The sequence below is a fragment of the Lolium perenne genome, chromosome 3 (assembly GCF_019359855.2).
Source record: "Lolium perenne isolate Kyuss_39 chromosome 3, Kyuss_2.0, whole genome shotgun sequence".
Taxonomy (NCBI): Eukaryota; Viridiplantae; Streptophyta; class Magnoliopsida; order Poales; family Poaceae; genus Lolium; species Lolium perenne.
In genome coordinates this window covers 9,420,903-9,491,423 of record NC_067246.2, presented here as the reverse complement: position 1 = coordinate 9,491,423, position 70,521 = coordinate 9,420,903, and the positions used below count along the sequence as shown (strand labels likewise).

Below are 70,521 nucleotides of genomic sequence, written 5' to 3'. Positions count from 1 at the left end.
GGCCACAAGGTCAAGGTCAAGCTCATGCACGACCTCAAGTTGAAGATAGGCCACTTCCCAAGAAGAATCAATATATTGTTCCCCAAGAGAAGAAATCAATAAAGAAGAAAAAGGGGAACACTTGCTACTTATGTCGTAAGAAGGGGCACTTTGCTTCTTCTTGCTTAGGTGGTACCTTATCTAACCCTATAATTGTTGATGATGATTATTCTCTAGGGAAGGATAAGGATGGCAATGTGTTTGCCAAGTTTGTTGGAACTCAAAGTGGTCTCAAGAAAAGGACCATTTGGGTTGCCAAGCCTATTGTGACTAACCTCTTAGGACCCAACTTGGTTGGGGACCAACAATCTCAAACTTGATCAATAGGTGCATGTGGAGGTCATTGGAGACTTGGCTACTTCATGAAGAATTAAGGAATCTTCATATATTATATTTTGACCAAGCCAAGTCGTATGGATTATCATCTATATCTCATAATCCAATGTTCCTCCTTGCGGTAACTTATGCTTCAAATCTCCATGTTTATTGTAAGTTACTTGCCCCTTTGCATGTTTGGTTTTGTATCAAATATGTGTTTGTATATGTTGTATCTTACTTGCCTATCTTGTGTATTCAAGTATGCTTGTTTGACTCATCATATACTTGTGTATTGTTTTGAGCCTAATGCATCTTGATGATATCTTATTTGGCTCTCTTTGAGTGATTAATGGAACATCCCATTTTGGGGGAGTGTTATGCTTTGTGCATCTCTCCTCTATAAAATGTGTGTATATGGGTATCACCACTTAGTATTGATATTGCAAGATTATCTAGTCACTATGTGGTGTGTCATACTCATGAGAAATTCAAATTCTAAATATCCATTAATCATCTCTAGTTGAATTTTAGTTGCCTCTTATTTAGAAGAAATGTTTTATCACATTATGGGGGAGTAATATGTTTTGTACATATCACAAGCCTAGAAAATGTGAACATATGAGGTTTTGCCACTTAGAGTTGATGCTCTTAATTATCTTGCTTCTAAGTGGCATGTTTGCTCAAACAAGCTCCTCTCTTATTAAAAAGCTTTTATTGCTCAACTTATGGGTTCTTGTTTAAGTAAGAAATGCGTGGTACGGTTTTCCTCAAATACATATCTCTATATCTTATTTGGGACACCGTTTGCTTCAAGTTATTCTAATCATTGCCGTGCGTGATTGTTTGACTAGTTGAAGCTACCAAGAATCATCATTCGTGCATAGTGCTTAATTCTATATATTTATCCTATGCCTTTTATTGTGAAGTTGATCCTTCTATCCTTGTTGAAATATACCACCGGAAGTTAATTCCAATATTCTCATTGTCTTTGACAATTGATAACCTTGTATGTGGTTGAATTTATGGATCATCTTCACCTTGGATTATTTCTTATTGCCTTATTTTATTTCCAACAAATCTTTGTTGCCCCCATGTGTCTTCCTTGTCTCTTTGAAAAATCTTTTAATAAATTCTCTTGATTCATATCAAATATTTGTTTTGGAAGACAAACCTTTTCTTTACGGTACATTGTGCCATTGTGAAAAGTGTAGAGGGTTTGGTTTATTTGTTCGAACCTTGCTCTTTTGGGGAGTTTGCTATCTCATTCCTTCTTACATATTTTATTTGCTTGAATGAGATAAATCTTTGAGCATGTTTGCTTTATTTCATCATTTATGCTCGATGGTCTCTTCTTAGTTCATTTGTTGAACTTTGTTGAACAAATCTTTTGAGATTTGCTTCTTAGATATAACTTGGACAACAAATTTGTTTTGTGGCACCTCTATGCCTTATTTAATTCTTTTGGTGTTTTGTCCAAAGTATATCTTTCTTGGATCTTTTAAAGTTTTGGTGCATGCTTATATGTAATTTGTTTATACTTGTAGCATGCTTGCTTTCTTTTGATCCATTATGTAGGATATACTCCATCAAATCCTAAATGGCTAAGATGTGCATGAAATTCAAACTTCATCTAAATATGCACATGTTTATATGGAGTGTGTCCTATATATTGTGGTTAGTCTAACCATGTTGGACCCAATAAGTTTGGGGACCAAGATGTACTTGAATGATGTTTTAGGTACATTGGAGATGCAATGGAGGCTTGTCTCATCTATAAGGAAGGTGTTGTCACCATATGAGGATTGGAGTCAAGCTAGGATGATCGATGAACTCTTATCTATTACATCAAGCCATTGCCATCTCGGTAACAAGTATCTTATTCATGCATACTCATATAGAATCCAACCTCTTGTAGGTTGCATCTTGGCATGAAATTCTTTATTTCGAAAATATTGCGATTCTTGAAAAATCCTTTTAAATAAAAACTTCTTATTGTACATTTGAGTAATTTGAGAAGATGCATATGATGGGGATATATATATATATATATATATATAAATATATATATATATATATATATAAATCATGTTTATGATCCACCTATCCCAAATATGCCCTCTAGCAATTTATTGCATATCAATTCCTCAAAGAACTCTTATGTGCAATATTGATGAAATTGCGAAATAAATCCGTATTTATGATACTTGTTGCCTTTCTCAAAACATTCCAACTAGCTTTACTTCCCTCATTGTTAGTTGTGATGTTTTTGAGGTTTAACTTGGTTGAAGTTCATTCATATACCATAAGCGAAAATTGGAGCCATAGGCTATATGTGCTTTTTAAGCAAACATCCTTTGGTATATTCTATGACTTCATCTTGGATATCTTGTCTTATTTACTTTATTAACCTCTCGTGTGTGCATGTTTCTTTATGGATCACTTTGTCCACTTTAGAAACTCATATACATAAGAGGGCTAATCCATCACCCTTATATCCTCTGTTCTTTGCCAACCATCTTCTTATCCCTTTTAAATTTTAGTGTTGTTGGTAAAGAAGATTTATGAGTGCTTGGTTTATTTGTTTTTCTTCATGCACTCATATCTCGTAATTGTTGGACTCAAGTTGTTCTTGATAAGCATATTCACTTTATCTTAGTTGTGTTCTAAATGATAGATAGGGAGTGAGGATTCCATGTTTGTGCATATTGCATTCAAATGCAACCATTATAAATTGTGCACGAACCTTGGGGAGCTTTCTTATTTTATTTTTAGAGCACTATATCTCTCTTATCTTGATATCTTTGTTTGTCCAATTGGATCTTTGATTGCTTGCTTTATTTGTTGAAGCTCACTTCACCATGTTATCTTTATGCAATATTTTGATCCTCAGTATAGTTTGACTTCCTTCAAGTATTCATCATTGGATATGTGCATTTGATTCCACTCAAATTATGAGAAGTGCACACCTTGGGGAGGAACTCACATTATATTGGCCTTCTAAATTTTTCACCCATTTTGACAATCGATGCCAATGGGGGAGAAGTTTAGAGGGTTTAAGGGAATGGTTTTATACTTAAGTTTGGTTTGTGCTTAAGTGTTTTGCCTCTGATGCATTCCATATTTATATGTCTTTCATGGTTGTATATATATATATTGGAAACTATTCCAAAGGTTAATCTTGACAATGTATGCAATGAATTCATGTTCATCACACGTGCATACATTGTGGGGGAGTTTTCTCTCTATATATTGGTTCTACTCACATCCATTACATTTGTTGTAGTTGTGTGAGTAGAGCCGGTTTTGATATGGGCTAGTAGCTTTGTGTTACTTGACCATATCAAATACAACCTCTTGTATACAACTTATTCTCAGATAAGTTGCGTACTTGTCACTAATATTCATTATATAAACCCTCTTATTGTGATTGTCATCAATTACCAAAATGGGGGAGATTGTAAGGGTACATTGCCCCTATATGTGTGGTTTTGGTAATTAATGACAACCCCTATGGACTAATGTTTTCATTGAGTTTATATGAAGGAATATTCCATAGGTACTACTTGTACTCCATGTGTTGGATTCAAGTATGGATGCCATGAAGATAAAAGGTATTCTTTGTGTATTGGCATCAAGATCATCGGTATGAAGATACATATATGTGATATAATCAATAAGAAGAAATGGAGATGGAGTTCTTATGTGGAACTCAATATTAGCCATGCTCTATCTTATGTGAGTATGAGAAGATACAAGGTTGAGTTGGGAAAGTTCAAGATGAGCACTTTATCTTATGTGAGTATGAGAAGATACAAGGTTGAGTTGGGCAAGTTCAAGATGAGCATCTCAAGTGAATCACATGCTTGAAGCTTGCCGTCCATTTGGTGATAATGGACTAGTGAAGATGTGCATCAATGGAGCTTTCCCATCATAGTGTATGGGGGAGCATTTGTTAGTCTTCACGAAGCAACATCGGTCAAGTGAGGCATTCCGGCTTGAGTGAAGCTTGAAGAGTTATCATCAAGATCAAGCGGGATGCGCAAGGAAAAGGTATGGCCTTGCTAGGATTTCCTTTTACCGGTCTCAAGGTGGATGTTGGGAGACCGGATTATAGGATAGATAGTCGCACTATTAAGAGGGGCTTTCGGTTGAGTAACTTGATCACATCGTCTTAGGGAGCTCAACCCTTTGCATACTTTGCATATCCTTATTGCTTCTTGGTGTTTCTCTATGTGAGATTCTTGAGCTTGTTGCTAGCTTTACAACAAGCCCAAGTTCATCGAAAACGGAGTTCGCATGCATCTTCTATTGCGTTTTCGAGGTTGGGTGATTTTACCGGTTATTCATGATATAAGGTTCTACCCTTTTATATTCATGATAAAATCCCCTCCTACAATTTCTTGAGTTTGCACCTTCTATTGGATGGCATTTGTTATTATCTTTCCAACGGAATTTGTTTCATGTCAATCGGAGTTCGGGAACAATAGTTATTAAAGAAAAGGTAAAAGAGAAAAAGAAAAAGAAAAGAAAAAAGGGGGGAGGCGGCCGGTTGCCGCCCGGCCTGACGGGCCGCACGCCAGCCCACCCGGTCGACCGGGCGGCCACCGGCCCACGCGCCGGCCAGCCTAGCTGTATCTCGGTCCGGCCGGATGGCTGACCTGGCCGCATCTCCACCATTGGGCCTCAAGCCGCCCCCAGCCCGACCGGCCTCGCCCCCTGTCCGAAGCTGGCAGGCCCAGCTGCACCTCCGGTCCAGCCAGGCTACGCACCGGGCCGCCTCCACGCGCCATGGCCCACGTGGCCTGGCCTTTCCCCCCGCGCGGCCTAAGGCAGTTCTGCCGCCCAGCGCGCCTCTGCCCAGCCCCGGTCGGTGGGCCGGTCCGACCGGGCAGGCCACCGGCCTCTCCGGCCCAGGCTCCGGTCGGCCGGCCTGTGTGCAGCTGGGCTGTCTTTTTTAGCCGTTTTTAATGCGATTTTCACCCGGTTTTCTCCCCAACGGTTATTTTTCTCCCTAGACTATAAATAGCCCTTCTTCCACCTTGAGCAACAACTTCTTCCCCTTTCTCTCACCTCCATTGTTGCATTTGAAGAAGTTGCTCTCTCCCTTGATTCCTCCAACCATTCTTGCTCATACTTGAGGATTTGAGAGAGGAGATCTAGATCTACACTTCCACCAAACCGTTTCTTCTCTAAGTGAGGGAATCTCTTGGGATCTAGATCTTGGAGTCTTTGGTTGACTTTCCCCCCTTGTTCTTCCTCTCCAATCTCATCCTAGCATTCGTTGCTTTGGTGGGATTTGAGTGTGAAGGACTTGAACACCTCCGGTGTTCTTGCTTTGCATCATTGCATAGTGTTGAGCTCTCCACCACGATTTGTTCGAGTGAGAGACCGTGAGCTTGTTACTCTTGGAGGGTGACCTCCTAGTTGGCTTGGTTGGTGTCCCGGTGATCTCTTCGTGGAAGATTGTGAAGGGGCCCGGGCTTCTCCTTCGTGGAGCTTGTGAAGTGGTTGTGGAGCTTACCATCTCCGGAGCGGAGGAAAAGCTAACCATAAGGAAAGGGCCATAATCCTTCGTGGGTGTGGTTCGGAGAATAGGGTGAGCCTTCGTGGCGCGGGGAATCCTTCGTGGGACCTCCACTCCTCCAAACGTGACGTACCTTGTTGCAAAGCAAGGGAACACGGGAATACATCCTCGTCTCCGCGTGCCTCGGTTATCTCTATACCCGAGCTCTCTTTCCTTGTGATAGCCATCGTGCTTGAAGTATATATATATTGCTATCACTTGTGCTACATATATCTTGTGTCTATCTTGCTTAGCTTTGTGCTACATATATCTTGTGCCTATCTTGCTTAGCTCTAGTTGCCATTGTTACACTTAGTTGAGCTTAGCATATTTAGGGTTTGTGCTTGTAAACTAAACGTTAGTTTAATTCCGCATTCTTACAAGACAAATCCGCAAGAGTTTGTAATTGCCTATTCACCCCCCCCCCCCCCCCTCTAGGCGACATCTCGATCTTTCACCTTTAATACACACTTCTGTTAATTAATGTATTTTTCCATCCTACTAGCATATCTCATAAAATAAATATGTAGTGATTACTAGAATAATCCACATAGACTATAAGCATTGCTACGGAAGACCTAATCTTATCGCAGTCAACTCTTTGAACTTTGTCGTAAACAACTTTTCGATAAGTCGAGCTTCTTCAAGGATATTACATCCAAGTCCATCAATTTCATAGATCCATTTTCATTCAAAAAAGAATTCATCTATCTTGGATTTCATAGCTTATAGCCATTTTAACGGAGTCAGGGCCCATCATAACTTCTTTGTTTGTAGTTGGTTTATCATTATTCAAAATCAATCCTTTGTCCACAAATCATTTATTTGATCACAAAGTAAACCATACCTACAAGGTTCAATATGTACTTCGATCTCCATGGCTAAAACACTTTGTAGTCATGGGAGCCATGATCGTCGTGGCCGCTTCCGGAACCAATTCCTGATGCTGCGCTATTCTGATCATTATGCTCAGGTTCATAAACCTTATCAAATTCTATTGTCCTCCCACTCAAATACTTCGCTATAAACAATTTCTTGGAAATAAATAAGAAACATTGACAAACACTCTTGTCTTTGTATCCATAGTGAAAAGAATTCCCAATCAATACTTTGGGATAACCAACAAAGACATTCATCCGATTTTGGTTGTAAACTCTTAGACCAAAATTTAAAGAAAGGACTATTAGGGTTTATACCCATGCCATAACTCGTATGGTGTCATTTCAACGGATCATGATGATGCTCTATTCAGTGTAAAAGCGGTAGTCTCTAAAGCATAATCCAGAAAAATATAATGGCATCATTTTATTTTTATCTCATCATTAACCCAACAAGGTTTGGATACATCTCTCGGATACTATATCATCACTATGATACTCCAAGAAACGTGAGTTGTAGAACAATTTCATAACTCTCTTAGATGTTCGCTAAAACTCGTAATTCAAATATTTCCACCATGATCCAATCACAGATATTTGACTTTTCTATTACGATGATTTCCACTTCATGCTGAAATTTATTTGAATCTATTCAAATGTTTCAAACTTCTTTCTTATCGAATATATCCACATATATATACTCAATTCATTGTTGGAAGTTTTCATGAAGTGGAAGAATCTCCCGCACACAACTATGCCCAGTGAACCACATACATCATTAATGCATGTTTCCATTAAGTTAGTTGCCCGTTCAACTCTTGGCCTATGAACGGTATTTCAGTCATTCTCTTTTAGAAAAGGTTTGCAAGCGCCAAACGATTCAAAAATCAAATGACTCCAAAAATCCATTTGCATGGAGTTCCTTCATGCGTTCCTTTCTAACATGACCTAAATGGTGGTTCCACATATAAGTGGAATTCAAATCATTTGCCTTATGGCATTTTAGCGTCAGTATTATGTGTGTGTGTGTTTCACCATTAAGATTTATAATAACTTATCCATCGTACATGGAGTAATGTCATAATTTGAACAACTCATTGTTTTCATTTGACCGGAACAAAATAACAATTATTAAGTTCTTTATTATAAACTCTAAGGGCTAGGTAGAATGCCAACGACAAACATAATAACACTTTATTATGTTCCAAACGTGCATTATTACCATATTCCTTATCAGTCACTTAGGCCATCATATTCTTGTATTGCGTTGTATTGTATGACATCTCATACCAACCAATCTGGTACAAATACCCAAGAATTTCATTATGTGACCAAACAAGGAATACATCCATAACATATATATCATTTATATATACCTGAGCTAGACTTTCTAGTCTTTTCTTTCTTTCTGCCAATAATCTTTTGTAGTTTCTTTTCAGCTTTCCTCATTATTCAGAAAAACACTTCAACACCAATAACTTCTAGGTTTGTTGGTCAAATACCAATAACTTTGAGGTTCTTACTTTGAAGTTGATCATCATATGACAAGTGTTCCGGATTTCACTATTAGTAACCTTTTAATATGACGAACAAATTTCACTCATAATTTTATCCATCATATCATTATGACTTTTCGAGACCATGTCTGTATATGCTAGGCTCGTAAAGTTTAATCTCAGTATTTGCATGTGCAAATCTGGCTTGCACCCATTGTATGCACACGTAGAATCTATAACACCCGATCATCACGTGATGCTTCGAAATGACGAGTCTTAGCAACGGTGCATACTAAGGACGATCACTTCATGGATATGTGAATATCGTTAGTGCCCCAATAGCTGGAGGATTGGGACGCCTTGCGTCTTCAACCTTCGTACATTCCCATAAAACTTATGTGTTTATCTAGTCTCACCAAATTATATTCTATCATCTTGCAATAAGGTCTTAGATATCACATATATCTCATACCTTGATTATTTCTGAAAACTAAATTTTCAGTTCCTTACTTTTCAAACAGATTTGAACTTCAAGTTTCACGGAGACAAGATAACTTTAGGTACTAATTGAAACCATAGCTCTTTGAATCAACAATGTGAGGTTTACTAAAAATTTGCAATAGGACTTAATCAATTCTTGATTCTTTAACAATACGGTACCAGTCCGTAAAGTTTCTTGTCAGACTTAACAGTATTTCTATCTCAATTACAAGACTAGCGCATGGTAGAAAACGGATGCCAATACTACAAAATTAATTCAAAATACTACTCAGACTATGTTCATGATAATTAGTTCATGTTTTAATCTAATTACTAATGAACTCCCACTTAATACAACATCCCTCATAGTTGTTAAGTGGTACACGATCCACATCCACTACACCAAAACCGATCATCACGTGAGATGATGTAGCTTCAATGGTGAACATCAACATGTTGATCATATCATCCATATGACTCGTGTTCAACCTTTCGGTTTCCGTTGTCCCGAGGCCATGTCTGTACATGCTAGGCTCGTCAAGCAAACCCAAGTATTCCGCGTCTGCAACATGGCTTACACCCGTTGTTTGTGAACGTTGATTCTATCACATCCGATCATCACGAGATGCTTCGAAACGACGAACTGTTGCAACGGTGCATACGAGGGGAGAACACTTTATTATCTTGATATTAATGTGAGGGATCATCTTATAATGCTACCGTCGCGATCTAAGCAAAATAAGATGCATAAAGGATTAACATCACATGCAATTCATATGTGATATGATATGGCCCTTTAGTCTTTGCGCCTTCGATCTTCATCTCCAAAGCACGAACATGATCTCCATCATCAACGTGCATGATCTCCATCATTGTCGGTGTAGCGTCAAGGTCCATGGCGCCGTCTTCATGGTTGTTCACCTCATGTAGAAACTATTACAACTACTTTGAAATACTACTCAACATGAAATTTAAAGACAACCATAAGGCTCCTGCCGGTTGCCATAATACAATAATGATTATCTCATACATATTCATCATCACATCATGGCCATATCACATCACCAAACCCTGCAAAAACAAGTTAGACGTCTCTAATTGGTTTGCATATTTTACGTGGTTTAGGGTTTTTGAGTAAGATCCAATCTACCTACGAACATGAACCACAACGGTGATACTAGTGTTGTCAATAGAAAGAGTAAATTGAATCTTCACTATGGTGGGAGAGACAGACACCCACAAAGCCACTTATGCAATACAAGTTGCATGTCGAACGTGGAGCAAGTCTCATGAACGCGCTCATGTAAAGTTAGCCCGAGCCGCTTCATCCCACCATGCCACAAAGATGCAAAGTACTCGAACTAAAGACAACAAAGCATCAACGCCCACAAACAATTGTGTTCTACTCGTGCAACCAATCTATGCATAGACACGGCTCTGATACCACTGATGGGATTCGTAGCATAGAAAACAAAAAAATTCCTACCGCGAGAACGCAATCCAAGCCAAGATGCAATCTAGAAGATGGTAGCAACGAGGGGATGAACGAGACTAACCCTTGAAGTTTTCCAAAGCCTACGAGAGGAGGCTCTCGTTGTTGCAGAAGATGATCACTTGCCGCTTTCAAAAGCGCGTAGAAGATCTTGACGGTGCCACAATCGGGCAGCACCTCCGTACTCGGTCACACGTTCGGTGTTGATGACGACGTCCTTCTCCCCGTTCCAGCGGGCAGCAGAAGTAGTAGATCCTCCTCGGAATCCCGGCAGCACGACGGCGTGGTGGCGGTGGTGGTGGAGAACTCCGGCAGGGCTTCGCCTATGCGCTGCGGGAGTATTATGTGGAGGAGGAGAGGCTAGGGTTTGGGGAGAGGGGGTGGCTAGGGCGCCGGCCATGGGCAGCCCTAGGTGGTGCGGCCAAGAGTGGCTGCCCCCTCCCTCTCCTCCTCATTATATAGGTGGAAATCCCCAAGAGTTGTAGTCTAAGTCTTCGAATAAGACCCTAACAACAAAACCTCCCATAGGTGGGAAACCTACTCAAGGGGGGAGTCCTACCCAAGGTGGGACTCCCATCTTTCCCTTAGGTGGGGTGGCCGGCCACCTATGGTGGAGTCCACCTGGGACTCCACCCCTTAGGGTTTGGCCATGGTGATTTCTTCCGGACTTTTCTAAAACCTTCTAGAACCTGCCATAAATGCACCGGATCATTTCCAAACTTGGAATATGACTTCCTATATATGAATCTTATTCTCCGGACCATTCCGGACCTCCTCGTGATGTCCTGGATCCCATCCGAGACTCCGAACAAAACTTTGAACTCCATTCCATATTCCATATCTACTTGAATGATATCAAACCTTAAGTGTGTCACCCTACGGTTCGCGAACTATGCAGACATGGTTGAGACCTCTCTCCGACCAATAACCAATAGGGGGGTCTGGAGATTCATAATGGCTCCCACATATTCAACGATGACTTTAGTGATCGACTGAACCATTTACATACGATACCGATTCCCTTTGTCACACGATATTTTACTTGTCCGAGGTTTGATCATCGGTATCTCTATACCTTTGTCACACGCAGAGGGCGTTTTTCATTTTCAAAAAAAAAAACTCTATCTACACTACTTAAAAAGGAGGAACATGTTCCTTATTCTGCCTACCTCCAATACGTAACTCTTTGGTCGTCAACTGATTCCACCCGCGCGTCCGACCTGCTTGCCATTCCTCCCGTACAAGGCCCATCAGGCCCACAGCAAACAAACACATTCCCAATCCCAATTGACAAAATCACAGATGAAAGATGAGGGCGTCCTGTCCACTACACGAGCCGCCGCCTGCCCGCACCACCTGCACGCCGCCGCCGCCGTCTGCATCATCATCCTGTCCGCGCGGCCTTCACCGCCGCCCCCGCCGTCTGCATCACGCCCTTCGTGCATCGCCCCCGCCTTTGAAGAGAGGAGCACCTACGGCCAAATCGTCCATCCCCAACCACAACCTAAATCGTGTGCCGCCCTTCCGACGAGATTCTTCCTCGTTCGGCCGTCCTCGCACCCCACCCTGCCGTCCGGCCGCCACAGTCGGCCAAGGTCGCGGCCTCGACCTCCACGGGATCTCCTCCGAGCGTCGCCCGACATGGCTACTCCGGACAATAATCCTCACGCTCCCGTTGGCCAGGCCTACCGCCTCATGGCGGGTCCTCAGGCAATCCTATCTCGCCCGCCCACCCAGCTAATGTGTTGGAGCTTGCACATTGCTGCTTCAAAAATGTTGGTTGCTCGCTATTGACATTAGGCCAGCGCTTGAGGGGCCACTACCACCAAGGACATCTTCACGCTCGCTCCCCAAATGCTCAAAGAGCTGTTCTATGTGATGGAGCTTAATCCCACATTCCCACGGTGATGTGCAATCATTTTGATCATGCATTTTTAATTGAAATAGATATATCTTATTTTCCATGGTCCTTTCTCGTGACTCAGTCTGTTAGTTGTTTCATGTATATACAATCTTCAGATGCAGGGTGCTTGTTCCCAGTTTCTTATAGAGTTTTTATTTTGCTAGCCTTCATTTTATGTAGTATGTTAACACGTACAAGTAGTTTCTGAACTATTGTTCGATATATGTTTAATTGGTTAGCTCAAAAGGTAGGGTACATGTAATAACTAATGCAACATACCTAATGGAGCTTTATGTTTTTAATATTTCCCATAACAACATGAAAAGGAAAAATATAGGAGTTTTTGTTGCAAGGATTATAGACTTTTCTATTCTACTATATTGGTTACTAAGATGATTTCCTTCAAGACGATTCATACAAAGAAGATGGAAGTTTCAAATAGCCGGTAGAGCAGCTCATGCATATGTAATCAAAAGAAAAAACAACTAAATCTCTAAATTCCGTGATCATAGCTACAAAATTACAGCAGCGAATATGTAGCTCAGTTTTGCGAAGTGCTACTTTGTAAGGATGCATTTGGAAAGACGCCTGATAAGATAAGATAAATTGGGAAAGTGTTTAGTGAAGAGAGAATCAGGGTCATGTCATGTGGATCTGACGAGCTAAACTGTAATAGCAAGTGCTAGACTTTAAGCCCGCATCTGCAAATTATCTAGCATTTCACATTAGTCGTATGGCAATTAAATCTAAAAATACCATTCTTCCTGAAATATTATTGCTCACTCAAAAAATTATATTCAATAACCAGATCTAATATAGTTGTAGTTTGTTTTGACATTTGATGCAACAAATATCATATTGATTCCTTAGATCTCCATCCCAAGGTTCGGGCTCATAGATTGTTCTTTACTACTATTAATATGTGATACTGAAAATGAATACCATTGGTTGTTTGTTGTTGATGTCAAGGCCTTTAATATGAACAGAGGTACATATATCTAGGTTTCTAAAGAACCAAATACACTGTTATTGTTAAGCCTTTGCTATATGTTTTTCATCGCAGAGTCTTGTAGCTCTATTTCAAAGATCTATGGATGTACCCGTTCTGGTGTTCAACCTGATATTGATGTGTGATCAACGGGAAGGTGAGAAGAATAGCTGCTTTCCTGTTTGATGTATTTCTTATTTAGTTTCAAAGCTCCAATACAAGCTACTTTTTGGCATCTAAATTCTCATTTACAAACATATTTCCTGTAGATGAGGGTGCAGCTGAATCATGTGTGGCTCCGACAGCACGCGGGAGTCGTATCCACTGGGGCGCAAGCCGAGGGAACGAACCAGAGCGGCGAGCTTGACCTGGGTTTCTTCTCCTCCAGATGAGCAGCCGGTCCGCTTGACCTGGGTCTCTTCTCCTCCAGATGAGCAGCCGGTCATAAGTCGCATGGTGGTGCTAGACTGGCCCTTGTGCTCCTTCTCAGCTGGGAATGGGCAAAACGGTCTCCCCTGCTCTCCCACTGGTATATTGATGCTAGCAAGCGCAATGATTTGATGATATGCAATGACACATATTGCTTGATCGACGCGATCCTTTTTATGGTATGTATGTGGCACCCTTGTCCCTTCTATTTGTAGATGTGAGTATTCATTTGAGTGCAAAGGAATCCTTTCTGCTGCAACCATCTCTCTGTTTGTTTAACATCAGCATCTTTGATGCGTATGTATATATCTTGGCTAATTGATGTTTTGTCATGTCCATCTCATGTTTGAATATATTTGTTGAGAATTAATTTGTTTTCTATAAACAACTGAAGAGCTATTTTTTTCGCTGAAATTTGTTACATAGATCATGGACGATGAAAAACTTTATGGTGGCGACTAGCGGAAAACTTGAATGGCAACACAACCGGGAAGGAGCTGCTCAGCTGAGCGTCTGCCAAGGCTGCTTCCATCAGCAACCGTATATGTAGCCAGACTTGCCGCTTCTTTAGAATTTGTTCTCTCTTCCTGATAGTTTAATTATCTGATCATAGGTGTGCAATTTGTGCTCTTTCAGAATTTCAGCTTCACGGTGTGTGGGCATGCTCAATTCTGCGGAGCACATCACTACAACCTGGAGAGTTCCAAACACGGTTTACATTTCATGCTGTTACAGTCACGCGGTTCAGTAGATGCTTCTCCAAGTAGTAAGGTATGCAAGCCGGTTACTTGTTCCATCAACGCGATATATGCAAGGAGAATGGGTGTTTCTTCCGCTAAAAAAACAAGGATGGATGATTAACTGATTGTGCATCAACATGATATTAAAATGTGTAATGAAAGTTCTATTAATATATGTGCAGAAACAGGGATCTCGCCGGGATAATACTGCATCTGCAGTTCAGGGATCCCAGTGGGTGTCACCGGGATAATACTGCATCTCCCTGAATTTATGGAAGTTTCCTTTTCTTTTGCTTTTAAATTATAATGTGCACTTCATTGCGCAGGATGGAACTGAGCACGCAGTCAGAATATTTTGTACTACCATTTAGATTTACACAAATGTGATAAGGTTTTTCAGAGTTTAATTTTCTAGGGCTATAGTTGATGCTAAACCCTTCTAGAATAAGATGGACAAAGTTCAGACCACTCATGAAAAGTATATTCATATTAACATTAAGATTTATGCAGGTCTGATATGCTTTATAACTTTCGGTTTTATTTATAGCTGATGTTGTCTTCCTGAAAATAAGATGGAAGAAGTGAGCGTTCACTGCTGTTTATTTCATACTATCTGTTGTGTCCATGTTCTGCTATTTTTCATACCTTGCAAAGGTTATTTCTGTACGAAATCAGACCCATGTTTTCTCTTCAAATTTATTTATTTCCACCGCATTTCCACTCAATTTTTTATGTTTCCGCTGCATTTAGTATGGTCAACTTACAAACTATATATTCACTCCTCCAGCGCATCCTCTGAGAAAAGAGAAGTGTTTAGAATATAAATATTTACTGGCACATGGTGACAAAAGAAGTGCTAGGGTTTTATTCTTATGATTCTTTGGAGGGCTTGCCATATTCCTTGTGCTGTTGTTCATAGCAAAGGCGAGTGTACAAATTTGTATACTGTACATTATTTGGATAGATACCTGTAGAACCTTATGCTAAATTGCAGGAAACATGACAATCCTAAAGTGTTGGATCTCTGCACCTCCAGTGCCTCCTCGGGATCTTTGGTGACCGGAGTCCACGTCTCTAGGAATAACAAGATACCAGGGGTGTGCCTCTGGTGGCGGTGAGTCAGGGGAGGGGCGGTCCTCTCGCCAGCGTCGGGGAGGCAGGGGAGGGATTGGAACTCGTTGCAACAGCAAGGAAGGGGAGAAACTGACGATAACGGCGGGAGGCAATGGAGGATCATATCCTCTCGTTGGCGCAGGGAGTCAGGGGAGAGGGCGGCCGTCGGCACCGGCGGCAAGGAGGTAATGGAGGGGAGGAGTTGGCGGAGGGAGGCAGGGGAGAGGACGGCCGTCGGCACCGGCGGCAAGGAGGTAATGGAGGGGAAGAGAAGACAGCGACAAAGCTTGAGAGTGTGATGTATCCTGTTCGGACTGTATTTTTCTTTTCTTTCCGTATAATTCATAGTAGTGCATATACATCTCCTTTATTTTCTTCTCTGTGGTGTGGCATCGAAGTGCTTCATCAATCTATACACTTCTCAGTAGGCAATGAATACAAAAAAAGTAGTTAACGAAATAAATCTTAGATTTGCTTTGGTCCAGCTAGCGTTAGGTATATTAGGATTTTAAACATTATGCTTGCTTTTAAATTTTAAAATCTTCTAATATCTTTTCCAATAACTGTTTTTAATTAGATTGTGTTGAAAAAAGCATCATTTTCTCAACAAATAGCATCATGTGAATTCCGTAGTGACGTAAGTATGTGGTTTATGGATGTTAAGCTTCACGAAATATATGGGAAGAAAGATAATTTTCCCAACATTTCCAAACATGTATTTACTTCCGCACTATGATACTTACTCTATACGGAAATTATTACTGGAAAAAACAGCTTTAGCTACTATTTGTCAGATTCATATGAAATATTTCAAGATGATGTCATTTTATTCGACCTAAAATAGAGTGAAACATGAAATCAATCAATTACATAACTCAAATTTGAACGGATGTGCGATTGCATGCACACGCGTACACCTTTAGGCCATATAACCTATTTAAGTTGCTAGGTAAATCTTTACTATTAGTTTGTAATAGGTGGTGTCCGTAGGTAAATAAACCGGAACAATATTTGGTACGTCAAAAAAAACCCTACAACCGAGCAGCTTTCGTGCGTGAGAAAAAACAGTATCGAGCAGCCTTTGTGCACTTCGTTCCGAGAAAAACCGGTAATGTTCGCATCAAACTCTTCTAATTCGTACGGAAGAATCACCGCATCCCCGTTCTGAAAGGAAAACTTGGCATCCACGTATACGACTAGGAATCCATGTCTTGATGATTTTTCGTATGTGGCTTGCGAAGCTTATTCAATCGATCCTGAGCGAGAATTGATGGATCCAGACAAATTATTCAGACTAGACCGACTCCTTCTCTTATTTCCTGACTGGTTGCCCCAAACTTACGATTGAAATTAAGGGTTCTCAGATATCAGAGCGATTCCAAGCCGCCGCCGGTCATCTCTGTCAAGCAGCAGCAATACCTTGCGTTGCTGATTTTCGAAAGATCTTGCCATTGGCCTGCTCACGCCGGCATGGAGTCCGATGCGTGCCGCCCATGTACTCTCATGCAACCAGGACTACCCACGCTTAGACCATGCGCCATGGCCACAGATGTGGCACGAGATTTGCTCCTCCATGTCAGGGTCCGTGGCGGCGGCATTAGCTTCACGATTTCACCATGATCATCTCCGTTACTGGTGCTACCCCGCATGCCTCCGGTGTTCGGAATGTTACGGAATCCACTTACTGAATGACGTGTAGCAAATCAAAACAATTGCAGCCCCTTGAATCACGGGAGGAGATAAAATTTGCACCAACTAACACCTTCCACCTAATCCCGTAAGTTCATTTCCGTAGAAACAGCCCGTAGGTTCAGCATTTCCGTGTAAATATATGTGGCGGAAGTAGCAGTCAACAGTTTCCGGCGGATTAGCTCCAACAAACACACCTATATGCGGGGTACATGCATAGAATCTAAGAACGACGGGCGCCCTCTCCACAAGCTGTGAAGTTGAACCTAATTGGAGTTGAATGTAGCTTAGTGCCACGATGATGGATCCATGGTGCATGTGGTCAGTCCTTGATATGTGAATTCGTTAATGGATTTTCCTGCTATCCAATTTCAGGACGTTCATTTGGGATTATTATCCGTTACTACCTTTTATTTTTATTTTACCCTGCATTTATTTTGATCCCACGCGTCAAGTCTGTGACTTTTATCATTCTTTTTTTAAACGACGGTCTTTACCTTATCCATTAATTAAGAAGAAAGTGCCGACTTTTTTAGAGGTAAACTGTGCGAAAACCGATACAACTCAATAGGGCCACGCATACCCATATCGACGACAGATCGAAGAACACAAAAGAACGCCAACCGCACGAACGCGCCCAACGGAAACCCGCTCAACCAAACTAGCAAAATCGACACCACTGTCGAAGAGAAGAAACCGCGCCTGCTATGGGAAGAGCATACCCGGGATGCTTGACAATCGTCAGAAATGAAGCCCGGTACGCCGACGGCCAACGCCGAGAGACACCTCATCGCCCACGCGACACAAGGTGAAACCCCTCAAGGTTCACAAAACACTCGAAGCCACCGCTTGGACATGCCACTGCTCCACCACGCCCTGCAATCTAAACTGCAGTGTGGACCTATCTAGGTCATGAATTCATCGGCTATGCCATAAAGAGTTTCGTATTGATTTAAATATAAATTGTGTTTACATCAACCGAAATAAGTTCATTCAATTTTGTTTGTTTAAATATTTCTTTGCACGATAGTGTGCATTATTAACCGTAGCAACGCACGGGCAATGTGCTAGTTAGTATATAAGTTGGTATCCTTGATTTGTTTTGAATTTTTATAGCGAGTTCTAAATTATATATGTGTTTTGAGAAAAAGAAATTTGAAGATCCGTGGCAACGCACGGGCATTTGTAATCTATACCTAATAATAAAAGCAAAAGTGTTTCGTTTGGTTTGGTTTGGTCGTCGCAAAATCGCAGCCGTCCGGTTGTAAAATCGTGTCCGTCCGTCTCCTTACCTTGCGTGACCACCCGCACCCGGTACGGAAATCTAGCTTCGCGATGTGGGACGAAACCTCACGAACCTAACTCACGATTAGATGGTAGGTCTACCCTCCCGCGTTAGAATTTGTTTTCGATACGATCTAAATCAAGCGCATATGGGCTCAGCTCCCTTCGCATCAGCGTATTCCATACAGACTCCGGTCAGACCAGCCGTCCATGGAGAACCCGTCATGGAATCCTCCACTCCTACAAACAGTTTGAAGCTATAAAAAAGACTTCAACCCTGGCGCAAACACATATAATAGGTTCTGCTGCTCGACATCGTTTCGTTCGTAATCAAGATCGCCCCGACTTCCTAGATATCGGTCCTCACGTGATTCTCGCCGCATCTGGCGCAGCCGAGACGGCGAACTGCCGTAGAGAAGTCATGGCTGGCAATGGGAGCCCCGATCTGAGCCTGGACGACCTGAATTTGATGCTCGCCATATCGCCAATTGAGCAGCCATGTACATGTTTGTACTCTTGATGGCCGGCCGCTGCGATGTGCACAGCAAGCGGTTGGACAGGGTAGTGCCGCCGGAGTGCGCGCCGAGATGAGCTGCATTCTGCGTCGTGCGGTGCGGGTGCTACTCGAGGGCTCGAGGCTATGATGAAAGCAAAAGAATCTGTTAGACTTGAAATTCTCAAGCAGATTTCCTTTTTTATAGAAAAAATCCGTTGGAAATTTTTTCTCCCCGTTGCCTACATCAGTTTGATTGGTGTGTGAAGAAACTTGGGGATAACTCCTGGTAGTTTGGTATACCTTCGGTTGGAGATCAGTAGTGGAGACCTAAAACCTGTATGTAATCTGCGATGATGTGACAATTCCCAGTTGACTTGGATCGCTCTAACTTCTCTGTATGCTGCTGCTTTGGCGATGGTGATAGTGTCAATGAGTAATACGTGTCTTGACCGATCATCTGCTGCACTGCTTTGGGCATCTTATGTTGCTTGGTTGTTTGTGTGTTGTCCTCAATCAGCTACCTTCTTTTCTTTTATATATTTGATGAATAGATATGATCTCTTGACATTTAGAATTTTAGGTACAGTTAATTTACTCACTTCAGACAGTACTAGAGTAAATTAGAAGCTAACTTGATGTTTGCTGCTTGTGGACCTGTGTTGAGTCTGTGATGGTTTGATTCATTTATTTATTAGCTTTTCCAGGTTAAAGCTCGTTGTATGGTGTTGTGCCTTGAGGTTTTTGTTTTCTGTATGTGGAGGATTTGGTGGGGATGGGAAAATGAGCGAGAGAGGAAGGGCTAGCGGCGACAAAAGTGAGGGCGAGCAATGGCAATGCGCGTTGAATGTTTCGGTCACTGAATCGACTGCTTCGATGCTGCTGCTGTTTTGCTCGTCTTATTTTGCTAGCTGATTTGATGATGTTGTTCTTCTAGAAGTATCGAGCTCTCCAGAACTTGCTACTTCTTGCGTTGAATCTGTGGTTCAAAAAGATTATGCATAGAGAATTCGAGAATTGCAGACGGTGTTTGCATTTTGTTGTGCTGTTCTGAGTTAGAGAGATAAGAAAGAGAAAATCAAACAAATACGAGGCCTTTGAGCTACACCAATGTAGTACTTGAAATATGTAGATTTTTCTGTGCATATTTAACATATTTTTCACTGCAAGTTTTTTCTATTTGCCATTTTCACATTTTGGATTGTTTCAGTGGTTAAAAAAATAGATCTTACTAATTTATGTTTCAGAATGTTAAATGATAATAGATTTTTTTATGTTATAATACTTTAGAAGAATCTTGTGAAAAGAATGCCGAACGTTCCTTCATTTTACCGAGATAACGATAATTTTCCGCCAAAGTAAAAAAGAAAAACAATATGGAACGGTATAATATTAGTTTGCTCCATGAGTAAGAACAAAGTGCCCCGAGTTCTTATTGATCTGAATTGTATAACCCGTTTTTCTTGATCTTCTTATTTAATTAGAGAATCGATAAATCAATTTTATTTTTCAGTGTTGTGACCATGAGGTGACAATCATCACGATTTGAAGGCACAAGTGAGGCATTTGCTGGCGGAGTACGAGCTTGTGGTCGGTGCTCACACACATCATAAGGTCACGGTCGTTGACCCTATACCGTCACCGGTGGTGCAACTATGCTCGGCATAAAAGGTATATACGTATATTTTCTCTCCCGTTGCAACGCACGGGCATGTTTCCTAGTAGTACTTAAAAAAGTCTCGCGGTGTTCCGTCGTCAATCGGTCCGTTGCGCCTCTTCGTCCGACTTTTCGTTGCGCGTCTCTATGCCTTTTGCATTTTGGTCCCTTACAAATTCGGAAACTAATCCACGGTCTTTTCTTCCCGACGTTTGTCTTCCTCAGCAGTTTTATCGATGCAGAGAGGCGGACGAAGATAGGGTTCCGCCGCTCCCCGGTCGCCGCTGGCACCTCAGCTCATCCCGACGCCTTGAGCTCGTCGCGTCCCTGGTTCTTAGTATTCACCCCCACTCATCCGGATGCGCGTCGACCAATCCCGACCAACTCTGTTGTGGCCACCCCAACCCTTCCCCTCGGCCGCGCCGCCACGGTTTCCAGCCATAATGGATCTGCTGCAGCCACGACGGCACCATCTACCGGTCGCACTGCCACGAATCCCCGGCCATAATCGATCTGCTCTTGCCTCTGTTGGACCTGCACGCCACTCTGCTATCCGACCCGTGCCTCCCCGTTGTGGTCTCCCTCAGTCCCTACGTGGCTGACCCAAGAAGCAAAAGCAGCGCAAGAACATGGGGAAGAAGGGCATGTACGGAGGAGGACGATCTCGCCGCGCAGAATCGCTGCAAGTATAGGTCATGCTCTAATGCAGCCGCCTCTCGCTCACTGCAGCATCCTACATGTCTCTTATTGTTATTCAGTGGGACTGCTACTCTATGAAATTCTGATTTTATGCTTACATGCCGTTGAAATTATGAGTTGTTTTTTACCAATCTTCGTATGATATTGGTTACAACAATATTAAGCTATTATTAATCTGTCTGCCACTCCATTCAATCTTTTATGCAAAAATCTCAATGGATATGAATTGCAAATAATATCATACAATTTGTCACATATGAAGGCTATAAGGGTTCATCGTCTACTTGGTTCCGTTCTTTGTTTCAGCGGATCTCTGAGGCAGAGCAATGTGGACAACTAGCAGATGAGAAAGCCGGCTAGCAGATTGCTTGCATCTGTTTATGAACTTTTTCTCCAAGGTAAATAAATCTTGTGCTGTAGTGGTTGTATGATATTGAAGTACGGTTAGCTTTTACACACCTACAAATTCTCTAGGTTTCTTTATGCATTGATTACACAGTATTCTCGAGTTTGACACTGTTTTCAGTACAAGAGGCCGCTTAGCTGTTGTAGGGTACTTCCTATAGCAAGTATAAGCAGACAATTAGGCTCCTCGCCTAATTAGAGTTTATGGTATTTGACGTCAATGCAGATAATAAGGTAATACTTACAGTGTGAAGTGTTCTACAAATGTAAGGGTAACTTGGAAATGAATTATCTTCCGTCGTCCTCTTTTCTACAAATAAGACCCTCTTGTTTTTCTTTTTGAAGCAGTAATTCTGTATCTGCAGCAAACAGTCCTCAGGTGTTAGGACTTGTTCATGTACATCATGGATATCTTAAAACCAATAATATTTCTCAAAGAATTTTTAGTTGAGTATGAATACGCTTGGAATTCGCTGACTTGAAAGAGATAAATCAGCAACGCTACAGTACTGCTGACTTTGTCCTCTAAGAACCATCAGATTGTAGATCAATGTTCAGGATTTCTACATCACAGAACAGTGACATGGTGCATCCTGGAACAGTGTTGGTATACAGTGATCAATCTAGACGGTCCAACTTTGATCCAACTGCTTGTAGTGGCTAAGTTAGCATACTGTTGTGACTTAGTCACACAAAGTCAGCCAAGCTGCCCCCATATCAGTGTTACACATAATCATGCCATAACATCAATATTGCTTTTGTCGTCAAATGGTCTACTGGTTTGATTTAGCTAACAAGAGGTAGAAGGCTGGCGACCATGCCAACACCGCATATGGGCTGGCATGCAGTCTCCACACGCTCCTTCTAGGTGTTTGGGTTTGGCGTTCTGGGTTGCCTGATTCTGCCAGGCACGGCGGTGGTGGTAGCCTGAAGCGCCTGGCCAACACACCAAAAAGGTCTTAATGTGGCGGTGTCCCCAGCACTGGCGGCGCCAGGGAAGCGACATGTTCCGACTACACGAGTTCAGTGCCTTCATCACCAGCAATTGAACACATGGATCTGTTGCTCTTCGATATCTGCTTGGCCTGGATCGAATGCGCTTATTGGTTTAGGTGTTTGATCGACTTGCCCGTGTTTTGCAGGGCGAGCAAAGGGCAAGAGGAAAAAAAGGGAGACCATGACTGGCAACGACCTGCTGTGGGCGATTGCGACACCGAGGTTTGATGATTACGAAATACAGGAGGGAAAAAGGTGTGTATTCATGTGGATGTTTGGGTAAACCGATAAAACTGATGTGACTCTTGAGATAATCAAGGTGGATGAATTTGCTAACTTGGTCTTTTTTGTCTCTGTCTGAATTCATAAATTCAAATAATTTTAATGCTTGTAGCGCCCCTCGGTGTTGCTTAAATCAGTTATACTGTTTTACAAAGAGCCTGCCCTTGGAATAATCACTAGAATGGTTTGAGTGACAATTGTATTTGGCCATTAATCATTTGGTTATTTCTGAAATATGTGAACTAATTTCCCTTGTACACAACGTTAATTGTTTAGTGACAGTTGACAGCTTGGTCTGTTTATGGAAGTAACCATGAATACTTTACCAAATTAATTGTTTAGTGACAGTTGACAACTCGGTCTACTTATGGAAGTAACCGTGAAGCAAGTGTTACTTTCTATGTTACATGAGGCTAGAAGGGCAGTTTTTTATGGAGAGATGTGAAATCTGCCCATGGAATCCTAAATTCGTAAGGAAGTTCAGAACATATATAGAATGCATAAGAGCAATCAGATCGCTTATTCTTATAGGAAGAGCATCTCTGCATTAGAGGTTCGTAAACAATCGTGCATCCTAATTGAAAGTTCAAACCTATATGTTAGAGGTTCGTTAAATATGTAAGCATCGCCTGAGACTGAACTCGCTCTGAATTTGTTGACAGACATTTGTCACTTGAGACTGAACTTGCTGCATATTTAGGCGCGGATTAAACTATGTTGTAGGTGTGTGTACCAGGACCTTCCGCATATTTGACGATATGCCCTGGCACATCTTAAAGGACTATTTTCCCTTTGAGATGGAAACATAAAGACTGCGTGGTATTGACTCTTCCGCTCTCAAGAGTTCAATATTGTTCGATTTGCATTCATCCTATGCAGTAGCACTTGCCAATCATTTTTTTTAGGTAGTTCTACATATATGAAAGGATAATTATGTCATCAGTTCTTCTTATCTTATTATGGTTGGCAGATATATCAAAGAATGCAATTCATATCATCATTGCTTTCTGAAAGTTAACTTGGTCAGATATATAACAAATGATGTTATTTAGATCACCATCAAGCATGTCGGTTATTTGAAAGTCAAGATTTATTACCTTGAATGCAACTGGTGCCATGATTCCTTTAACAATAACAGCTTAGTGATAACCATGTTAATCTGCCAGGATGCATTCCCTGATTATATACAAGTAAGTGCAAACCTGAATGTTTGAGGCCTTTGCATTAAAAAATGGATATTTGGCTAAATATGGAGTGCTAGACGGTTTGCGCTATGTGTGTGCGCGCGTCCACGCACGCGTGCACCAAGTGCATTGTCAACTGCTTTTACGAACTTGCACTGTCAATGTGCATCACCTATTTGACCCACCTCACATGCTTCATGATGCACAGGGGCGAAGCTCCCCTTAGGGCAAGGCAGGGCAGCCACCCTACCTTGATTTTTGGTGAATACATTTAGATACACGTGCTTTTTCTGAATATTTTGAGTGGTCGTGTATCGAAAACAAGTCCGTATGAGAAAGGTATGCTTGTTTTAGTGAACATTGTGTAAAATCGACTTCGGACTAGAAAGATAGACTCATATTCTAGGTTCAATGTAAATAAAAATGATTCTATAGTTCTATTATAGAGATTTATCATGAATCTTAGTATATGCAGGATAACTTTGTGATATTCATTATTCAAACGTGTAGGGTTGAAAATTTAGAGATTTCTTGATATTTGAAAGACACATCATGATTTCATCAAAGACATTTATCACCTCATTGAGATGGTGAATTGGAAGAATTTATTGACGACAAAGATCATTAAGACCTTGTTGCTCATGATGGATATTTAGAAGTCTTAATCGATAAAATTATTTTTTTACAAAAAAGTAAAGCTTTGGCATTGAGGTGGCATTATTGTTATGTTTTTTGGGTTCTACGTATATCAAATATGTCTTTGTTTTTATCGTACTAAGTTATTTCGTTAGAATCATATATGATGTTCATGTCTTACGACTATGTTGGTATTTGCATCATTTTTTAGTTTGACCTACCTTAAATTTTTTCCGTCCTTCGCCACTGATGATGCACACTTGTTTTTGTGAGAATTTGTTAGGCCCATGCCTCCTACAAAAACTACTGATCCATCTTCCTACTTACATCATCTTTTTGCCCGAAAATAATTGGTTAGCAGGTTGCAAGCTATAACTTCCATGTGTTGATACATGCTTTTGTGTAATCAGTGTTGACGATATTTGATGTTCCACTTCCAGTTTCTCTGACCTGGGCAAGCAAGTTGTATAATTTTCACTTCTATAACCATTACTTAATGATAATACAGAGATTTTTCTATGCTTGTAGTTGGAACCAAACACAATGTATTGTATATTTTTGGACTCTTTACTTATTTTTTTCAACTATTATATTTCTAGGATCTCTCAACTGGGGAAATAGGCCCACACTGGTCTAGATTAAAGGGGAGAACAAGGGCGAAAGGGAACAATTGGCCAGGAAGTTATTTGTAAAAAAATGTTATTGAGATAATGAACGATGCATCTTCTATTATTCTTCCTATAAATGCTCATGGTGAACCTACCCCTGGCTTTGGCATTTGTTAGGAATCGTGACATTTGAAACTGCGGTATTGTTTGTTGGAAAAATTAGAGTGCTTTGGTCTCCAAAGAAAATGCATATTGTTAGTCTGTAATGGAAACAAATTCCCACCAGCAAGATGTATGCATGATTGAGTAAATATTATTTATAAATTCGTCTTGACATGGCTGTTTCTTGAGTGTTGCATGACCTTACATTAAGAGATTTTATTATTCTCTATCAACTTTCAGTTTAATGGAATAAATCCATCTAACATAAATGGTTGTTATGCTGCCATATTTTTTAATGTATTCTTAGACTATGTTCGTATAAAATGCCCATGCTAAATCAAAATTTGGATATTGCGTACAGTCGAAGAAAATATCATCTATTCCTTTATAAGAGCATCATATATTGTTGGGAGTGACTACTAATTGTGATGTCGCATCGAATTGCATATTACAAATGTGGAGCTGAATATAATGTATGTGGTTTTGATATTGTGCTTATGTAAGTTTAAAGTGGCCAAACTCATCTGATGGAGCCAAATAAAAAAATAGTCCCTTCCCATAATGTTGAATTAGTTAATAAGAGATGATTTGCTAAGTCCTTTTTATGCATCTTGAATCATGTGAAGTGAAAATCTTAGCAACACACTGAAAATTATACTACTTGACTATGATAACTGAATTACAAGAGGAATCTAAATTTACATGTTGGACATATTATTGTAAACCACAAGAATATTTTATGCACCCGTTGCAGCGCACGGGCAATTAATTAGTAATAAATAAATAAAAGAAACCGGTCGAGTTCTCATGGTTACACCCGCCTCCATCTCTGCCGTCCGCGCCACATCCGGCGGTGCGGGACAATGCCCTCTTACGACGAGAAGGGGAAGACGCCGACGAGACGCCCCCATCCGCCCCATTCCCAAATCGAGCGCGACAGGGGAAGCCTCTCGCGCCGCCTCCCAGTGGCCGCCGGAGCCGGACCCAAGCGATGGGATCTAGGCGCCGACTGACCCAGTTGGCCACGACCTCGACGGTTAAGGTCGCCGGAGCTCGCTCCGTTTCTCGACGCCGCCAAGTCTCGGCGACCTCCGACAGCGGAGAAGGGGCCAAATGGTGCATCAGTGTCGTCAGTGGGCGCTGGCCCGTTCGCGATGTAAGTCCGTCAGTCAGTCCGTTCCGGCATGACTAAGCTATGCTCGAGTTTGCCGCGTCTCATTTCATCTAGAATGCATTTGTCAGATCTGGATCGGATATCTGTTCTTCCCCTGGTCTGTCGGATCTCAGTATCGATTCACTCCTTGTGTACTGAGCAAAGAAATGTTCAGTCAATCTCCGTATGGTTCCGGAACAGATTGCAAAAAAAAAATATTGATTTCGCCGTTTGCTTGACGAATAGTGATTTGTTTTCGGCGGTTCCGTTTTGTTTTGATGAAGAAAAAAAAACGATTCTTTTTGTGGCTAGTCTCCGTTCAGTTCATGATGAAGAAATGGGGAACAGACGTTTTTGTTTTTCGTGCATAATCCCCGTTTTGCCATGGTAGTACTAAGTCTAAACCGACTCTCTGCTCTGTTACTGAAGCTGAGCTTGGCCCGGAGATCGAATGAAAATACGGTGTATCCTGTGATTATCTTTACTATAGGTAAGTGGTGTGTCAGCTTGGGACTAATTACAGGAATGTGACACCATGTAATTAGTCCATACAGGAACCTGACACCATGTAATTAGTCCCAGTGTAAAGATAATCACTGTGATGGTGCGTCCACCAAAACCTGTTACCTATCTCCTCTTATGGGGCTAGATATCTCTCGGTAGTTGTCAAGTTTGTTAATTATCCACTCGTTTTATTTGTTATTACTCCTCATTCATTTCCCACACGCCGCAGCGCACAGCCACACTAACCTAAGATTCACCTGGTGATATTCGTAGGAAGGTCGCCCAGTATCCACCTCCCCCTGATCTTCCGTCCTCACATTTGTGTTTGGCTCTGGTGCCGAAGGGTGCACAACCGCTTGATCTTGTAGACACAAACGTATAAAAACCTGTCCTCCTTAAAAGAATCTATCTTGTAAAAGAAATCAGCGTAGAGTAACAAACTTTGATTTTGTTTTGGAATAACACTTTGATTATATCTACAGACTTCGACTCCGTTCGATGTATGTTGTCTGACGTCAACAAGGTTCTCCTAATGCAGATGTACCGCACCTGGCCGCCTTCTTTTAATTTCCATCCCATTTTGTCATTTGTTTCCATCGAACCTGGTGATTAGCCACATACGGACAGAACTGCAGCAGTGCATGGAGGACGCATGGTAGCTACAGTGCCCGGCGGGCCTCTTCACGCGGACACTAGGCCTGTAGGGGCGACGAACAAGCTCTTCTGCCATGGACACTCTCGCGGCCTTGCTGATGCTTCTGTACAACAAAAGGATGCCATGCTTCTTCCTACCCATAGTGCCAACACGGTTAGCCACACGGATGCCATCGAAAGTCCATACGGTGGTGCTTCCTCATCTTCAGTAGTGCTCATCTTCAGTACAGGAGGTGTTCTCTTCCTTTGTTGGCTTTAAAATATGAGCATGAGTGTGATTTGGATTATTCATTTTCTGCAAGTACAATATGTTTGTAGAACTTTTCCCCAAAGAAATAGATTTAACTTGGACCTGGTTGATAGTTAGTATCTGGTTGCTTTGTGCTACAGTTTCTTTCAGTTTTCGAACACTTCATTTACATGGTGATTTGAGAGGAAATAGCACATAACACCAGTTGTTGGTGAATCTTTTGCATAGAACCACAGGTTGCAGTTTGTTTTGCACAGAACACCAGATTTCCCTGTAATCTTTGCAAGAAACACATAAAACATAATTAGTCTATTTGACACAGCAATTAGAGGAGTGGTCTGGTTCGATCAATCTGGTCCGGTTCGACCAGTCCATCTTCTATATGCTTTTTTGCTGTGCCTTTCATGTAATGATCAAATAGTAACCAAGTATTGTAATGCAACGTTAAAAAATGCATCTATATTAACACAATCAACACATCCATTCGGTTAACATATCCATCCAAAAGCTTGAGAAGATCATATTTATCCAGATTTAGTATCTCACTTCAAATACAAAAGTAAGAGTCAAGATAAAAAAAATTCATCACATGGCTCTTTTCATTTCATACAAATTTCAGATATGATTTTCTTCCTCCTGTTGCCGACCTTGGCCATTACTTGCTGTGAAGTAACCATATAGTCGAGACTCGGTGTAATGCATATGTCGTCGTCCCCGCATAGAAGGGAGCTTCTGCCTTGGTGCATCTTGAGCATGTCGAGGTTGTGCAGCAGCTTGAGCATGTCGAGGTTGTGCTGCGGCTGGAGCATGTCGAGGTGCTGCTGCTGGAGCATGTTGATGTGCTGCAGCTGGAGCATGCTGACGTGTTGTAGCTGCAGCTTGGCGAGGTGCTGCAAATGGAGCTTGCTGTGGTGGTGCGGGTGGGGGAGGTGGAGGCGCTGTAGCTGTAGGCGAGGAAGGAGCCGTAGGCACGTCCAAGTACTCAGGCCGCTGACGGTTGCTCTAAATCAATACAAATTAATCAAGTAAACATCAGGGAGGTAGTTAATATAGAATTATTTGAGCATAAACTAATTACCTTGTGTCCGACCTTTCTAATTGCAAGATGAGGCTTCAATGGCACAGTACATGTGGTGTATCTGTGCCCTTTAAGGTTACAATTAGAGCACGTGATTGTCGTCATTCTTCTGGTTCCATCTGGCCCTTCACCTGCACTTGGCCTTCTCTTTTTCTTTTTTCGTCCAGGTTTGCTATGAAAGATAGGAGGCTCTATATCAATTGTATCAGTTTTCACCCAATCATGTTGACCCGGCACTGGATAAATCATTTCCTTATAGGCCAGGGCATACATTGGCTTCTTGAAAAAATCACTAACGAAATCTTCAGGATATTGCTTTGCTTTGTAGATGACCGATATGGCGTGTTTGCATGGCACACCGGTTAAGTCCCATTTTCTACATCCACATGTCTTGTTGTGTAGGTTCACAGAATGCACTTCCCTTTTCCCATTACTTGTTATCTCAACTTGCCATATATCATTTCCTGCATTCACTGGAGTGCACCACCTAGAAAACCTCTTCTCTGTCTCTAGTTGTTCAACATAGTGTGGCGTTATTTCCCAATGCGCAACAACCACTCCATCTCTATTATCTGCAAACTTAGCCATAAGCTTGGTCCTAATCTGATCCATCATTGTCACTATGGGCTTGTCCCTTTGGTCAAGGATGTAGCTATTGAAAATTTCGCTTATGTTATTGACAATTAGGTCTGTCTTGCATGTTGTGTCCATAGCATGGCGTGCCCAATGCTTAGTAGGAATTTTGGTAAGCCAAGTCCATGCATCTAAGTTTAATACTTTTAGCATATCCATTGCAACTACATGAACACTATGACTATATGCATATGCAGCAGCATCTACTAACTTTTTTAGGTCTTCTCCTCTAAATCCAGCTATTTGAAAATTAGCATATATGTGTCTAAGACAAAAGCGTTGCTCACACTCTGGAAAGACTTGGCTCACCGCATTTAACAACCCTTTTTGACGATCAGACATGATAGTGAAGGGCCCATGCTTCACCTAAAGCATACTTGAGCTGGGTTAGGAACCAACACCAAGTTGAAGTCTCCTCTTTTCCGACAACTCCAAAGGCGAGAGGGAACATGTTATTGTTGCCGTCCCTACCCGTCGCAGCAAGGATTTGAAATCCAGTGCCAGTTTTCAAGAAACATCCATCTACGCCTGCAAATTAACATAAAAGGAGGTAAGAAAACAATGTACAACAAGGCATTTTTCACCCAATCATCAAGGCAGTGTATATACCTTACCAATGAAAGGCCTGCAACCTTCTAGGAATCCCTTAATTTGTGCATTCAAGCAGTAGAATAATCCATGGAATCTAGGATTCTTCCGTGGGATTTGATTGACAATGGTATTCACAATGCACCTGCTGCCCGGATTTGTGTTCAACACAGTCTGTAGGTAATCTCTTATCCTGTAATACTGACTCTCGTGGTGTCCATCAATCACCTGTAGTGCTTTGTTCTTGGCCCTATATGCCATGTGTGTGGAAATGGAAACCCCATGGTCCTTTGGCTCTGTCCAATAGCATCAGTTGGCTGATTGACACTCTGTTGGGTACTCACATGGCCAAATGAATCGAAATGCCAATGTGTTACAGATCCAATCATCTCTCTCCCATGGACAGAAAAACTGGCATAATCCTCCAACCTGAACATACATAAACAATGGTTATTAATATGTCCAATTCAACTACAGTACACACAAAATTCATCCAAAAATAAGCTCATTTCCTACTAGTCTGATACCAAAATAAATTGACTGTTATTCACACTTTATTTCATCAAACTGCACAACCACACAACGAAATTCACATGGCCGAATCTAACACAGCAAAATTGAGAAAGAACCTAGGTTTCTACGTCGATCAGAATCGAGTTCTTCCGCAGCCAAGCTAGGGTTTCTCCTCCTGGTCAAACCCCTCACCAAAAGGAAAAAATCAACAAAAATGGCATTGGCGACCAAGCTTACCCGATTAATTGGCCCGGGGCACCGGAATCCATGGCCGACATCTTCTTGGCAGGCGCGCCGCCCCCGCCGCCGGCGCTAGGTCGCGTGGAGGCCGCCTCAATTAAAGTCGACTCGCCGATTCCTGTGGCAAACCAGTCAGTGTCTGTCTCATACTCCTCCATCTCCGCCATCCCCGGTGCGCCGCCGCCGTCGCCGGTCTCCAGGTCGCCGCCTCGGTGGTATAGGAGAAGAACAGCGTTCTTTTTTTACGAGAAAGGAACAGGGGAGTTTGGTTGAGGATGGCCTGGATGGGCATATGGAGCAATATGGGCTTTCTGCTACGGGGCCCGGTCATCTAATTGCTGTGTCAACAGAAGCTAATCAAGTATTATGTTTTTTTTGCAAAGATTACCAAGAAATCTGGTGTTCTGTGCAAAACAAACTGCAACCTGTGGTTTTGTGCAAAAGATTCACCAACAACTGGTGTTATGTGCTATTTCCTCTGATTTGATGAACTTATCATGCCCCAAAGTCATATTCTTTCACAATTTGTTTAGTAACCTGCATTCATATTTGATGCTGCATATAAAAATGCATGCTAGGACTTCACTACATATCTTTGATTAGTTCCACCTTGCAGAAAATTTCATGTCCATTTATGTTGAATCCATCATTAATCTAGAAATGGGCACAACAACTTTATGATCTCGGCAGAAACAGAGTGCTACTGACGCTAACTTTCAGTTCATGAGGCGCAACATCATCTTCAGATAGAAAAAACTTCATGGTGTTAGCTTATAGTTGTGTTTATATTATCTGATAGGAAAACGGTCACTTCAACTATTTATTTTTCCCCATATGACCTAACCAACTATTTTCTATTACTGACACTATTTTTTGTTTACTGGTATGCGTGGTTGTTTTACTATAATCTGCACCATGATCACCACCTTTCTTTGATCTTCTTTTTCTTCAGAAATAGAGCTTGAGGAAACTAGATCATCTATATAACAATCATGATGTCAAATTCTGATATCTTGCATGCTGCATGCAAATGAACTTGATGTATGGATTATAATCAACTCTAATGGCAAAATTAGTTGTTTTAGGATTGTTTGTTGTAGAAAAATGTCCATTGCACTAATGTCGCATTGTGAGTAGTTGATGCCTATCAGAGTTTGAACTCCTCACAGAACTGAAGGTGAAACTAGGTTTTGGGTTCTGTCGGGTAGACGGGGAGGGTAGAGTGAAGATGGTGTCATTGCGGCATTGCCACCTCATTATTTACGATAGGTGAGACAAACACAAGATTAGCAGTGTTGGAGAAGATGTGAAACTACGTTAAGTGGAGCTGGTCAACTGTTGTGCATAGTGAGACCTCGATAACAAATCGGGGGGGGGGGGGATGAGATAGGAGGAAGATAAGAGTGTTGTCTTCTTGTGGGTTGGGATTGAGAAGCAGATTCATAGTGAACAAGGTAGTCTTTCGAGAGGATAAAAGTAGGCTGAATTCACACACCAGACGCACAACATTTACATATTTTCTTATTATTTAATCTATACTGTCGTGGCATGTTTGCTACTATATATACTGGTAGGAACCATGTCCAGTTACTAATCTTTGTGTATAATCTGTCTTTTGCCATGGACTTGGAAGGTTTGCAAGATGAGGAAGACAACAAAGGCACCTCATGCGGCTGAGCTGCTCGACGAGCTTGTTTTCGAGATCCTCCTCCGGCTGCCCGTCAAGTCCCTCCTGCGGTTCAAGTCTGTGAGCAAGGTGTGGCATGCAATCATCTCCGACCCCTTCTTCATCCGCGCGCACCTCCAGCAATCTGCCTCCAGATGGAGGCAGGACCCTTCACTGCTTGTCACCCCTCACGCTTTGAACTACGTCATCGAGGACGAAGCTTGGCCGACTACCTTCTCCAACAAGATCCGCTTCTACCAGTGGCAACAGCCCTCCTCCGAGGAGGAGCCTGAAGAGTCGAAGCTCTTCATGCATGGTGGCGACTTCCTCGGCGAATTCAACTCTGTGTGCTGCTTCGCGCACTGCGACGGCCTGGTGGTCGCCCCCACCAACACCAATGTCTATCTCTTCAACCCGGCGACCAGGGACGCCATGACACTGCCGCACAGCGACCGCAATAAGATGCACCAGTACGCGGTCTGCCTTCCTGTAGGGTTCGGCTTGGACCCTTGCACCGGCAGGCACAAGGTGGTTCGGGCCTTCTACCGCTCCAGGAATCCGCGGACTGGTATCTACGCCATGGGGATGGAGGTGTTCACCGTCGGTGATGCTCCGGCTTCCTGGAGGGAAACCGCGGCTGATCCGCCGTACCCTGTCGCGGGTTGGTTCACCGCTGTGTTCGTCAACGGGGCTCTATTCTGGGTCATTGAGAAGCGTGGTCTTGATCTGAACCCGCACAGCCTCCTCCGCTTCAGCCTGGATGACGAGACATTCAGCGTCACGCGCCTGCCTGACTCGCTGGACCCTGCGCTTGTCGAGTCCTACTCCTTCATGCTGGACGAGATGCACGGCGAGCTATGCCTGACCGCCTTCAGCAGCAGCAAGCCGGCCGAGCAGCAGCCCCTCAAGATCTGGACGCTGGTGGAAGAAGACGGGCGATGGGAGCACCGCTACTCCCTCACCATTTCGGGGCTGGTGCACCCGGTGGCTCTTCTCCCGGGCCGCGGCGTGATGATTGTACAGCGGTCGCAGTACATCTGCCGCTACGATCTGCGGACGCATGAGCTGGACACCGTGTGCGAGCTGGATCGCCTGAGATACGAGAGCACGGGCACGTCGCAGGCTGCTAAGCGGAAAACCTATTACTTTAATGTAATACCTTACACTCAGAGCCTGGTCCGAATTACTGCTGCTGCTTAGTAGAGTTGAGGCCGCTGATAAAACCTTCCCTACTTGAAACAGTATATCAATCACATTTTATTCATTCGTTGCTCTGGCTCTTGTTGTGGTGTTGAAGTATGTGTTTTGGCTCTCTCAAAGAAGATATATAAAAAAACGATCTTTTTCTGGAGCATGTTTCACTGAGATTGACATTCTTTCTTGTTGGAACATTTGGAAGCAAATGAACAGGTTTTTTTTTTTATAGATTTGAACGGATTCCACCCAGATTCTCTGCTTGGAAGGCTGCCTTCACTGCAAACATATGGATGCACAACCTTCTGTAAATGCTGTAGTTGTTGTTGTACATAGCTCTGAACATTTTTCTTTGTATATGCTGCATTAATTAATAAAATTGCTGTGGTATATGCACTAGAGTGCAACAATGTGTACACCGCCTTGGCCTCGTCATACACCTGATATTCTGATGCTAGCCATGGTCTAACTTAGTTCCACAAATGCAGATCGGATATTCAGTAGCAGTGTAAAAATGATGTGCCTTGGTACAACAGAATTCAAGCAAATCAAGAGAAGCCTGAATCGGCTTCGAGTGTTCGTCAGCTTCGAGGGTGCTTGACCTTGGGTCGCGTGGGCGATAAGGTGACTCTCGATGTTGGTCGGGCTTGTGCGGCAACGGCAATGGTAATGAGCATGGGTTGGTTGCGGCAAGACCGTCTTAGTTGGCTTCGTTCCGGCGTGTTGAAATGCCATCAGGTTGGTCTCCTCTCGCTGTGAAGTCGAAGCTGCCTTGGCAGTGTTGAGGGGCGGTCTGACGGTGATGGTCCTCTTTCGGTGCAGGTCTTGTGCATCTCCTCTTAGGGTCTCGTTGTCAGAATTTATGCTGCCGACATCTTCTTGGGTGACTCGGGGTGCCCCTTGCGGTGGCGTGTCCGTGGTGTGGGCTTGGCCCGGTCCTTGTAGGTTTTCGTCTGGTTTCTCCTTAAAATTGTGCACTTTCTACTTAATTAATGGATGTGGCAAAGATGTGGCCTCCGCTTCAAAAAAAAAAAAAAAAAAAGAGAATCCTGAATGAAATTTACACTGGAGTATTTTTTTTTTCATCCCATTCCGGCTTTCCACGGCCGTTGAGAGATGCTTGGCCCATCTTTTCATATTGAGCCCATCCAAAAATTGGCCCACGGCCAGACAGCGAGGCTTTCGGTCCTCTTCCTCCGAGCGAGCGACCTCCACCTTCTCTGTTCCCCATGCCCACCGGCCACCGGCCACCGCGCGCCCAAGCCTCCTAGGGGCCAGCACCTCGACCGCCGCAGCCCTGCGCAGCTATCGCCGCCCGCCTTCGCCCTGCTGCACCGCCCAGCGAAGCCCGCCCTCGGCATCTCGCTCCCCGACGCCCGCCCTAGGGTTTCTTGCACCGCCGCCACCCTGCAGCGCTGCTGTCGACGAACGCCGCCGCGGAACTGGCCGCAGCACCGCCGCCTTCGACCTGACGATCTCCTCCTCTAGGCCCTAGTCCTCCTCCGGCGCACCTTACCCTTCTCCGTTCGCGCCAAGGTGAGCAGCGCAGCACCTTCTTGGAGTTACTACTACTACTTGTATTTACAGTCTTTTTTGGTACGAGTGCAGATTTCCGACTGAGGATGTCTCGACTGATTGGAATTACTTACATCTTCCTGCTGCTGCTATGACTAGCAAGATTTCCTGACTCGTGATGTCTCAGCTGATTGGAATTGCCAAGGTGAGCACGTACGACATCACCTTACTCATATCATAGATATAAGAACCGTCTCTGCTCCATACGCATATCTGATCGGGATGCCGAGTTACTAATCTTTGTGTACATGATCCTTCCCATGCTGCATGTACCAGTACCACGCCATGGACACGAAGGTTTGCAGGAGGAGAAAGGCGACCAAGGTGCCTCCTCCGGCCGAGCTGCTGGACGAGCTTCTCACTGAGATCCTCCTCCGGCTGCCTGTCAAGTCCCTGCTGCGGTTCAAGTCCGTGAGCAAGGCGTGGCGCGCAACCATCTCCGATCCCTTCTTCGTCCGCTCGCATCTCCGGCAATCTGCCTCCAGATGGAGGCAGAACCCGTCGCTGCTCGTCACTCCGCACACGCTGTTTCACGTCATCGACGGCGAGCCTTGGCCTTCCACCTTCTCCACCGATATCAGCTTCTACCAGTGGCAGCCGCCCTCCTCCGAAGAGGAGGAATCTGAGGCGAGGTTCGTCATGCACAGCGACGACTTCCTCGAGGAGTTCAACTCGGTGTGCTACTTTGCGCACTGCGACGGCTTGGTGGTGGCCCCTACCAACACTAACGTCTACCTCTTCAACCCGGCCACCAGGGACGCCATGCGACTGCCTATCAACGACCGCAACAAGATGTACCAGTACGTGGCCTGCCTCCCCGTAGGGCTTGGCCGGGACCCTCGCACCGGCAGGCACAAGGTGGTCCGGGCCTTCTACCGCTCCAGGGACCCTCTCACGGGCGTCCACGACATGGGGATGGAGGTGTTCACTGTTGGCGTTGATTCAGATTCATGGAGGGAAATCACGCCCAATCCACTGTACCCTGTCACCGTGTGGATCACCCCTGTGTTCGCCAAGGGGGCACTGTTCTGGATCATTGACAAGCCCGGTCTCGATCCGAGCCCACGCGGCATCCTCCGCCTCAGCCTGGACGATGAGAGCTTCAGCGTCACACACCTGCCCGACTCGCTGGACCCTGCCCTGGACGAGTACTTCATCCTGGACGAGGTGCACGGCGAGCTGTTCCTCACCGCCTTCAGCAGCAGCAAGCCCCTCAACATCTGGACGCTGATGGAACAAGACACGCGATGGGAGCACCGCTACACCCTCGACATCTCCGGGATGGCGCACCCGGTGGCCCTCCTCCCGGGTGGCGGTGCGATGATCCTAAGGGCTTCGCACTACATCAGCCGTTACGATCTGCAGACGCATCAGATCGACACCATATGCGAGCTGGATCGTCTGAGGTACCAGCACGATGGCACGACCGAGGAGGATGCTGGGTCTGGGCAGGAAATCTTTTACTTCAATGTAATACCTTACACCGAGAGCCTGGTCCGAATTTGAATAACTGTTGCTGCTTAGCAGAGTTCATTTGTTGCTCTTGCTGTTGCCATATTTTTAATTAGTATGTGTTTTGACTCTCTCAAAGGAAGCAAAAAAGAGCTTCTCTGGAACATGTTTATCTGAGGTTGTCATTCCTGCTTATTGGAATATTTGTAAGCAAATGAACAGGTTTTATATTTGAAGGAATTTGACATAGATTCTCTGCTTGGAATGGGGCAGACATCACTCTTCTTCAGTATAGACTATAGAGCGAATGACCCAATTCTGCAAAAGCTTTGTTCACAACAATTTGTAAACACTTTTGCTATTTTGCACCCGGTTGTTTTTCAGTTTGGCAACAATCAAATTTTCCCTGCCGTCTATTGTCTTCCGACACGATCACTTGTTATTTACTCCGGCAATTTTTTTCGAGTCACGTCGCTGTTGGTTTTCTCTGTGGTCCTTTTTATCGCTTCTTTTGAGGGTTCTTAGTTTTTGGGCTTGGTCTGCCTTTTGTGTTCGGGCTAACCAGATAGTCTTTCTCTTTTTGGGCTGGGCTTTGTTTTAAATAATTCCATGTGATCACACAAGTATTTTCTTCAAATATTTTTGTACACGTTGACATGTTGGACTAGCATTTATAAGCCGTTGCCTGCTAGAGACAACTGATCACTCACATAGGATGGGAGGCCTACTTGCCACAAACTGAAGTTTTTTTCTCTAACACGTGGGCCATTTTACCTCATTTTTTTCCCAATCTTTAACTACTTTTCATTTTTAATTTACCATTTTCTGTTTTCTCGCCTACTTTCTTATCTCCATGCTCATCAATTTCTTCATGATAGAGACACCCAAATGCAGAGGAGCAGAGAAGAGATAGGGCGCAAGGGGAGAAATCGCCACTGACTGTTGGCGTCGGGAGCGGAGGGGGAGAGCCCGTGCCTTGTGGTCACTGCGCTCTTCCGCTCGGTGCTTGCGGCGAAGGCCATCATAGTTTCTCCATGAAATCACGATAATTTTCAGTTAAAACCATGCCAATTTTCCATTTGTAATGACCATTGTAAATACACTATACATACATGCCAAATGATGGAATTTTATACACTGGACATGCACATGGCTGAAATGTTTTCCATTTTATACACTGTAAATACATTGTACATACACTGTAAATCCTAAGTAATTTAGCCTGTGTTTCACAGTGTATCAACACTAAGTAATTTATTCTGCATTTCACATGACTGAAATGTTTTCCGTTTTATGCACTGTAAATACATTGTACATACACAGTAAACCATAAGTAATTAAGCCTGCATTTTACGGTGTATCACCACTAAGTAATTTACCATGCATTTCACATGACTGAAATGTTTTTCATTTTATAAACTGTAAATACATTGTACATACGGACATACAGTGTAAAAAAGGAGATGGAAGAAGAAGATGGGGAAGAGGGAAGATATATATCCGTGTCCCTTTGTTGGGCTGCTTCTTTTAGATTTTGGCCCATTACTTATTCCGTGTGGAGACTCAACACGACCACCGATTTATTTTTCTGGTCGTTTTTTTTCTTCAATCGGGGGAAACAGGACGAAAGCAAGTTGCGAAAGGGGAAAATGGAAAAACAGCGACACATCCTCTGACTGGTAAAGAAAATTGAGTGTTGACGAAAATAAAAACACTCGGTTGCCAAATAGATAGTCCCGTTGTAAATGGCTGTAGTTGTAGTTGTACGTAGCTCTAAACATTTTTCTTTCTAGATGTTGCTTTAATACTCTTTACTCATTACCAGTACCATCAATCACTCAATCAGCAGCCCTATTTTTCAGATCCTTTCATTCAGGTTAGAAAATAATAAGGTAGTAAGAGATTCAAACAATTGAGCAAGTACGTAGTACCAAGTTGAGCAGATAAAGTGATGGCTATAGCAGGGATTATTGGATGGATACTGCCTATAGCTTTGAGAATGGAAGTTCAGGTCTGTCATTCCATTACAGTTAACATTTGTGTTGTACTTACGTCCTACCATTTGGTAGAGTTTTCGTTGATAGTTCAAAGTTTATTGTCTTCATTGCTACTTTAATCAGCCATAGTGAAGAAAATTCTCGAGTTACTTGAATACAATTGGATTCTCTTCACAGTGACATGAAAAGCACGGAATCGAGTGAGTAGGGTGGATTTACATGGCTGCTCCTGATTTGACAAGAGATTTCTTAAGTAAATGATTTCGAGATGAACACTATGAATGTGATGGAAGAGAAGAATTTGCACAAAGTTTTCGCAACCCTACAGCTTTGATTATTTCAGCATATGCATTGCTTAGTCTATTAGTAGAAGTATCACCGTCAAGTTAAAGTATCCACTGGTTGCTTGATTGGTTTCTGTACATGCTTGCATAGAGCACAATTAGATAGCCAACACAAATATCCTCAAGCCGTATAGTGTCCCCAGCTGAATGTTTGATTTCACCAAGAACGTTTCATGTGGAAGCACCAAGTACTCTTCAGCAGTGCTTTTGCATCGTAAGCCTGATACTTTGCGGACTCACGGCAAATGTGTGAGTTTGTCGAAGAAAACATAATCTGACAATGTTTGGAAAAAATCACAAAAAATCCTATCATGCATGAACATTCATGTCTTTAAGCCATTTTCACCTAAAAATAACCTCAAATCATTTTCTAGGTGCCTCTTGGCATGGAGTCCTTTTTTCCGTACAAGTTGCCTCAAAAAACATTTACTTGTTTTTTTACTTTTATATGTTTATTAAATGTAAAAGAGCAGGTTTACAGTGTGTAGCAACACAACTCTGAATATTCTGGAGAAAAGGAACACTCTGAAACCAAGATCGTAGCGTGTGCTCTGTTTCCCCTGTCTTGTGTCCTCGCCGCCGACGAGTGTAGAAGCTAATTTTATGTCCACCACATTGTGCTGTTGTCCCAGCTGTTTATTTTCTTGTTCGTGAAAATCCGGTCCTTAGTTCACATAAGAATCTGAAAGAACAAACAGAGAAATGAGAACAGTTTCAGACGAGACCCTTGTCTTGTGCAAGCTTTGCTTCGAGCAGAGGCATGATGCGTTGTCCAAGCCACTGCCTTCCAGAGCAGAACGTGGTGCGCGTCTTGGCCTCTTGGCCTCCGACGTCCACCGCATCGTCTGAGCGCCAACGTGGCAACGACGCTGTCAGTCAATACCCATCATCCCCAGGTATCCCTCATCATCAACAAATTGAGCGCAAGCCTGACGCTGATGAACGCATCGCCGTCTTCATGGTCTACATTCGCATCGAAAGGGTGTCGGCGAAAGCCCGCTTGTCACGGAGCGGCAGCTCGGCCGGCGCTGCTCCATCAAAAGGCTCTAAAACCGCTCGGCTGTGATGACCGCTCCTCAGCCGGGTCGCCATGGTCACCAGCGTGCCTCCCAGGCGCCGGCTCCCATCCACCATCTGTCAGACATCGTCTAAAAATAAAACAAAGTTGATATGTCACTGTAATATAAGGCAATGTCCCAACTAAAACAGTTATCAAGAGATTGGACATTCAGTAGCAGCACTGCAGAAATATTGCACCACTAAGGAGGAAGTGCCTTAGTAAGAAAGCAGAACTCAAGAAAATTTAGAGAATATTGGCTAATTGACCTGGTGCAAATATCACATATCTTCAGAAGCGAGTTTCAGATTCAGGAATCTAGAAATGTTGCATCGCTAATGGTGAAGTAGCTTAGTACTGAGCTCAAACAAATTCAGAGAATACTGACTAATAGACGTGAGGCACATAGCAAAAGTTTCAGAATCAGATTCAGTCATAAATGTGCCTCCAGAAGATAACAAAACAAAAACATACATGACACTTATAAAGAAGGCCATCCTTCCGTTTCTTCTCTATCAAAATTTGAATGAATAGTAGCAATCGGAAATAAATGAACTTGGTTACAAGCAACGGACATGATCTGTCCAGAACAGTGTTCCAGAAACAATAAAACGTTTGGAAAGCAAGTATATGATCCGAATAAAAAAAGAATCTATTCTTCCTCAACTACTGCTGGGTCTCCAGAATTTCCTCGGGGCAATCTTGCGGCCACAGGAATGAAATTTCCAGGCAGTTTGAACAGGGGACGCTGGTCTCCATCGAACTCACGCTGCTGGTAGGCCTGTGCAAGGGAATACCCCAGAGCCCTAGCAACAGGGATAGCAACAGCGTTCCCAACTTGGATATATCTGCAACAAAAGTACACACGCAACGCAACCGGATCAGTTTCATAATTCCCGTAAAAGTAAAGAATCAGCTTCACAATAAACAAGGTTCAGAGAATTTGTTTCATCCAAAACTACAGTTGATGTCAAGTTAGATCAACTTACTTCTGTTTTATGGGGCCATCCAGCTTGTAGTAATCTGGGAAGCCCTGCAGCCTTGCGTTTTCGCGAACAGTCAAAACTCTGTCCTGATTCGGATGCAATATAGCCTGCATGCGAAACCCGTCAAACAAAATATATTGGCAGGTTATCAAAGAATCATAAAAGCACCATAAATTTTGTCAAGATCTTACTTGGTTGTGAGGCTCGGCTCTCGTCACAACGGTTGACACAGTTTCATCCAACCACAGGCGTCCAAATGGTCTGCAGAGCAAGACAACAAGGATTATTGGTGGAGTTCTAGGAATATTACATGAGGATATTCAGTCAGCATACGTACTTAAATGACTTCCCCTTCATGAAGGTCATTGCATAATCAGGGACCTACAAGAGAAGCAAGGTTGATTAAAACATGGGAAATAGAAACACTATTAAAGCTGATTGAACCACACAGACTGATTTTAAATACCAATGGTTTCCCGGAAGACAGATATACACGAGGAATATCTGGATCAAACTCAACTTTCTTGTTTTTCCCAACCCGCACACCTTTCAGATCACGGAAGTTGGCCCCCTGGCATAAAACTAATGCTTAGAATTACAGGATAGATGATCTTAAAAAAGAATTACAGGATAGGGCAAAAAGATAAAGATAATGACACATGTTCTGCCTTAGCTTGCCTTTTTTTTGGGAATGCATCGCACACGTTCGTAATCATCCTTATTCAACTGAAGCGGCTGATGATCAAATAGCTGAACTTTCTTAGGAGTGGCATCTCCAAGCGAGTCATCCATCATGGCTTAAAGTGAATAACAGAGCCAAGTAACTCAGCATGTCATAAAGTAACTCACAGTAATCAAGAAGTCACTCCAAACACAAAAAATGATGGAAACTATGGCAAGGTGACATCATTGAACCACCAACATAGCTGAAAATACAAGAAAAATGGACTATGCCACATGCAAAGAAAGGGATAAAAAGTTAACAGTATGACTGAAATACACGAAAAACATGACTCTGCATATACAATGAAAGAGATAAGAAATGAACAGAAAATCCATTACAAAAACATAAAACTACTTGTTCATATTAATTTTAAACATCAACATGTCACAATATGTGGGTTTACCTTTACGGTTGAGTCGGATATAGCGCTGGAATTCAGTTATGGGCCTACTATTATAAGGCATCACATCATTAGGTTGATCGTTTCCAACCTACAGAAAAACAATATAATTTATAGCAAGAGAGAAGTCCACAAATGTAGAGGCAATACTCAAAAAATAATTGAGTATGCAAGGAAGTCAATCAGTGCTAACCTTTGGTAAATCCGACAACGCATCTCTTAGGACAAGAGCTTCCTCCACGTTCTTAGCTTCAGTTTCATCACATGCAACTAGACATTGCTGAAAACAGAACATCATTTTAGCAAGATATAATAATAAAAAAAACATTGTGTTAGTAATGTGTTCTCGTACCGAAAATTTAGTTGGCACTTGTTGTCCTCGACTAATGGCATCATGAATGGGAAGAGGAAACTTTGGAAGTACCTACATTTTCAGATAAACCTTAGCAAGAGCGCTACAAGGTAAAAAAGAGCATAGAAAAGAGAGATACCACTAAAGGAAGAGCTCCCCAAAGAAAGGCTCGCATTCTGAACTGTGGTAGCCCGTAACATCCGGCAACCATCATCCCAAGTCTAGCTTGGTAATTCATGGCTACAAGCCGACTCAACGCATACCGCCCGAGAAACCCATCTGCAAATTTCAGAATATCTACGACGTTCTCCATGAGAACATACTTGGGTCTAAGGTAGTTTACAATGTTCATAAACACAACTAGCTGTTGGTTTCTTTCATCCGTCAGCGGATCTTTGTGCTTCCTATGTCTGTTTAGTCCACTAACTCCTTGACACGGAGGACCTCCACAGATAACATCCACATGGCCCTTCGGAATTAGAAATACATTAATAGGTAGCACAAGAACAAGATCCCAAAACGAACAAGGAGGGATGTACTTACAGGCAAGGGTAAAATGGATTCCCTATAACCACTCTCAACGAATTCTTTAATACATTCCGGAGAATCTCTGAAATGTTAACTAGGGTAAGATACTATTGACAAAACAAAATAAAGAGCAATACAATGAAGAAGATACCAACCTAAGGCCATCAAGTGGCTCCCAGCTATCATGACTAGAATCATACGTTTTCCACCGTACCTATATAAATTAACGAGTACATCATTAAACATTCAAGAGAAAGAATAAAAGTAACACTGAAATACAAAATAATTGCACAAATAGGAACTTTGAACAATCAAGTCTGCAGTACCTTAAAACACAAGCCATCTTTTCCAGTGCTATTTGGATCACCATAGCATATATCAACAAACTTCTCTACCTCAAATGTACCCTCTGAGAGAGGTACATTAACATCAACTTCATCATCGTTCAAAGTCCGTGGTAGAAAATTGCTATTATAGACGTCATATGCCTTGCAAAGTGCTTCCCATTCCTGAAGGAGGGACAGATAATTCTCGGCCTTCTCATTTCGTACCTACAAATTAGAGATAAAATAATACAAGTATGCCAGGTTAATAAAGCAAAGAATTTAATCCAGTGCCAATTGTAGTTAGTACCTACCTCTGTACGTGGGTGGTTATGCCTTAGACTGCTGCAAGCATGTGGGTTCATGTCTACAGCCCATTTCTGCACAAGACATTGATATTTAGATTGTAAATTAGAGTACCTTCAAGGCCATAGGAAGTCCTAACACATCCTAACCAGAAGACTTACTCTATTGAATTTTAAGCCAAACAATGTTGCACCCATGCAAAGACCAGTTGACATTGCACCACATCCAGAGTATAGGTCCAGCAGTGTTGCTGTTCCCGTTTGTGCATCAGGTGGTGCCGCAAAGTCGGCAATCACTTTTTCCTTAGAAGAGAAATCATCATCACAAGAAATATCTGATGTTGTTTCACTGCCTGTTGCGCCAATATTTTCTACAAAAGAATTAACTCATCAACAAACATTACTGTATTTCAGGGATCCATCAAAATCATTACTGTATTGTACCATTCTTAGTATCATGGTACTTGGTTCAAAAAAAAAGTATCATGGTACACACTATTTATGAATTTTTAGTTTTCCTAATGTACTTCAGGGACATATCAAAATCATTACGTATTATACTATTTTAATAAAAAAATTATAATCAGACCATACAAGTCTATGGTGATTACCTGCTGGCATATTAGAAAATGTGGAATATGCTTCCGAATAAGACATGTCATAATACAAATCTGACTGTGCTATAAGCTGAGCTTTGTCCTGCGGGGCCACCTGTAGTTGTTTCACCATAATGCAACATATAGAGATCAGCAAAAAATTAGTATGTGGTTCAAATTCATTAAATTGAAAGAATGAGCGAAGCACTTACATTTGGGCCAACATAAGTAATATTTACTTTCGAGATGATAGACTCGATCTTGTTATCATCCTTTTGCTCTGAAAGAAAAACCCGCTTATCATCATGCTCATGATCACCAACCTTCAGCAACTTCTCAGTGATGACCTGCAATTTTTTTTCTTAGACACATGCTGAATTGCCATCAAAAGAAGAAGAAGAAAACAGCCTGCTTAAGACGTACCGTATCAGCCACACGGAAAAACCAGCGGCAAGAGAAATAAGACCCATGGTCAACTCCTTGAAAAAATTCTGTAATCCTGCCAATGTAATCTTTCTCACCGGGAGCAGCCTGCAGCCACTCAAAAAAGCAATAATATGATTACACATATGTTTATTCTTTTGGTGCAAACTAGAAACCCTCTTGCTAAAAGGGCGAGCAGACAAAACTGTAGTCCTAGTGTACTAGATGAAACATGTGCCTTGATGGTTCAGTTATCAAATGCAGAACTTGATTTGCATTCATGTATCTTCATTAAAATGATCAAACACAGTTTAGCAAACTAAATCCAGCCCTGTATATTACATTACTGAATTGCTACAAGAGAACTGCTAGTTTACATGCAAGCACCAGGTGAGCACATTCTAATTGAGTGTCTGGCAGAAGTTAGCAACATACCCGAAACATAAAACAGCCTGTACAACAATTTTTTAAAATTATCATAACAGAAACTACTCAAAAACAAAAACCATCATAACAAAATATGGCATCCCAAATTCCAAATTAAACTGTTCTAGATAGGCATCTATCTCAGTACGCTATAGAAACGCTCTAGCAGAAGGAAAACCACATCAATCAATCAATGATACTACACACTACTGCAACTGAAAGTAGCTAGCTAGGTGATCACGGTTGTTTACCCGGATGTACACATCGTCACCAAGGTCAAAATCCATATTGTCCACACGAGCAGATGTGTAGTGGCACAGGGCGCTGTTTTCCTGCTCCCCGTCCGACCTGCAGAGACATATATTTTGGTTTACGTACGTGTCAAGGCGATCGTATACAATGAATCTTGATCTTTCTTAATTACAGTAAGTACAACAAGGTGAAAGACACAGGTGCAGCAACAAGCCATACCTCTGAGTAACTTCTAGATCGTCAGAATCCTGAGGCAAACAACACGTAGAAGGATGTTTCATCAGTCGTCATAGTTTCCAAAGGTGGCGCCTACGGTCTAGAGATTGAGATGGGCTCCGTATTACCTCGGATTTGTACCTCTCCGGCCACCGCCGCCACGCCTCGTCATCAGGCATCGGGTCGCCCACGAAGTGGTCCTCCGACTCCGAGGCGTCCTCCTGCTCCTGCTCCTGCGTGGCGCTCGGCCGCACCGCCGCCCTCCTCTTCCTGGCGCCAAGCTTCTGCGCATTGGCCTGCTCCTCCGCCTCGAGCGCGGCGGCCTCCTCCTCCTCCTCTTCCGCCAGCCGCAGCTGCTCCTCGTCCGGCTCCGACGCGCAGATGTCGTCGTCGTCGTGGTCGATCGCGCCACCCGCTTCCACCACCATCGCGGGCTGTTTCGGCTTGCCCTTCCCACGGGCTCTGCGCCGGCGCTTGCCGCCGCGTTCGACGATCTCGGCGTCGGCGTAGGCCGGTTTCGTGCGCGGCCGCCGCGTGGAGCGCCTCGGCTCGGTCGCCGGCGGTTCCATTGACGTGGACGAGATAGCAGGTCGGGGGGTGGGCTGCGTGGGCTAGGGTTTTTGGCAGGGTGGTGGGTGTTGTGCTTGTGAGATCGGCGAGGCGGTTGAGTATTTGAGGAGGCTTACATGGGGATGGTTTTGGAAAATGGCGGAATGGGCGGGAATATGCGCAACGGGCAGGGGCAGATGAGCTCGCCGTGCCACGACCTCCTCTCGCCGCAGTCGTCGCCTCCACCTGAGCGCGTCGTGGCTGTTCCGAGCTACACACGCCGAAATCTCCTCCTCCGCTTTCCTTCCGAGGACTTGCCTTCTACTGCGTTGTTTGAATTTTCAAAATCGCGGTAATGCTGGGTGGGTTTTTTTTTTGAGGGATGGTAATGCTGGGTGGATGAATGGGAATTAATAGACCGATTCTCACTTACCATTTGGGCCGGTCTCATTATGGCTCCAACGATTCGTTGCCATCTGTGTTGAGTTTATTTAAAGGAAAACAACCATAATTTAAGTTATTAGTAACAAAAATATAATTGAGGCTAGGATTTCAAAACACTATCGTGGGTTCTTTTTTTTTAAAAAAAAGAAACGACTAAGGTAACATTGTTTTACACTAGTGGAAAACATGGCTTTTGTTCCGTGTTGTAAGAGCCTTTTGTCGCGGGTGGCCATCCGCGACAAAAGAGGTGCGATAAAAGGTCGACCTTTTGTCGCGGGTCGCTTACCACCCGCGACATATAGCCCACCACGTGGCAGGCGCGGGGCGCGCAGGGGACAGGCCCTTTTGTCGCGGGCGGTATTACCACCCGCGACAAAAGGCCCTCTACGTGGCGTGCGCACAACCCTGCTGCTTTAGGGTTTGAGGGGTGCAGCACCCCCCCCCCCCCCCCCGCCACCGACCCCCTTTTATTTCATTTTTTCATTCAAAAATAAAAGTTGCATATATTTGTACGCTACTAGAAGTTGTATACGTTCATTCATTATATATATATATATATATCGACGCGGATTTTCTAACATGGGGGCTAGCTACGCACGCTGCTCTGGCCGTCTGATCCTGCTCAGTGATTTGTGCATATTGACGTCCGTTAGCCCAACTCCGTTGTTGTGCTGCTCGGCAGCACTCACATGAAACATCCAAAAGTGCAGCTAGCAGCACAACAACAATAAAAAAACATAAGCACATCGAGAATCCCTAGGCTCTGTGGCGTAGCGGCAGCAGCACAACATCAACAAAAAAGAAAGTACATCAAGAGTCCTTGGTTCTATTGTGCAACAGAGTTTTGCTTTCATTTATTGAACGCTGCTTAAGTAATTCGACACATAATAGGCATTTACATCACGAGCTAAATAACAATAATGGCATTATTATCTGGAGACTTGATCGACTTCGACACATAATAGGCATTTACATCACGAGCTAAATAACAATAATGGCATTATTATCTCCACCACACTAACCGCTCAGCAACTCTAGAAAGAATTACACAACTTACAGAGGCTAACTAGCTAATCTCAGGAGGAAAAAAACTACAATTTCAAGAGGAAAAATAATTACAATGAATACATGAATCATGTAGAGGCTTGGGTCATGCCGACGAGGAGTTGTGGGATGCCGATGCTGCGGCTGAAGTGGAGACACTGACCGGGACGGGGCATGGAGCTCGGCTTGGAGATGGCGGTGGCGGTAGGGGAGGATGGCACGGCTCCTGCGCGTACGCCCGCTGGTGTCTCCTCCCATCGGCCTCCTGGCGTGTTGCGTCAATCGCCGGCACACTTCCCCTGAGCTGATGTCGTGCGTCCCCTAGGCATGGTTCGGTGTCCCAGCATCCTCGCCTAACCACAATTATCCGCCTCTTCTCCTGCGTTAACCTGAATCATTCGATCTCAACTGCAAAAAAATCTCAAAAAAATCTCCGGTGAGATCCCAAGTGGCAACCCAATCACGTCCTCCAAAATCTTGGGCAAGAAAATGACAAGCAAATTGCAAAAACTCAAGGCAATCAAAGCAAGAACATGCCTGTGTTACAGAAACTTTACGCCTGAACACAGATTCCAGACTTTAAAGAACAAATAGAAATTCATAAAATATAACCATGCTCAACAGAAGTTTTATTCAGGCGCAGAAATTCTTCAAATTAGCACACATAGCTTTTTATTTTGCAGCAACCACCAAGCATCAAGAACGAGCAGAATATTGCTTGAAGAAAAAAACCATACGAGATTTGAGACACAACACCAAGACACTAAAGAAGGGACACAATCTTTGGAATTGTGATTTTTTTGGTCGTTGACTGTGTGCTCTTGGTGATGCCAGCGGCAGCAAAAGTGAAAAAACTGACCCGCTTGGCCAACCCAGGAGAAGGAATCAAAGCACTTTTGAAAGCTCGCCGGAGAAAGGGGTTTGGAGGACCAAATCCGATGGGCCAAAGCAAAAAAAGCAGGGATTTTGCTGAGGAAAAGAAAGGGAGATGTGAGGAGGATGCCCCCCGCAATGCCGCCGGCAGCCCGCCACCGGGCGCGCGGGTCTCCTCCATCTCTGCCTCGCGAGTTCACCACTGTCAGAGAGAGAAATCCAAGAGATCCAAGAACATGAGAGAGAAATCCAAGAGATCTAGATCTGGACTAAAAAACGTGTGGATCAATCAGTACAAAAATCAATGGAATCCTTCACAGCAGGGGGAATGCCACAGCCACCCTGCGCCGTCACCTGACCTCCACCATCACGCCACCATGACTGAGGATAGCATCGCGCCGCCCAGAAACCAGGTCTGCCCGGGCCCTGGTTCGGCCCAGTGGATTCTGCATCGCGCTCCCGCCTAGCACCAGCCGCGTTGATCGCCACTGCCGGACGCGCGGAAGAAGTGCAGGTAGTCGGCCATGCCGGAGCCGGCTGGAATCACGGGATGATGAGAATCACTGGATGACGGGAGTGCCCAGCCGGCAGCAGCGCCCGCGTTTCCGTGTGGAGCTCCAGGTCCGGGTGGCGGTGGTTGGGCCAGGACGCGTCGCCGAAGATCTAGTGGATGCGGTGGCGGGATTTCTGGTCAGTCGGCGGCAACCACTGCGGAGCAGCGAGGGGATGAGTGCACGGCACGCGTGGGTGGGGATATGATCCCTGCCCCTTTTTTGTTTTCTAGTGGGGAAAGATGTCTACGCGTGGTGTTCGTTTGCATGGGGGACGATTAACGGCAAGAGAACGGCGTTAAAATCATCTACGGTGGAAAATAGTCTATAGGATGATCCAATGGCAGGATGGACGTGCACAGCTAGCCACGTGGTTAGCTGGCTATTTCCCATATATATATATATATATATATATATATATATATATATATATATATATATATATAGGTCTGCTATTCTCGAACCGGTTCGAGAATAACTATTCTCGAACCCTTTCTGAACTTCCGCGTGTTTTCCTAGTGAACTTCTCGACGGAATACCAGAATTGCATGTTCGTGCGGACGGTATTTTCATGATGATTTTCAAACTGCTTATCGGATTGATGCGTATAATATACCGTTGGATTCGCACGGAAATTTCGCAACTTTTTCGTGTTCATTGTTTTCCCAAATTCTATATTGATTAAAACTAATTTGAAATATACAAAACAACGTTTTCACGGATTTCTCTATTTTTGTACAGTTTTGGGGTTCCAGTTTTCAAACCGTTTATTGGAATGATGCGTATGATATGCCGTTGGAAAGGTGCTGACTAGGCGCACCTTTTTCATGAAGAACACTTTTCTAAATTCTTTATAGTTTAAGAGCAGATTTGAAAATACGTGATTACGTTTTTCGAACTTCTCGGTTTTTCGAACTGTTTTTGGGGCTTATTTCCGAACCTCTTATCGAAATGTTCCAAATGATATTGTGTTGAAAAGATATTGATTAGGCGAATCTTTTTCATGTTTAATATTTGTCCAAATTCTAAATGGTTTTAGTTTAATTTCAGAAATACATAAAAGTGAAGATAACGCTGACACAAGAACATTTCGAAATTGGCTCATCTAGATTGATTATGTGTGGCATTGCGATATGTTGGAGTATTAGTAGAGTGATATTAGTGCTAATTGTACGTTGAGTTAGTCGATTTGCGTAATCGGTGGTTGTACGGACGATTTCTATGCGTATGATTTCCGTCCAGGAAAACAGAGTGCATGAGGTGCGCGAATATAGAAGTGAACTTCCTTATATCTGTTAGTGAACTTCCGATCGCGGTATAAAAGTTTCAGGCATGTAATAAAATTATAGCGAACTTCTGTGGATGTGAACTTCTTCTCCCCTGAATCTGAACTTCCCGACGGACTTCAATATTGTACAGGGCGAACTTTCGAAACTTTAGTCTAGTTTGAAGTGAACTTCAGAAAATATAGCGAACTTCCGTCGCATCTGCACTTCTCTGGATACAGATCTGAACTTTTATTTGTCAATGAGTCAAAGCTCGATGCCAACAAAAGGAGAATTTCTCGTACATACTAAACGAACTTCCCAACAAAGACTGTCTTTTTGGACTGAAAAAGTGAACTCGCATTTTACATAAAATGAACTGCATCAGTTTATACATTTTATACAATTGTCCACTTCCATTCACCCTCAAAGTCGCCAAACCACAAGCAGGACAAGAGAAACAAAATAACAGTAGCACAAATCATGTTCACAACGCTAATCCAATGTCTCAACCAAAATAACAAATTGAGCTCTCTAAACTACATAGCTATTGGTCTCTGGACTTCACAAATCTGCCCCCTGAACTTCACAGCTCCAGCACACCGAGGTCAACGCGTGCTTCCACAAGGTACAGCTACGCTGTAAAGGCTGAACTACTAAGTGCTGATGGCATGGGCAAATCGCACTTGGTCGAGCTTGCAGCAGCGGCGAGCTCACAGGAAAACGATCACTTTTCTTATTCCGAACTATCACCATCACACATGAAACTGCAATAGGAAAAGAACTACATCAGGTTGATTACCACCTTACAAGAATACATGCTTGTAAACCAAATATTTGTATTATAAGAGAATTTGGATATGCAATTTTATCTATTCCAATCTGCATAATTATAAGGCTTGATGTCACCTAGGGCATAAGAACAAAGTACTGTGGTTCTCCTATCTCTCCTTTCTCAAGAATTGCAGTGAAGAAAAAGCTATCCAATTAAATTGGCTGCATAAAACAGAGAAAATCAAAGAAGTTCAGAGAGGTTCAAAGAGATTAACCAGACACCATCTCGCTTGAAGCAGCAGCGGCAACGACAATGCTCGTGAAGACCACACTATCACTCACGGAAGTCTAGAGCTGTGCTTGCAGGAGTCCATGCCAGTGCTCTTTTCAACCCACAATGAACTTCTTCTAGAGATGAAGCTAACTCCCTGCATGGCCATGACTAACGAAGAAAGCAACAGCTCAGTTCAGATCATATACTAAGCGAACTTCCCAAAAAAACAATAGTGAAATTCTATATCCGCATCTTGGTAAATAACTAAGCATTAACATCAAACCAGAAGGGGTAAAATCCAAACATGAACATCGATAGTAGCTTACAGCAGCTAATGCATCAATGGAAACTGCACGATAGCTAATACATCAGCAGCATCCAACAGCATATCATGACCAATGATGAACTGTACCACAACATATTAGCTACTGTAGTGTTTAACTGAACGTCTTTCCCCTCACGCAGTGAACTTACCCTAAAAAGAGATGTGAACTTCATAGCCAGTCAGTTGCAAAAACATCTCAGCCTGACGAGGAACTTGGTGTGCACTGATGTTCACCAACGCCGATGCGGAGGTAGGTGCGCCGACGGATGTTCGCCAACGCCCATGTGAACTGCACTGCTCCACAATTAAATCCGAACTTCTAGTTTTCTATGTCTGTACCATCGACACTTACCCATAGATATAGCTAACCGCATAAGAGTGAACTTTCCAAAAACAAATTAGTGAACTTCTCCAAAGCAAACAACAAATAAAGCACACATGAATTGATTTTATGTGTACACATGGAAAAGCTATTTTTTTCTAGATGAACCGACAGTAGTGAGCATGTACAAAATGAAACATAAACTTTCTTTGTAAACAAAAGGAACTTCTACTTTTTATAGCCAGACACGCATCAGCACATACTTGTACCGTGTTTTGCCCATGCTTGATTCATTTTTTCCATAAAAAACAAAGAACTAAAAAATACGCAAGTTCATAACCATACACGTACAAGCTCAGGTCAACTAAAAAATATAAAGTGAACTTCACAACTAGGTGTATACACACTGAACTTTCCTAGATAGAAGATGCGAGCTTAGGGACAAACAAAGTGCATTCTCTAATAATTTAGAAAAAAATTACCTCTTTTCAGATTGACTTCTTGGTTTGATGCAATGTGGACTGCCGATCATCACTGACACCGTGGACTGCTATGGAACAAGAGTGCACATGCAGGGATTAGGAAAATATCAATGTGATAAGAAGTGAATTTATATGCAGGCTGTTCCCGCTGAAGACAACCTAAATATAAGAAAAGTAGCACACTTACATTATTTTATATAAAAAGAACTGCCTATTTTCTCCTATGTGCACTTCCAGGCATATACTTTCTATTTAGTTCTCTGTAAAATAGCATGCAAGCAGCATAAATTTTACAGAAAAGTGGATCCAAATATAAGAAAAGTAAACACCCTGAAGAAATTAATCACACGATCGGATGGGACATGCAGCAGTATAAATTCAACGGAAAAGGTATCCAAATATAAAAACAAGCGGACAGGGATATTTCTAGTTTGAATGACCGTAAAGTTGTTTCTATTTTGAAATGATTCTCCAATCAAATGGGCTTCTCAGGGATATTTCCTCCCTCTATTTTCTCATACAATTAACTACTAGATTTTGGATAAGTGCACTGCCTGCAATAACTTTAGAGTTGAATCCTCCATAATATAGAATAAATAAACATTACACAACCACACAGTTAAAATGCCATTGAATCTAATACTCAGTTTTTGAAAAAAATGCAGTAGGAAGAATAAATGCATGCTCTACAACATGTGTACAGTCTGAACTTCCTGGCAAGAATTTTTCCAATTCCATGACTAATTACACTCCCACATAATTCACAAGAAAATGAATTTCTTTTTTATGGACAAAGTACACTATGCATTTTTGTACAAACCGAACTTCCTAAGATCTGAACTTCAGATGGCACCGAATACAACAACAGAGAAGGTTTGACATGGAATCAAAGTAGAGGCACAAGGCTCCAGTGCCTGAGGCCATTACCTGCGTTGAAGGGCGAGGCGGCGCTGTGTGGGAGCACACACCATGTAGAAGTACCGCAAGTGACATGAACTGAGGGTAATTTAGTTAGTACCACACACCATATAGAAGTACAATAAAAATTAGCAACAGAAGCGAACTTCCAGATTTGAAAATAGTGAACTTTGTGACAACAAAATGCGAACTTTTTCCCTCGTGGGTGAATTAGAACCTTTTTTGCTGGAAGAAATGAATATTTGCACTATAACAATTGAACTTCTAAAAAATAAAGTGAACTCTCCCACCAATAAAACTGAACTTCGACAAAAAATTGACTTTCACAAGGAACTAAATAAACAAGTGCATATCTAAACCAAATGGATGAACTAAATAACAAGTAGCAAGAGATGTAAACTTCATGAATTAGAGGAAGTGAACTACAAGGATTAGAAGAAATGAACTTCAGCAATACTGCATTCGTCCTGGCAATGCTCCTGAGAGAATATCGCCGGCATCCTGTAGCTGCTCGAGTATTGCGCAAACGCAAACTAACTTCCTGCCAAAATAGAATGAACTTTAGGACAGGAAAAGGCGAATCCCCTGAATTTTTTATTGTAGAAGTAACATGTTGTCAGGCATACATCAACATATAAATGAATAGTTGAACTCCTAGGCGAGAAAAAAATGAAAATAGCAGTAGATGTGAACTTCGCAAATTAATAGAAATGAGCTTCACAAACTTCTCAAATAAAGAACCGCTGTAGCTTAACTAGTGAACTTCCTATTTTTCCACAATTTTTTACAGTAAATAGAACTTCTATTCCAGGTCAAAAAAAAGTGGGTGTACACTGCTCTGTTTCTCACATTCAGTGTCCATCATCGTTTCATACCATTATATACATCCGTTTATGCACTTGGTTTTACTAACAGACTAGGTTATACATACATGGATGAAAGGGCTGTATGAAGTAATGGCATGCAAATGCTTGTTGGGAGACAAACTAAGAAATAAACAGGAAATGACAAACATGAGTTGGACGACTGTGGGTTACCATGAATTGCAATTAACTCTAGCTTGTGTTGGACTTCTTTTTAACTGCAATCTATGATTTTTTTAACTGGACTTATCATATTTTTAATGAGCTTCTAGCTCTGGCATAGTGAAATATTTGACAACATATACCAATTTACTGAGAAAGAAAAATGAACTTCAGCAACAGACAAGGTGCACTTCAGGACCAAAACTAAAACTCGAGAGTATGCACTTCTATTTTGGGATCATCTCAGTGCTAGGAAAACTAAAATACTTTACTACCAAACTAGGCCTAACATTTGATTTCCTTCAGGTTCTAGCACACAAACTCATCAGCAACTTCTTAGAAACTTTGTCACAACTATACCTATTTGTGTCCATACTGCAGGGATGCGCAAGTGCAATGATTTACTTTAACATTCTAAAATTTTATCACACAGAGTGAACAGCCCGGATTTATGTAGTGCACTCCCCTGATGTATATGCTTGTCCAGAGATTTCTGGCAACAACAAAAGGTGAACTTCATGCTACACCAAGTTACTTACTACGATCATTTAGTGGTATTTCAAATAAAAATGAAACGAACTTTTTTCTCGGGAAAGTATGAAACACCATGGTATGGATGGTGGACTATAACATAAACTAACTCAGAAATGATGTTCTCTATGTACATCTAGTGGACTTCTTTCTTCACAAAGAAGTATACTAACAAAATATCCTACATCACTGTACCAAACTGAACTTCCATTTTTTCTATCAGAAACAAATCAACAACACATTTGTGTACTTCAATTATCAGCAAGAAATAGGAATCAAAGTAGAGTAGAGAAGTGGACTTTAGTTAAACGCACCAGTTCAGATCGGTTGCAGAAGCAGCACACTTCAGCTCATATCAGCATACGTTCGCATCAGCAAGCGAGCCAGCAGCAGCGAGGCAGTCAAGGCCAGCAAAATATTAGTTGGCTGCAAAAACGATCACAAAAAACATAGAAACATACTGTTTCTTATCTTACTTGTGAACTCCCGCACCGGCAACCAGTGGGATCCCACAGCTGAACTGCTCCTAGACTCCACATGCACGGCAACAAATCAAGAATGACCTTGTGCTCCCCGATCTCCTGGAAATATAAAAGTGAACTTTGTCAATGCAAAAGGTGAACTTGAGTTATTTTCCTATTAGACATACATCAACAGCAAATGCATATATTTCATGTAGTATTTTTTCGAAAAGACATCCTTATAGAAACAAGTAATGAACTTTTCTCATATCGAAAAGTGAACATTCGCAGAGAACTTCACACAGCGGGAACCAAATTGCAGAAATCATAACAAAAGTTTTTGAACTTCTGAATGTGATGCAGGTGTAATCCAACTTAAAGCTTAAGATTTTACTGATGCAAAATCTGCCGATTCATTTTTCTCTAAACATAGGCTTTGTATTATATGATGAAACTTTTTGGACGGAAGAAGGTAAAGTTACAAAAAGAAGAGCACATCTATTATTTTATATACAATGAACTACCTATTTTCTCCTATGCGCACTTCCAGACATATACTTTGTATTATTACAGGGCACTACATAACAATCATTTTTAGTGTAATCATCCATTCGAAAAATAGATGCAGATGATATTCCCTTGGAACGACCAGTTTCTCTGTCAGTTTCATCAGCTATCTCCTTCCTCACTTCGGCTGCAACGATACAAATGTCGTCATGTGCTGAGTGGCATCGAGATAAGCTAAACCAAAATGAACAGAAAATAGCACCAGACAGAGAATTCTGTCAACAATGGCAAGGCTCACATACTCAACTGCATACCACACATGCCAATGTATAGTTCAATACTACGATGATGGCTCCTTGGCCATGCATTTAACCCTAATATCAGCATCATAAAGCTTGAAAATAAGAAGAAAATTAGAGGAATTACCGAAATCTGTGTATCTTTTCCTGGGTTGATGCAAGAACTCCGCATACTCTCTAGTTCCATCAATCCTATGTAGCTGCAGAACCAGGGGGCGACGGGTGACGATGCCTGCAGAACAGATTCAAACAAAAAGATAAATGTATCGAATTAAGAAACGTACTCATAGCACCCCAAACCTGAGCTCTTGCTTGTATAACCATACCTGAACCCCTGGGCAGGAAATCCTTCCCAACAACGCTCTCCAGCACTGAAGATTTGCCCGAACTCTATCAAATGATCAGAGGAGTTCAGACGTCAAAATACAGAACCATGTACCCACTCGGGTGCTCAAATAAACGTGAACTACTGGTTAACAGCCTGAGTCCACACAAAATTGCTTGGTTCCCTTTATGCGAACCTCACGCACCTACACCTCTAGTTGATCCAAAGTAGTAGTATCTAGCTTGGAGAGTTGGAGCTAGACAATCGCTGGTCATGTGGGCAAGCTAGGCACAATGAAACTAACAGATTCAAAAAAAAAGAAGTAGTAGCGTGTCCCAATTCTAGCTACGGTAACCGCAGATCCAAGCATAGCTAAACCGCATCTCCGCAACTAGAATCGCGCGGTTCTACCGGCAGCTCGCGAGATCCACACCGTGCGCAGCTGAGGCACCAGCACTAGATCCGGCCGAGAGAGATTGAAGGGAATGGGGCACGCACCTGGCCTTCGACAACGGCGATGGACGGCAGCGAGTCCCAGAGGGTGGGGAGGGTGCTCTCGTCGCCGTGGTCGCCGAGGGCAGTGCAGGCCCACTGCAGCTTTTTGACGAGCGAGATCAGGTTCTCCATGGCCGCCGGCGCGAGATCTGCCCGGATCGGGAGGCGGTGGGCGAGATCGAGGTGGGAGGGGGAGGAGACGACGGCGACTGCGGAGCCGCGTCTAGCCCCGTGATGCCCCTGTAGCCTCCTGGACGTCGCAGATGGTGGCGAGGGTGTGTATCAGCCGCCGGCTGGGGTCGGCCTCCTGCCCGACGACCGGCGAAATCAGGGCCTGCGCGTGGTCCAGCAGCGCGTCCTCCTTGTCCCCCTCCTCGTCCGCCTTCTCTGGCTCGGTAGCGGCGTCGGGAACTGATCCCGGTGGCTCGGCGACGGCGGTGGTGGCTGGAAGTGATGCTGGCGGCTCGTCCACCATCAGAAGGAATAGGTGGGTGGGCGGTGGGATGAGGCTGCCGCCGGGGAAGAAGGTGGGGCGGGATTTGGGCCTGCCGACGGGAAGAAGGTGCAGCGGGATTTGGGCCGGTCGCCGGGAAGAAGGCGGGCGGGATTTGGGGCCAGGCGGAGCCATTCCCTCTGGATAAGGAAGAAACTAGGGGAGGTTCACGTTGGCGTTGGTGCGCAGCAGCTTGCGGGTGGTTCGGGTCACAAAAGGGGTTCGAGAATAGCTATTCTAGAACCCCTCTTAAGGGGGGTTCGAGAATAGTTGAGCTCTATATATATATATATATATATATATATATATATATATATATATATATATATATATATCTCCAAAATAGTGGGCTACCATGGTGGCTACCTATGCACGTTCATCTACCCGTTGGATTGGCTGTAGGGAGCATGAGATGCAAGAGCAGGAGCATGGAAATTCTAACGGGCATTCCTAACTCCGTTACATGGAGTGTATTTAAATTGTCATCCATTACTCCTTTGCATCTCAGTCCCAACCATGGTCCATTCGAAATGCAGATCAAAGTGTATTTATATTGTCATCCATTACTCTGTTACATCTACATTTCCTATTACAATAGCAGCTAGACCAGTTCCATCATCAAATCTTATCCATGGCTCACTCACGCTTTCTCTGGTTAATGGTTGCCTTCATTTTTTTTTCTGGTCTGCACTTTGTATTTTTGTCCTAATCTTACGCAGTTATGCTGTTAGGTTGTAGCAAGGTTCTGATCCAGATACTTTCCCCAAGGATTTTTTTGGTACGAATCCACCATCCAGATCCATCCTTGCTTTTTTTCTTCAGATTCTTAATTTGTTTTGTTGGAATAAAGATTTACCAAGATGCATATCCTCTCCCGAAGCTTTTTTTTTGGGGACGAATCCACCATCCAGATCATAATTGTTCTGGCTTCAAACAGATCCAATTTTTTCATTTGCTAGTTTATTTGCTATGCCTAATTTTTTTTTGCTTCGGTTTACTGCTAGCACTTTGCAGTACGTCGATTTGCTTCACATCCTTTTTCTGATCAATTTTGGCCTACCCTCCTCCCCAACCTAGCCGCCGCCGCCCACATGACCACCCCCACCTAGGTCTCGGCCTCGTGCTGCCGCCACCAACCTCTCCACACGCGGCATGCCTCTAGCATCGCCTACCATGCATGACTTCTCCTCCACCAGCGGGGAAAGATGGTGCTGGCACGAGGAGACCTTGGGCTACGGGCGTCGGCAGAGGATGGTGCCGGATTGTGGAGGCCTTAGGCTCCAGACGACGGAGGAGGATGGTGCTGCATCGAGCCGGTGCGGCCCGAAGAGCTTCGTGGCCATGGCTGCGCCTATTCCCCGCGCACCTGCTGCCGGCCATTCGGTCACTTCCGAGCAGCTTCCGTTTGTATCCGGGTGTGGTGAGGGCAGGGCAGAGGCTCGCTGGAGGCCGTGCGAAGCTCCGTGCGGACAAGCGAGTTGGCATCGCGCTCCGGCTTGTTTTCAGGTTTCTCTAGATCATGTAATTGCGTTGGATGCTAGAACAAATTTGTCTTATCATATATTTTCATTGAATATTAGAGCAAATTGTAAAGATCAATTAAAATGTAATTGTGTTGGCTGCATGAGCAATAGCGGTACTTGCTCATGCTGATTACTATGTCCATTTCTTTGTTCTAACTAGCAACAGAGCAAATGGTCAACGGCTGAAAACAGCAGCAAAGCAACTGTTAAAAAAGGAATCCCATCTCCACCTTTGTCCATCCTGTGTGGGTCTCTTTTAACATAGTTAATCAGATGATCCACTCTTGACAAATGGCTAGCGTTTCATCTGTAATATGGGTGGTACAAGTGACGGGAGCAGGCAGGCTCAGTATGGCAAAACGAACGCCAGGTTCAGCGTGGTAGTTTCAAACACAGTTACGACGGTAATACCATTTCTCGTTGCTTCGTAATTTTCATCGGTAACATGCACGGTACAAGGAAATGTAGGAAGCAGTTTCAGCATACCGAAACCATCGCCACTGTAATTTCAAACACAATACAGATTGTAATCCCATTCTATTTGTTTCTGTCATTTTCTATGTTTCCACTTTCCAGTAGTAAAACCATCACCAGTGATAACTGTAATTTCAAACGCAGTACAGACTGTAATCCCATTGTATTTGCTTCGTCATTTTCTATGTTTCCAGTAGCAAAACCAACCATCGCCAGTGATAACTGTAATTTCAAACGCAATACAGACTGTAATCTCATTCTATTTGCTTCGTCATTTTCTACGTCTCCAATAGCAACAACAGGTGGATGACGTCTATAAACGGTTAGCACATCAACTGTGAAATGATTCCCTCAGCAGCTATTTCCATCTTGGTCCATTGAACTCATGTGTATTATTAAATGTATTTATTTTTGTACTGCAGTTGAAATTACAATTGATGTCCACATGAAAATACAGAGTATAGAGTTCTCCATACATAATTTTATCCACATAAAACTACACGACGAAAAATGGAACTGCAGCTTTACATGCAGTGTTATATACTCTTTTATAAACACAGTCCATTGAATAACCGATTATTTTCACCCTTTATAACCAACTATTCAAAATCTAGATGTGACACTAGCTAAACCGGTTAGGCGGTAGACAATCATCTGTACCACACTCAGAGTTGAAAAAGCAACGCAAGTCTCCTCTGTATTTTTAACTGTATTTTTAAGTGTAGTTTTTTGTGTATTACCGCCCATGTTGCATTAACATTGGCTCAGTAGACAGCTAGCCACCATGCCAGCATTCTAACGGCTTGAAACTTCCACCACAATCCGTTAGTTGATTCTATTGTTAGTCATAGGAATCTTGATCCCTTGATTTTTTTGCACACTATATCCAATGGTCATAGAGGGGTGCATAGCTAGCCACCATGGTAGCAAATCCGCGTTGATATATATATATCGATCAAACAAATATTGGAAGCAAAAGTCGATTCCCCTTACATATTCTTCCCTTACATATATATATATACATGGAGCTCACGATCGACAGACAAGCGGTACTAACGACCGTCTATTTGGAGGTAGAGCATCTACTTGGACTAAACAAGCCTTTGTTATTTAATACTTCTCTAACCAAAAGTCCCGCCAGTTCCTCGGCGATTCCTAGTAGGTGTTCCTTTGGTTGGAGTATGTCCCGCATGTAGTCGACCTATATACGAAAATGAGATGAGTATGACTATATCAATCTTGATAACGAAATATTGATGATAATAAATGAAGTTCTGAATGTTATTGCTTACATCAAATTTATTTTTGTTCTGCTTCTCAGTGGTTAACATGCGAATGGACTCGCAAACGTAGTATCCACATAGATTCGTCCCTTGTGGCTGCTGGGGGCACGGTACAGGAGTAAATGTTAGCTTCTCTGCCCAGGTAATCTCCTTATGATGATTCTTCAAAGCTCTCCAAGCCCTGCCAGGCAAAAGAATGATTGAATGAGTGGATAATTAATTGATATATCACGAAAGATAAAGCGCGGCGATGAAGGAAATTACACTTGGAGCAACTTCTGCAAGTCGTGGAACCCGTCCACGCCTCTACTCAGTGGGTCTCTTACTTCAACTATTCCCTTATCAGGTTGAATATCTAGTAGAATCCAGTGGAAGCTGCACATGTTATGCATATACGTCAGGAATTACACTTAACATCGAGTAAGAAAAATTGAATGTGCATAAAAGATCATTAAGACTCTCACTCGTAGTTGTGAGGAAACAATATTGAATCACAGAAATATTGCTCCCCCAAAAACCTTAGTAGGTTTCCCCCCGTTTCTTCGCGTTTATGCTTTACCGTTTCAACATGTATTTTATCTGGGTCAATAAACCCAACATTGATAATATTATTACTTTTGCATTCACTGATCTTCAGTCTGCATAAGAGAACACATAAGATATAATGAGTATATGCAATGAAAACGAACATGAACTGAATGAAAATGAACTTATATGTAGTTAACAACTTACAAGCAATAGCAACTCATGAGAGATTTGTCGAGGGCATCTAGATTGAATAACTGCCAGAGTTCATTCATCTCAATATGGATCTCCTCCTTTCGGTAGTAATATTCAAATGGTATACTCGCCACGATGTACCTTATGTTCTCCTTGCATGCATCAAGGTACCACTGATGCAAATTCCGCATATGTGTTGGCAGTTTATGCAGCTGCTCTTTGCTGACCAAGTCGGCCCCGTAGACAAATTTAGGAGCTATATCAGCAATGGGTAGTGCAGCATCTGCTGCAAGCAGCAATTCCTCCACGGAAACTTTACAGGCAGCCGCTAGGCTTGCAGCTTCTTCCATATCGAAACCACCATGTTCCTGGAACACCTTGGGAACATTAAACACTTTGAGTGCTGGGATCGATTGTTTGGGCTAATCTCCGAGGAGGGGAACTTCCTTTCTCTTTTTGCCTTTTGTCGTTTGCTTGGCCTTGAGGGGTGCACTTCTTGAACTTGACTTTTTCTCGGCTGCACTTCTAGCTGATGATTTGCTCGTGCCAGCAATGTCCTTCTCCTTAGCCTTTTCATCCTTCTTCTTGTCAATTACCTTCGCAAGAGTGCGTGTATAGTCATCCTTCTTCTCGTGTAAGTCATACTGCGATGGTGTGTTCAGAAAACTAGTAGCATATTCTATTTGCTTCTCTTTGTATGGCTCTGGCGCTGGAGGTTTTGGCTTATGAAAAAAATCATAATTGTATTTCTTAACAATGGCATCATTTTCCTCCTCAGTACGATCGTAAGGACGGGGGGGGGGGGGGGGAGGAACCTTTGGTACTTTTGGGAGGGGCGACATCTTGCGGACAGGACTCTTGAAACGCTTCCGGCTGGGTGCATTCCGAGTCTTAGTGGGCGAAGGCGGCGGCGCTGGAGATGGAGATGGACTACAGATGTCGTGGTCGACGTCGTACCCATGGGGTGATGGTGGCGACATGTGATCAGTAGGAGGAGGTGATGGTGGCCTGCGATCACCTGGAGGAGGTGATGGTGACCTGCTGGGACGACTGGTACTAGGGGCTACCCAGCCTGGCAGCCTGATGTTCTTCTTTTCCCATAGAATGATTTCTCCCAGCACCTCTCTGAGTGTAAGCCCCCCATGAGATGTCTTTGCAACCAACTGCCGAAGGTATTCATGTGTTCACGTGTAATCCATGAATGGGGCTTGCCCGGGTTTATTTTTCGTAAAACATTCTTATGTTTCTCGATGTACGGAGCCACCAAGATGGAATTGTATAGAACTGTATAGTGTGCTTGATTGAAAGAAATCTTGTCCCTACACACCATTGCTTTCCTTCCTAGTGTGCCTTGTCCAGTCAGCCTCCCCTCATACCGAGATTCAAGAACACCAATCGGCTTAAGGTCAGGAATAAAGTCAACACAAAACTCAATGACCTCCTCAGTTCCGTAGCCCTTTGATACGTCTCCGACGTATCGATAATTTCTTATGTTCCATGCCACATTATTGATGATATCTACATGTTTTATACATACTTTATGTCATATTTATGCATTTTCCGGCACTAACCTATTAACGAGATGCCGAAGAGCCAGTTGTTGTTTTCTGCTGTTTTTGGTTTCAGAAATCCTAGTAAGGAAATATTCTCGGAATTGGACGAAATCAACGCCCAGGGGCCTATTTTCACACGAAGCTTCCAGAAGTCCGAGGGAGAGACGAAGTGGGGCCACGGGGCGCCGCCACACTAGGGCGGCGCGGCCCTAGCGTGTGGGGCCCCCGTGACGCCTCCTGACCTGCCCTTCCGCCTACTTAAGTCTTCATCGACAATAGCGCCTGTACCGAGAGCCACGATACAGAAAACCTTCCAGGGACGCCGCCGCCGCCAATCCCATCTCGGGGGATTCAGGAGATCGCCTCCGGCACCCTGCCGGAGAGGGGAATCATCTCCCGGAGGACTCTTCACCGCCATGGTCGCCTCCGGAGTGATGAGTGAGTAGTTCACCCCTGGACTATGGGTCCATAGCAGTAGCTAGATGGTCGTCTTCTCCTAATTGTGCTTCATTGTCGGGTCTTGTGAGCTGCCTAACATGATCAAGATCATCTATCTGTAATGCTATATGTTGTGTTTGTTGGGATCTGATGGATAGAGAATACTATGTTATGTTGATTATGAATCTATTACCTATGTGTTGTTTATGATCTTCCATGCTTTCCGTTATTAGTAGAGGCTCTGGCCAAGTTTTTGCTAGTAACTCCAAGAGGGAGTATTTATGCTCGATAGTAGGTTCATGCTTCCATTAAATGCAGGACAAAGGATGTGAAAGTTCTAAGGTTGTGGATGTGCTGTTGCCACTAGGGATAAAACATCGATGCTATGTCCGAGGATGTAGTTGTTGATTACATTACGCACCATACTTAATGTAATTATCTGTTGTTTGCAACTTAATACTGGAAGGGGTTCGGATGATAACCCGAAGGTGGACTTTTTAGGCATAGATGCATGCTGGATAGCAGTCTATGTACTTTGTCGTAATGCCCAATTAAATCTCACTATACTCATCATATCATGTATGTGCATGGTCATGCCCTCTTTATTTGTCAATTGCCCAACTGTAATTTGTTCACCCAACATGCTTATTCTTATGGGAGAGACGCCTCTAGTGAACTGTGGACCCCGGTCCATTCTTTTAATCGAATACAATCTACTGCAATACTTGTTCTACTGTTTTCTGCAAACAATCATCATCCACACTATACATCTAATCCTTTGTTACAGCAAGCCGGTGAGATTGACAACCTCACTGTTTCGTTGGGGCAAAGTACTTTGGTTGTGTTGTGCAGGTTCTACGTTGGCGCCGGAATCCCTGGTGTTGCGCCGCACTACATCTCGCCGCCATCAACCTTCAACGTGCTTCTTGGCTCCTACTGGTTCGATAAACCTTCGTTTCTTACTGAGGGAAAACTTGTCGCTGTACGCATCACACCTTCCTCTTGGGGTTCCCAACGGACGCGTGCTGTACGCGTATCAAGCTCCTTTTCTGGCGCCGTTGCCGGGGAGATCAAGACACGCTGCAAGGGGAGTCTCCACATCCAATCTCTTTACTTTGTTTTTGTCTTGCTTTGTTTTATTTGCTACTTTGTTTGCTGCATTATATCAAAACACAAAAAATTTAGTTGCTAGCTTAACTTTATTTACTGTCTTGTTTGCACTCTATATCAAAAACACAAAAAATTAGTTACTTGCATTTACTTTATCTAGTTTGCTTTATTTACTGTTGCTAAAATGGGTACTCCTGAAAATACTAAGTTGTGTGATTTCACAACCACAAATAATAATGATTTCTTATGCACACCTATTGCTCCACCTGCTACTACAGCGGAATTCTTTGAAATTAAACCTGCTTTACTGAATCTTGTTATGCGAGAGCAATTTTCTGGTGTTAGTTCTGATGATGCTGCTGCCCATCTCAATAATTTTGTTGAATTATGTGAAATGCAAAAGTATAAGGATGTAGATGGTGACATTATAAAATTAAAATTGTTCCCTTTCTCATTAAGAGGAAGAGCTAAAGATTGGTTGCTATCTCTGCCTAAGAATAGTATTGATTCATGGACTAAATGCAAGGATGCTTTTATTGGTAGATATTATCCCCCTGCTAAAATTATATCTTTGAGGAGTAGCATAATGAATTTTAAACAATTGGATAATGAGCATGTTGCACAAGCTTGGCAAAAGAATGAAATCTTTGGTTAAAAATTGCCCAACCCATGGACTGACTACTTGGATGATCATCCAAACCTTTTATGCAGGACTGAATTTTTCTTCGCGGAACCTATTGGATTCAGCTGCTGGAGGTACCTTTATGTCCATCACTCTAGGCGAAGCAACAAAGCTTCTTGATAATATGATGATTAATTACTCTGAGTGGCACACGGAAAGAGCTCCACAAGGTAAGAAGGTAAATTCTGTCGAAGAAACCTCCTCCTTGAGTGATAAGATTGATGCTATTATGTCTATGCTTGTGAATGGTAGGACTAATGTTGATCCTAATAATGTTCCGTTAGCTTCATTGATTGCTCAAAAAGAACATGTTGATGTGAATTTCATTAAAAATAACAATTACAATGATTCTAGGCCATATCCTGCTAATGGTAACTCTTATGGTAGATATGTTTCACCTAATGAGGAAAAGATGTTAGAGATTGAAAGATCCACCAAGAGCTTTATGCAATCACAATATGAGCAAAATAAATTGTTTACTAAAACTATGAATGAACAATCTACCTTGTTGAAGAATATAGGAAATCAACTTGGAAATCTGAATATGGAGATCTCTGGGTTGCAAACTAAACTTGCAAATGCTGAAAACCGAATCTCATACATGTCTGCGTCACAATCTTCTTTAATTAATAAAATGGCTGCTAAACCTGAGGATATAGATCATAAAATTTTTACTACAGCAAATGCCATCCAAGTTAGAATTAATGAGAATATAAGATTGATGGCCAAATTGCGTGCTAGGTGGGAGAAAGAAGAAAATGCTAAAGAAGATAATATAGCTAAAGTTTGGACTATTACCACCACTAGCAATGCTAATGCTCCACATGTTGCTGCACCTCCTACTATTAATGGTAAAAGAATTGGTGTTGGCAATGTTTCCACTTCTAATGCAAAGCGCGAAAAACTGCCTGAAACTGCTAAAACTGCTGAAACTGCCTGTGATAAAATTGCTGAATTTTTTTCCAACATTGGGGACAATGATCCATTGCTTTAGATCATAATGGTTTGGATTTTGATGATTGCCACAGCTCTGAAGTTATAAAGTTCTTACAAAAACTTGCTAAGAGTCCTAATGCTAGTGCTATAAATTTAGCCTTCTCGAAACATATTACAAATGCTCTCATAAAAGATAGAGAAGAGAAACTAGAACGCGAAGCTTCTATTCCTAGGAAGCTAGAGGATGGTTGGGGGCCTATCATTAAGATGAAGGTCAATGACTTTGATTGTAATGCTTTATGTGATCTTGGTGCAAGTATTTCCGTTATGCCTAAGAAAATCTATAATATGCTTGACTTGCCACCATTGAAAAATTGTTATTTGGATGTTAATCTTGCTGATAACTCTACGAAGAAACCTTTGGGGAGAGTTGATAATGTTCGCATTACCGTTAACAATAACCTTGTCCCCGTTGATTTTGTTGTCTTGGATATTGAATGCAATGCATCTTGTCCCATTATATTGGGAAGACCTTTTCTTCGAACTGTTGGTGCTATCATTGATATGAAGGAAGGTAATATTAAATATCAATTTCCTCTCAAGAAATGTATGGAACACTTCCCTAGAAAGAGAATGAGGTTACCTTTTGATTCTAGCATTAGAACAAATTATGATGTTGATGCTTCGTCTCTTGATAATACTTGATACACACTTTTTGCGCCTAGCTGAAAGGCGTTAAAGAAAAGCGCTTATGGGAGACAACCCATGTTTTTACTACTGCACCTTTATTTTGTATTTGAGTCTTGGAAGTTGTTACTACTGTAGCAACCTCTCCTTATCTTATTTTGTTGCATTGTTGTGCCAAGTAAAGTCTTTGATAGTAAGGTTCATACTAGATTTGGATTACTGCGCAGAAACAGATTTCTTTGCTGTCACGAATCTGGCCCTAATTCTCTGTAGGTAACTCTGAAAATTATGCCAATTTACGTGAGTGATCCTCAGATATGTACGCAACTTTCATTCAATTTGAGAATTTTCATTTGAGCAAGTCTGGTGCCTCAATAAAATTCGTCTTTACGAACTGTTCTGTTTTGACAGATTCTGCCTTTTATTTCGCATTGCCTGTTTTGCTATGCTTGATGGATTTTTCGATTCCATTAACTTTCAGTAGCTTTGTGCAATGTCCAGAAGTGTTAAGAATGATTATGTCACCTCTGAACATGTAAATTTTGATTGTGCACTAACCCTCTAATGAGTTGTTTTGAGTTTGGTGTGGAGGAAGTTTTCAAGGATCAAGAGAGAAGGATGATACAATATGATCAAGGAGAGTGAAAGCTCTAAGCTTGGGGATGCCCCGGTGGTTCACCCCTGCATATTTCAAGAAGACTCAAGCGTGGGCATCCCCTTCTTCATCGACAACATTATCAGGTTCCTCTAGTGAAACTATATTTTTATTCCATCACATCTTATGTACTTTGCTTGGAGCGTCGGTTTGTTTTTGTTTTTGTTTTTGTTTTGTTTGAATAAAGTGGATCCTAGCATTCATTGTGTGGGAGATAGACATGCTCCGCTGTTGCATATGGACAAATATGTCCTTAGGCTTTACTCATAGTGTTCATGGCGAAGGTTGAATCTTCTTCGTTAAATTGTTATATGGTTGGAACCGGGAAATGCTACATGTAGTAATTGGTAAAATGTCTTGGATAATTTGATACTTGGCAATTGTTGTGCTCATGTTTAAGCTCTTGCATCATATACTTTGCACCTATTAATGAAGAAATACATAGAGCTTGCTAAAATTTGGTTTGCATAATTGGTCTCTCTAAGATCTAGATAATTTCTAGTAAGGGTCGAACAACAAGGAAGACGGTGTAGAGTCTTATAATGTTTACAATATGTCTTTTATGTGAGTTTTGCTGCACCGGTTCATACTTGTGTTTGTTTCAAATAACCTTGCTAGCCTAAGCCTTGTATCGAGAGGGAATACTTCTCATGCATCCAAAATCCTTGAGCCAACCACTATGCCATTTGTGTCCACCATACCTACCTACTACATGGTATTTCTCCGCCATTCCAAAGTAAATTGCTTGAGTGCTACCTTTAAATTTCTATCCTTTACCTTTGCAATATATAGCTCATGGGACAAATAGCCTAAAAACTATTGTGGTGTTGAATATGTACTTATGCACTTTATCTCTTATTAAGTTGCTTGTTGAGCGATAACCATGTTCCTGGGGACGCCATCAACTACTCTTTGTTGAATATCATGTGAGTTGCTATGTATGTCCGTCTTGTCTGAAGTAAGGGAGATTTACCACTAGAATGGTTAGAGCATGCATAATGTTAGAGAAGAACATTGGGCCGCTAACTAAAGCCATGATCCATGGTGGAAGTTTCAGTTTTGGACAAATATCCTCAATCTCATATGAGAAAATTAATAATTGTTGAATGCTTAAGCATTAAAGAGGAGTCCATTATCTGTTGTCTATGTTGTCCCGGTAAGGATGTCTAAGTTGAGAATAATCAATAGAGAGAAATCCAATGCGAGCTTTCTCCTTAGACCTTTGTACAGGCGGCATAGAGGTACCCCTTTGTGACACTTGGTTAAAACATATGTATTGTGATGATAATCCAGGTAATCCGAGCTAATTAGGACAAGGTGCGGGCACTATTAGTATACTATGCATGAGGCTTGCAACTTGTAGGATATAATTTACATGATACATATGCTTTATTACTACCGTTGACAAAATTGTTTCTTGTTTTCAAAACCAAAGCTCTAGCACAAATATAGCAATCAATGCTTCCCTCTGCGAAGGGCCTTTCTTTTACTTTTACTGTTGAGTCAGTTCACCTATTTCTCTTCACCTCAAGAAGCAAACACTTGTGTGAACTGTGCATTGATTCCTACATACTTGCATATTGCACTTGTTATATTACTTTACATTGACAACTATCCATGAAATATACATGTTACAAGTTGAAAGCAACCGCTGAAACTTAATCTTCCTTTGTGTTGCTTCAATGCCTTTACTTTGATTTATTGCTTTATGAGTTAACTCTTATGCAAGACTTATTGATGTTTGTCTTGAAAGTACTATTCATGAAAAGTCTTTGCTATATGATTCATTTGTTTACTCATGTCATTCACCATTGTCTTGGATCGCTGCATTCATTACATGTGCTTACAATAGTATGATCAAGGTTATGATGGCATGTCACTCCAGAAATTATCTTTGTTATCGTTTACCTGCTCGGGACGAGCAGGAACTAAGCTTGGGGATGCTGATACGTCTCCGACGTATCGATAATTTCTTATGTTCCATGCCACATTATTGATGATATCTACATGTTTTATACATACTTTATGTCATATTTATGCATTTTCTGGCACTAACCTATTAACGAGATGCCGAAGAGCCGATTCTTTGTTCTGCTGTTTTTGGTTTCAGAAATCCTAGTAAGGAAATATTCTCGGAATTGGACGAAATCAACGCCCAGGGGCCTATTTTCACACGAAGCTTCCAGAAGTCCGAGGGAGAGACGAAGTGGGGCCACGGGGCGCCGCCACACTAGGGCGGCGCGGCCCAGGGGGGGCCCGCGCGGCCCTAGCGTGCGGGGCCCCCGTGACGCCTCCTGACCTGCCCTTCCGCCAACTTAAGTCTTCGTCGACAATAGCCCCAGTACCGAGAGCCACGATACGGAAAACCTTCCAGAGACGCCGCCGCCAATCCCATCTCGGGGGATTCAGGAGATCGCCTCCGGCACCCTGCCGGAGAGGGGAATCATCTCCCGGAGGACTCTTCACCGCCATGGTCGCCTCCGGAGTGATGAGTGAGTAGTTCACCCCTGGACTATGGGTCCATAGCAGTAGCTAGATGG

General features: G+C 42.7%; 5 protein-coding genes and 3 long non-coding RNA genes across 12 annotated transcripts; 4 read left to right on the top strand and 4 right to left on the bottom strand.

The window, feature by feature from the left end:
- The first annotated feature begins 13,200 nt into the window (after window positions 1–13,200).
- Window positions 13,201–14,933, top strand: LOC127325808 (uncharacterized). Its single transcript, XR_007867378.2, has 5 exons — window positions 13,201–13,314; window positions 13,427–13,765; window positions 14,013–14,132; window positions 14,223–14,357; window positions 14,509–14,933. It is a non-coding gene; the product is annotated as an uncharacterized lncRNA (long non-coding RNA).
- A 5,841-nt stretch (window positions 14,934–20,774) lies between these two features.
- Window positions 20,775–25,722, top strand: LOC127325809 (uncharacterized). 2 transcript variants are annotated; one of them, XR_007867379.2, is made up of 3 exons: window positions 20,775–21,659; window positions 22,809–22,917; window positions 25,364–25,722. It is a non-coding gene; the product is annotated as an uncharacterized lncRNA (long non-coding RNA). The 2 variants fall into 2 exon arrangements; XR_011754584.1 differs by lacking the exon at window positions 25,364–25,722 and adding an exon at window positions 23,607–25,331.
- A 708-nt stretch (window positions 25,723–26,430) lies between these two features.
- Window positions 26,431–34,160, top strand: LOC127325814 (putative F-box protein At1g50870). Of its 2 annotated transcripts, XM_051352631.2 has the most exons (3): window positions 26,566–26,690; window positions 27,730–28,078; window positions 32,781–34,160. In XM_051352631.2, exon 3 carries the CDS (start codon window positions 32,790–32,792, stop codon window positions 34,011–34,013), a length of 1,224 nt encoding a protein of 407 aa, XP_051208591.1. In that variant the 5' UTR covers window positions 26,566–26,690; window positions 27,730–28,078; window positions 32,781–32,789; the 3' UTR covers window positions 34,014–34,160. The 2 variants fall into 2 exon arrangements, with proteins under 2 accessions (XP_051208590.1, XP_051208591.1); XM_051352630.2 differs by lacking the exon at window positions 27,730–28,078 and having other exon boundaries at window positions 26,431–26,690.
- LOC127325815 (uncharacterized) lies at window positions 28,590–31,393 on the bottom strand. 2 transcript variants are annotated; one of them, XM_051352633.2, is made up of 4 exons: window positions 31,145–31,393; window positions 30,421–30,823; window positions 29,174–30,334; window positions 28,590–29,097 (listed from the first exon to the last, which is right to left on the bottom strand). In XM_051352633.2, the coding sequence occupies exons 3-4, from the start codon at window positions 30,146–30,148 to the stop codon at window positions 28,711–28,713; spliced, it is 1,362 nt and encodes a 453-aa protein (XP_051208593.1). In that variant the 5' UTR covers window positions 30,149–30,334; window positions 30,421–30,823; window positions 31,145–31,393; the 3' UTR covers window positions 28,590–28,710. The 2 variants fall into 2 exon arrangements, with proteins under 2 accessions (XP_051208593.1, XP_051208592.1); XM_051352632.2 differs by having other exon boundaries at window positions 30,421–31,393.
- Window positions 34,161–35,192: 1,032 nt separating the features above from the next.
- Window positions 35,193–37,270, top strand: LOC127325817 (putative F-box protein At2g02030). The gene is made up of 3 exons (XM_051352635.2): window positions 35,193–35,543; window positions 35,616–35,727; window positions 35,859–37,270. Exons 2-3 carry the CDS (start codon window positions 35,701–35,703, stop codon window positions 37,086–37,088), a joined length of 1,257 nt encoding a protein of 418 aa, XP_051208595.1. The 5' UTR covers window positions 35,193–35,543; window positions 35,616–35,700; the 3' UTR covers window positions 37,089–37,270.
- A 3,577-nt stretch (window positions 37,271–40,847) lies between these two features.
- On the bottom strand, window positions 40,848–46,532 carry LOC127325795 (DNA (cytosine-5)-methyltransferase CMT1-like). The gene is made up of 23 exons (XM_071827056.1): window positions 46,092–46,532; window positions 45,967–45,995; window positions 45,747–45,843; window positions 45,505–45,521; window positions 45,292–45,355; window positions 45,070–45,177; window positions 44,859–44,993; window positions 44,662–44,761; window positions 44,213–44,421; window positions 44,060–44,125; window positions 43,749–43,973; window positions 43,578–43,636; window positions 43,438–43,504; window positions 43,034–43,363; window positions 42,895–42,966; window positions 42,736–42,822; window positions 42,546–42,633; window positions 42,097–42,215; window positions 41,885–41,989; window positions 41,756–41,799; window positions 41,610–41,679; window positions 41,422–41,525; window positions 40,848–41,280 (listed from the first exon to the last, which is right to left on the bottom strand). Exons 1-23 carry the CDS (start codon window positions 46,530–46,532, stop codon window positions 41,085–41,087), a joined length of 2,832 nt encoding a protein of 943 aa, XP_071683157.1. The 3' UTR covers window positions 40,848–41,084.
- Window positions 46,533–51,052: 4,520 nt separating this feature from the next.
- LOC127325800 (uncharacterized) lies at window positions 51,053–54,346 on the bottom strand. Of its 2 annotated transcripts, XR_007867375.2 has the most exons (4): window positions 53,794–54,346; window positions 52,867–52,931; window positions 51,739–51,905; window positions 51,053–51,456 (listed from the first exon to the last, which is right to left on the bottom strand). It is a non-coding gene; the product is annotated as an uncharacterized lncRNA (long non-coding RNA). The 2 variants fall into 2 exon arrangements; XR_007867374.2 differs by lacking the exons at window positions 52,867–52,931; window positions 53,794–54,346 and adding an exon at window positions 52,212–52,671.
- A 1,964-nt stretch (window positions 54,347–56,310) lies between these two features.
- LOC127325797 (phragmoplastin DRP1A-like) lies at window positions 56,311–57,585 on the bottom strand. The gene is made up of 4 exons (XM_051352616.2): window positions 57,431–57,585; window positions 56,934–56,997; window positions 56,735–56,839; window positions 56,311–56,495 (listed from the first exon to the last, which is right to left on the bottom strand). The coding sequence occupies exons 1-4, from the start codon at window positions 57,557–57,559 to the stop codon at window positions 56,326–56,328; spliced, it is 468 nt and encodes a 155-aa protein (XP_051208576.2). The 5' UTR covers window positions 57,560–57,585; the 3' UTR covers window positions 56,311–56,325.
- Window positions 57,586–70,521: the final 12,936 nt, after the last annotated feature.

Coding starts and splice junctions, on each gene's coding strand:
- LOC127325817 (XM_051352635.2), top strand. CDS start 35,701: ATGTCTCAGCTGATTGGAATTGCCAAG. Junction 35,728..35,858: donor AGCTGATTGGAATTGCCAAG/GTGAGCACGTAC, acceptor TGCATGTACCAG/TACCACGCCATGGACACGAA.
- LOC127325814 (XM_051352630.2), top strand. CDS start 26,526: ATGGGATCTAGGCGCCGACTGACCCAGTTGGCCACGACCTCGACGGTT. Junction 26,691..32,780: donor GGCGCTGGCCCGTTCGCGAT/GTAAGTCCGTCA, acceptor TGGACTTGGAAG/GTTTGCAAGATGAGGAAGAC.
- LOC127325795 (XM_071827056.1), bottom strand. CDS start 46,532: ATGGAACCGCCGGCGACCGAGCCGAGGCGCTCCACGCGGCGGCCGCGC. Junction 45,844..45,966: donor GATCTAGAAGTTACTCAGAG/GTATGGCTTGTT, acceptor ATGTCTCTGCAG/GTCGGACGGGGAGCAGGAAA. Junction 43,637..43,748: donor AAGATGGCTTGTGTTTTAAG/GTACTGCAGACT, acceptor TAATTTATATAG/GTACGGTGGAAAACGTATGA.
- LOC127325797 (XM_051352616.2), bottom strand. CDS start 57,559: ATGGAGAACCTGATCTCGCTCGTCAAAAAGCTGCAGTGGGCCTGCACT. Junction 56,998..57,430: donor TCGCCGTTGTCGAAGGCCAG/GTGCGTGCCCCA, acceptor ATCATTTGATAG/AGTTCGGGCAAATCTTCAGT. Junction 56,496..56,734: donor GAAAAGATACACAGATTTCG/GTAATTCCTCTA, acceptor GTATCGTTGCAG/CCGAAGTGAGGAAGGAGATA.
- LOC127325815 (XM_051352632.2), bottom strand. CDS start 30,148: ATGTCTGATCGTCAAAAAGGGTTGTTAAATGCGGTGAGCCAAGTCTTT. Junction 29,098..29,173: donor TTAGAAAGGTCGGACACAAG/GTAATTAGTTTA, acceptor GTATTGATTTAG/AGCAACCGTCAGCGGCCTGA.